Source organism: Mustela nivalis (genome assembly GCF_964662115.1).
Source record: "Mustela nivalis genome assembly, chromosome: 13".
NCBI lineage: Eukaryota > Metazoa > Chordata > Mammalia > Carnivora > Mustelidae > Mustela > Mustela nivalis.
In genome coordinates this window covers 35,444,539-35,516,627 of record NC_139032.1, presented here as the reverse complement: position 1 = coordinate 35,516,627, position 72,089 = coordinate 35,444,539, and positions in this window count along the sequence as shown.

Below are 72,089 nucleotides of genomic sequence, written 5' to 3'. Positions count from 1 at the left end.
TATGATATACATACTTATAATAGCCTTCTATTGAACAGGTAATGGTTTGACTTCTAATTACAATATGTAAATAATTCAGGACAATTTGGAGAAAGAGAAGGATTAAATATAAAACAACTCCTTGCTACGGGAATTTTTCTTCTTTTTAAATGCTCCTGTCTTCCCTTCCATAATCCTTATCTTTTCTCTCCTGCTTCAGCTTCTTTATTGTTCCTCTACTGATTTGGTTATCATAATCTTTGCAGCACCACAAAACACTTCAAGTTCCCTCTGCAACCTTCCAAAAAAGTCAATGAAATGGCTATTAGACATCTCTTAATTAAATATTCCTTTAGCTTCTCTGTCCCAGTTAAGCCAGTATCTTGCCTTTTACAACTTTTGACTTTTTCTGTGTATGTGGATAGAACTATCCACCATGGAAGTTAAAATGTACAGAAGAAATTGAATCTAGATTTTTCTTTTAAAAAATTTATAAAAAATAGATATGTCTGAGGATTAGAAAGAAGCAATCCCAGTAATCAGCATATATCCCAATCTCCTCATCTATGAAGGATATTTAACACTTTATCCGATACCATGGAGAACCAAAAGAATTAAGATAAAACTTTGCTCACATTTGGTTTTCTTTAAACTGTATTTCTGCAGCTTTTACATTAACAGCTTGTTTAATACCAAATTTATCCATTTCCCAAGTTCAACCTTGCTGTAGTCTTTCTGTCATTAACATTATACTCTCCCCATTCCCTGAGATTAAACATTGGGGCTTGACTTTTACTCATCCATTGTTACTCACATTCTAAATAACTAATTTATTTAATCTTATCACTAAGCATCTACTAAGTGCCAAGCATTGGCTAGGACAAATAACAACCTTAAGGTAGTTTTTAAATTCTTTAAAACAGAAGAGTGGGGTGTCTGGGTGGCTCAGTGGGCCTCTGTCTTCGGCTCAGGTCCTGATCCCAGGGTCCTGGGATGGAGCCCTACATCAGGCTCTCTGCTCAGCAGGGAACCTGCTTCCCTCTCTCTGCCTGCCTCTCTGCCTACTTGTGACCTCTGCCTGTCAAATAAACAAACAAAAAAATATTTAAAAAAGTAAAATAAAACAGAAGAGTGTTTTATAGGGTATGTAACTGACTAACTGACTAATCTATTATAACTGTAATTGAGAAGACACTGCCAGCACCTTATGTTAACCCTAACCTAACTCTTACATTAATCCTTTATTTTCATCTCTTTACTTTGAATTTCCCAGCATTTCTTCTTATTCTACTTACTGGTGAAAGGAAACATTCTAAAATTCCCTACCCAGACATCAATATTGAATTTTATTATCTTTTATGATAATGAAGTATTCTGGTGATAGTTTGCAATCATGAATATCTCTCACTTACAACTTCTCTTATTAAGGTTAATGATTTTTATACATTTCTGGGGGAGCTGGTAGAAACAGCTCTGTATTCCATTCTATGAGATTTTTTGGTAGATGTTCCCTAAAGTAGAATAACCACAAATACTAGATTAGCTTTGGCTACATGTATTTAGATTTTGGTACATCTATTATTTCACCTTTTAACCCATGCTATGGATTAAAAATGCTCATCCTGAGATAGTGAGAGAAGGCAAGACCTTGCCCCTCTTCTGATTTTTTATTCATCTTGTTCTACTTCTTCAATATGATCATAACACCCCAAACCATATGCCTGTCTCTGCATATTCTTTCCTGTAAAGACAGCAAAAAGATGGAAACTTTTTTATTATCTTTTTCCCATCAAAAATCTTGATCTGATTCTGGGCTTACAATTAACAGTGAATTTCTGAATCTTTGGTAAGAGACTCAGGAGGCTCTGGAGGTGAAGGGGCAACTTGTGGAGAAATTTGGAGAGCCTGGCAGCTGACTAATATCCATGTCATTACAGTCTAAAGCCAGAAGGAGATACTAACATGCAGTAGATTTTAACTTTTATAGAACTATTTCGGGAAGAAATGTGTTCTCAAAGTCTGTGTGCTTAAAGGTGTAGAGGTTTGAACGTTTATGAAAGTCTTACAGCCTGGCACCAATTTAAGGTCTTAACACTAATTGTTTTAGATAAAGCTGTCTCATAGGACACTTCGGTATCTTCCAGAACTTCCCCATCACTTAATGTTGAGATTTGTATCAGGACTCCTGCTAGGACAATCAAAGGCAATGTAAAATCCGTTCATATTCATATCTGTATTGTCTTGATTCATCTACATGAGTCCTTTAGGGAGCAATAGGATAACACAAAAACTTCTTTATTTTAAATCTCAAAAGCATTCAAAGCCACATTTAAAAGCCTTGGTGCTCTCCATTCTGCATTTTCTCTATTCACAAATGTAGACATAAATCCCAGGAGGTGAATGGAACAACAACAACACTGGTTTGAAAATGACTTAAATTCCACTCACCCCATCTTTATCACCTGCCCAAAGTGTATAAGTAGGATGATGAAAAATCATAGCGTATATGTGTGTACAAATTTTTAAATTGAAATAATGTGTTGTTAATTGCATAGATTTGAACATATGGTCAACTCAATTATAAAAAAAATCTAATTTGTCAGAAGGTAAAGAGAAATAATGATGCAGCAATTATCCCTCTGAACTTATTTCTTAATTATCCAGGCAAGACAGCTAATGATGTCCGTTTCCTAGGTTCCACTGGCAGTTAGAGGTCATGCAAGAACATTTGTCTCAAGGAGACATAAAGTCAAAATGGTAAACTCAGAATATAAACCTGAAGTCTAATATGAGTCCAAGTTCATGATGCAGAACCAGCAGTCTAGAGATTTTTATAGCCCTTGTATTAATCATAGAACTTATTTTGTTTCATAACTCTAGACCTCATTAACTGGACATGATTGGTAGTCTAATACTCTAGGTATTGAACTCAGAGCTGAGAACGTGTCCAATGAGATCATCTGAGTCCTTATTACCAACAAAACAAAAACAAACAAACAAAAAAAAGTAAAAAAACAGAAAAAGAAGTGCCATCTAATGTTAATAAGTTTTTTAAAATTTAATTTTCAGACTCTTAATCCAATCTCAGGACTAGTAAGGCCATAAGTGTTCATATGCTAATAACTGAGTCTTGGAAACATAAAAATATTGTTATCAGCAAGGCCTAGAGTAGAGCATTACTTTTGAATCACCATCTGGAGGAGCCCTGATCAAAGTCCTATCATGCACAAAAGCCACCCACAAGCTTGGTGTTCCAAACTCTGATGGTGAGGAAATGTTTCAAAGAATCGGCCTCCATCTACAGTAAACCTTGTGGTTTTCTATTTTATTTCATGACACACAATACCATCTGGTTATACAATAAAATATAACTACTCCTTAGAGAAAAGTCATTTTTTCCCTTCGGAAGAATCCAAGAATGACAGAGATTCCTCATTGGCCTCTTGATACGAACTTTTGTTGTTTGAGCACAGATCCTCTTAGAAAGGTATATATTTCAAATAGTTATTTGGTTGTAGATACATTTCTGAAACAAATGTTTTCTCTTCAACAGCTATCATTTTAAAATATCTAGAACTATATTGTATATTTCTTTAAATACCAGGGATAAATTCTTGTGTGAGAGAAATGACAATTACATTTTATTTCCAGGAAAAAATAGCACAGAAAAAAAAAATGGAGTAAGCTTGAAAGAGTCTCTCCTTTTACTCCTTGTGTTGTTATTAGAATATACATTATTCTTCTGACAACATTTTGCCTTCAGCTCTATAAATATGAAAAAATGATATGCATGTTTTCAGTAGAAGCTGTTAATTAGAATAAGTCTCTTACCAAATTTGTTAAATGAAATTTAGAAATTTTCCAGTAATATCTGCTCTGGAGGACAGATTTTCTTTTCTTGCCTCCTCAGTGTTTCATGGTGAACAACAAGGCTTATGTTTAGGAAATTAAAATCCTGGATGAAAGAAAATTATTGATTTCTGTTTTGGGTTAGGATAATAAAGAAATCAAATTTGAACTGAATAATACATTATTTACCTTCTCAAGTTTCACTAATGCAAATACTGAACTAATTAGACCTTAGTTTTACTTTAATAGCTAATATTTCATTTCACACTTTTTTTGGTAAATCTCAAAGTATTCAGATTCATAACTGCCTTATTTTATCATAATTTTTAAATACATATTTACCAAATAAATAGAGTATGGGGAACATAAAAACTGCCTCTTCAAATATGAACTCATGTTTATTGTAACATAAACACAGATGGTTACATATAGAAATAATCATAAGTGTGTGTGTATACACAGGTTGGAATATACTTATTATGTTCTTTCTTTGTCAGTTTAGGGGGCCTGGAAATAATAACAAAGTAACAATAGGTATACCTTACTCCAGGTAAGGTTTCCAATAAACCAGGTCTGGTTTCCAATAGAATTTTCCAATGAAAAGCTCTCCTTGGAGAAGTGAGTGACTCTAGGCCTGGGAAAAATATAGGATGAATCCAGTGCACTTTGAAGTGTAAGAAGGAAAGGAGAACTTAAAAACCCATAACAATGGGGTATGCCAAAGGAACAAAGAATGCAAGTAAAAGAGCTCCCAATAGAAAAACCTAGAACAATGTTTTCACCAAAGTAAATAATGTAATATTAATTTATCACGCAAGGTATAACATATTTATAAATCTATGTTAATATGAATAAGTACAATTACTTATTCATATTAATTAATTCATATTAATTAATTAATTAATTATTAAGAATGGGAAAATCTCCCATATAAAAGGATTCTCAATAATGACTCCCTGCTCCTTCAGTGTGGGCTGTGGATAGTGTCTTCCTTCTAAAGCACACATTATGCAAAAGGACGAAAAAAGAGTAACTTTATAGTGGAAAATTTTAACAAATTCTAGTAAAGTGGCATCTACACTATACCTGACCAGTATTCCTCAAAACTGCCAAAGTCTTCTAAAATAAGATAAGTCTGAGAAATTCTTGCAGCCAAGAAAACCAAAAGAGATAAGACTACTAAATGTAATATAGTATCTTGGATGGAGTCCTGGAAGAGGAAAAGGGTGTTGGGCAAAAATTAAGGCAGTCAGGATAAAGTATGGATTTTAGTTAATAATAATGTGTCAACATTGGTTCATTAATTGTGACAAGAATACCATATTTACACACCAGTGTAAGGCAATAACATGAAAAGAAAGTGAATGTGGGGTATATAGGAATCTTTGAACTTTCTTTGTAATCTTTCTGTAAATCTACAACTTTACTTAAATTTAAAGGTTACTTAAAAAATATTCCCTTGGGGCACCTGGGTGGTGGCTCAGTGGGTTAAAGCCTCTGCCTTCGGCTCAGGTCATGATCCCAGGGTCCTGGGATCAAGCCCCACATAGGGCTCTCTGCTCAGCAGGGAGCCTGCTTCCTCCTCTCTCTCTGCCTGCTTCTCTGTGATCTCCTTCTGTCAAAAAAAAAAAAAAATTTCCTCAATAAACTAAAAATCTGTTACATGTTTTTTTCTTTTCAGTCACCTAATGATAAATCGTAAAGCTTTCTACATCCAGGGAAAGTGCAGAGTTGATCCTGGACAAATAATTTTAATTTGTTGACATTGAAGTCTTCTAGTACAGAACATGGATAAGGAACAAGTCATGCCTCAATTAACTTGGAGATATTTCAAGTGTATAAGATTATGTTAAGTGAGACAGATAAGATGTAGAAGAGCAAATAAAATATTATGTGATCATTACTGAGTTTTTAAATAGAAAGAAATGTTTTAAAAACTTTTCCATATCATTATTTTCCTTCAGTCTGCCCTAGCATAGGAAAAGGTCCCTCATCTCATAGGTAAAGCAAACCTTCATGAGTCTTCTATAGAGATGGAGTCACACATTTCACTTTGTTCACTGCACTTGGTACACTGAAAAACCTTTACAGACAAGAATACATGTTAATAATAAAGTAGTCATAAAGGATATATTTAGTTAAATAATTGAATTTAATATCAAGAAATTTATGATACAGGAATTAATGTTATATGTGTATATATATATTGCATTCATACATGTACATACACATACACAAAATCCTCCTTGAAATGGAATTTTTTTCCAAATAAAAACTAAGAATATAAAAATTAAGGAGAAATATTATAAAATATTATAAAAATCTTTAAATTTATGATTATTCCCAAAGAAGAGAGGTTTTTCCTCAACATCTGATAAAGGTGATTTTAATGGATAAACTTTAATTCCAAATTAACCTCAAGATAACAAAACCGGGAAAGAGTTAATATGGAAAGTGTAAAAAATTTATATACTTCATAGTCGCTTATTGCAGTGTATCTCAAATATTATAACATAATATTAACAAGTTAATAACATACTGTAAAATCAGGTCTTCCAAAGAAGTACTGATTTATGTTATTGATATGTTAAAATCTAATCAAAATCTCTAATGAATTTCCAGAGCAAAAGGTTAAGTTGTTTTCTAGCAATTATTAAAGGAACCAAGTTATTTCCACCTCTGTTGGTGGCATTATCCTCAGGGACATGAAATCCTGAAATTTCTTTATGATTGCATTTAGTTTTAAGGAAAGCAGTTCACTTACATTTTCCACTTAAAAGACCACCTTATAAAAAGTCTCCACATTTTGAAAAAAAAAAAAAAGAAGTTTCTTCCTTAAAGGATATTTATATATCCTTATATAATAAAAATATCTTTAAGGATATTCATATAATAAAAAAGTCTCTGTACTCATGATTCAGTGTTATGTAAATACTGTCACAAGAAGTGATTTTATTTTCAAATATTGAGAGTATGTATTACCTTTTTAAAGGAACTGGTACAAACCAAATTTTAGGAAGTAATATACATTTTGTAGAAAGCACTCACTAATGTATGCCATTGAGTCATCTTTGTTACTATTTGTGTGTTCTTTGGTGGTTAACACATCTTGGTTTTCACTTTTTTACACTGTGATTCACAGAGAATGCACTAGATGATTTCTTTTCGTGTTTTAAAGGTTTTATTTATTTATTTGACACACAGAGAGAAGGAGAGAGAGCACAAGCAGGGAAAGCAGCAGAGGGAGAGGAGGAAGCAGGCTCTCTGCTGACAGCCCGATGAGGGACTGGATCCTAGGACCCTGGAATCGTGACCTGAGCTGACCATGATCATCACCATGACCATGACCATGAGGCAGATGCTTAACCCACTGAGCCACTCAGGTTCCCCTTCACTAGATGATTTCTATGATCACTTCTTTTTTTTTTTTTTTTTAAGATTTTATTTATTTATTTGACAGAGAGAAATCACAAGTAGTCAGAGAGGCAGGCAGAGAGAGAGAGAGGAGGAAGCACTCTGCTGAGCAGAGAGCCCCATGCAGGACTCGATCCCAGGACCCTGAGATCATGACCTGAGCCGAAGGCAGCGGCTTAACCCACTGAGCCACCCAGGCGCCCCTATGATCACTTCTTATTTTAAAATTTTATGATGTAAGCTCACTGATGGGAACGATTATGTCTTGTCACTATAGCACAGAAGAGTACTTGGCACACAAAATTTCATGACTGCCTACATGAATGATGTTATAATTTTCATCATTGGGAAAATAAGTTATCAAACCAATTTCCCATGTTTATACATCACTTCCAAATGCTTACTTTTATTGTTCATGCCAAAATCTGTGCTTTGATTGAAGGAGGTTTCATACAAAACCATTAACTGTTTGGCTCCCTAAGATGAAAATTTAAGACTTATAATGATGAAACGTAATTGTAAAATGCAAGGAGTTAAAAAGAAGATAATTAAGATTATTAACAAATGGTTAATAAAGATCAAGTTGATTTACTGCTTGATACATAAAAAAAAAAATTGTCAACTGCTTGTCTTATCAACCAAATCATCTTTACCATGTATATATATCTGGGTACACATTTGCATGACATTAACAGGAAATACATACTATTTGAAAATGAAAATTCCATTTGCATTTGGGCTCTAGAGGGCAACTGCTTGCCACCCCATGGCACCTTTGAGTGAACTGCTTTCATGACAATGCTACCAGGAAATACAAAGCATTCATTTAACTTACTGATAAAATTCAAGCATATTGTGTCTTTTTTTTTCAAATTTTTATTTAAATTTTAGTATATGTGCTGCCGAAGCGAGCACAAATTTTTATTTAAATTTTAGCTAACGTATAGTATAATATTGGTTTCAGAAGTAGAATTTAGTAACTCATCACCTATGTACAGTACCCAGCATCATCACAAGTGGTCTCCTTAATATTCATCACCCATTTAGCTCATCCCCCTCACCTACTTCCTCTCTGTCAACCCTCAGCTTGTTCTCTACAGTTAAAAGTCTCTTATGGCTTGATTCCTTCTATTTTTTCCCATCCTCTATGTTCATCTGTTTTGTTTCTATGAATTAAATCATATAGCATTATGTCTTAATGTCAGGCAATAATTTTAGTAATTAAAGACTCATTAATTCAATTATAATTAACAATGAAAGTGTAGCCATCTTACTGTTTGATAATTTCCTTTCTTACACATTTTTTTTTCAGGTTTTATCTTATGTACACAGATATACCATAGTAAAGACTAAATGCTAGTTAATAACTGTGGAGATGGTTAGGTGGTAACATGGTTTTAAAGTATTCATCATGAAAGGTGCCGGAGTGTCTCAGTCAGGTAAGCCTCAGACAGTTGATTTCGGCTCAGCTCAGGTCATGATTTCAGGGTCCATGGATCAAGCTCAGCCCTGGCTCCTCACTCAGCACAGATTCTGCTGGAGAGTCTCTCTCTGTCTCTCTTCCCTTCTCCCTCTCTCTCAGATTAATAAAAAAATATAGTGTTCATTATGAGCATTGTACTGGGAAAGTTTATATGAAAGTGTTCCAGAAAGCATTAAATTAAGGATATCATGACTGGACAAATTCCAGAATGGGTCAGAGTAAAGTGATTATAAACATAGCAGAGCAGAGCATAGCATAATGTAGCATAGCATGTTACAGATCTATATAAATATCTAAATTATGCACACACACACACACACACACACACACACACATTCTCTTTCTAGATAGGATTTTCCCAGATGGGAGTCTAAAAGCATTGAAAACTATGGGGAATGTTATAAAGGTCAATAACTTTATAATTTTCTGAATGAAAGAACATTTTCTGACATTTGGGAAATGTAGTTATAGTAAATAAACTATAAAACTAGTGGAAGAAACCAAAGGAAAAATTCAGATCACAGTGTAAACAGGTTTGAAGTATATTTAGAAATAATTCCAAACAATCCTTTTATAATACAGAATACTGGGGTGAGAAGAAACAAATTGGTCTGACTGAGCTCTTCATTTATTGCTTTGTCCATATAAAGCTAAAAGTTGCTGAGAAATAGCTAGAAAATCTTAATGGGAAATCTTGTGTACATTTCACCATTATAGGTTCCTACCAGGCAGTCTCACTTTGCCTCCGAACATTTTGCTTCGAAGTTTGGAAAGCAGATGGGAAAGTTAAGATCGAAGAAAAATAAATAAATAAAATAAAGGAATGCTTTCAAAAGCATCCGAGAACAAATAAATGGACTCATTTTCACTGGTGCACTAACACTTTCTTACTAGAGCAAAATGTCAAAGTTGTTTCCCAAACTCTTGTTTACTGGTTGAATGTGAAATACTTATTTTACTCACATCTTGAAGAAAAAAGAAAATATACAAATATGTTTCTTAGAAGTATCTTCAACATTATTTTGTTGGTACTCACAAAATTACTATAAATAAAAATCCTTTTAAATACAGATTTGTTTCACAATGGCATTTTGATTACCCATTTTATTAATATATTTTATGCTTAGCCACTGTATCTGTCCATGATTATTTAGACTTAAAAATAACTGAAAATTCTTGGGGCACCTTGGTGGCTCAGTTGGTTAAACGTCTGCATTCAGCTCAGGTCATGATCACAGAGTCCTGGGATTGAGCCCACTGTGGGTTCCTTGCTCAGCAAGAAGTCTGCTTCTGCCTCTACCTCTGCCCCTACCTCAGGTTCATTCTCTCCCTGTCTCAAATAAATAAATTGTCTCAAAATCTTTAAAAAAAAAGAAAATTTTCAATGGCTTGGATTTTGAATATAACCCTGCCACAAATGATAATGCACTGAATACTTGCCTTCCATGTGTCCAACATAACTAGTCTTCATGAACATTGGTTGAATAAAAAAATTATAAATTTGTCCACAATCTGGCAAGCTGTAAGCTTGAGACACATTTATAATTTAACACTAAAATTTTATAGTGGTGATTATAAATATTGTAGTAGTTTCTGAGGAGGAAAAGGGGGTGTTGAGATAATAAGTAAACACATGGTGACTGGGTCATTTTTACATGGAAATAAGACATAAACATTTGGTCCAAACTTTTCAAAACTAAAAAGCTTTTTTTTTTTTTTCAAGATTTTATTTATTTATTTGACAGAGAGAGAGACCACAAGTAGGCAGAGATTCAGGCAGAGAAAAGGGGAAGCAGGCTCCCTGCCCAGCAGAAAGCCTGATGTGGGGCTCAATCCCAGGATCCTGAGATCATGACCTGAGTTGAAGGCAGAGGCTTAACCCACTGAGCCACCCAGGTGCCCCTAAAAAGCTTTTGAATATCAGGAAACTTGACAGCTTTAAGACCTGTGGTCAATACCTTTATTCATCCATTCATTTACAATTTTTGAGCATGTATTTGTCAGTCATTGTACTAAGCACAGAAATCAAACATAAATGAAACACAGCCCCTGTCCTTAAGAATTTCACAGTATAGTAGGAGATGTATATGTGCAGAATGACAAATATAGTAAATTATGATTCAGGTTGAAATAAGAGAATGAACAAGGACCCAATGAACATTAAGAAGTGAACAACTTAATTGTTCTATGGGAGTCAAGAAAGGCTCTACAGAACATGTTTCATTTGAATGATATTGAGAAATGGAAAAAAAAATGTTGGTAATATATATGTCCATCAGAGGATGTAATATACAATGACTCAGAATTGTGAATGCACATGATGAATTTTGTGAGTATTCCAGTAGGACTAGAGTTTGGGATATATAGTGGGAACAATTAGAGATGAGATTGAGATACTGGTGGTGGCAAAATTATGAAGGAGCATCATGTAGATGATGCTAAGGGGTTTGGTCTTTGCCTTATTGTTAATGGGATAATTTATGACCCAACCAGACTCATCTGATAACAAAATAGAGTACAAGAGCTGGGACAACAAGCTTATTACCACCAGACAGTTGAACACACCAGAGTACATGCTTACATACAATAGAGAGTAGTAAGTCTGGCCAGGGGTTTATCGATCTTATTAATTCTTTCAAAGAACCAGCTTCTAGTTTTGTTAATGTGTTCTACTGTATTTCTGGGTTCTAATTCATGGATCTCTGCTCTAAATTATTTCCCTTCTTGTGCATGAGTTAGGTTTTAATTTGTTGTTGATTCTCCAGATCTTTAAGGTGTAAAGATAGTTTGTATATTTGGGAATTTTTTTTTTTTTTTGAGTGAGGTTTGGCTGGCTCTATATTTCCCCCTTTGCTGTATCTCGTAGGTTTTTGGATCAATATGTCTTCATTTTCATTGGTTTCCATGAATTGCTTAAGTTTTTCTTTGATTTCCTGGTTGACCCAACACTGAAGATTTTAGAAGGAAGTGGGGTGGGGGAATGAATAGCCTTGTGATAAGTATTAAGGAGGGCATGGGTTGCATGGAGCACTGGGTATTATATGAAAACAATGAATCATGGAACACTACATCAAAAACTAGTGATGTATTGTATGATGACTAATATAACATAATAAAATTTTTTAAAAAATTAAAAGAAGGGAGTAGAATGTTTTAGGTAAAGGAAGAACCCAAAAAGATTTGCTTATTTATTTTAATAATTCACATGGCAATAAAAAAGAGAACTAGAATAAAGAAAACCCTTTGGGAGTCTGTTGCAATAGTTCCAATAATGCCATGAGACAGTAGCAACAGGGATGGTAAAGAAACAGAAAATTCAGGAGATAATTTGAAGTAGAATCGATACCGTAATGTTACCAATTAAATATGCAACGAGAAGGAAGAGAGGAGAAAATATCCAGGCTGCTTCAAAAGAACTTACCACAGAGAATGTATGTATAGTGACAACATTATTTAAATAGAGAATTTTGTAGGAGGAGAAGTAGTGAGGAATAGGAATGAAAATGAGGTTATACAATGAGTTCAATTTTGAGCATGTTAAGTGTAAAATGCCTTTAGTAGACCAGGAAATTGAAAATCTACTGTGGACTGAGAAGAGAGGTTAATTTGCAGAGATACTACTCTCATAGCCGTTATTCACATACAAAGAGTAGCTGAGGTCATGCAAGTAGATGAGGTCACCATCTCATTTACAAAGATCTTGAGAAAAGAGAGAACTAAAATTAGTCTCATAAGAAGCACTGATATTTAATAGTTCTCCGTAAGAGAAGATAAGGGATCAAGAAAGGGAAGGAATGACCAGAGTTAGAAGGAGAATTAGCTAAGTGTGCTGTCTTGGAAGACAAGGACAGAAAGAACTAAAGAAGTCAACAGAATTAAGTGTTTCAAGATAAATAGAGCAAGGTCTGAATAAAAGTGACCAATAGATTTAGCACTTACACAGTTACTAGTGACTAACCAAGGGTGATGCAGTAGAATGCCAGAGGGCACTGGCATTAAGGGATGTCTTGAGATAACAAGGACATGGAACCATGAAGTGATTCCTCTTCCAGTTAATGATGAAGAAAAGAAGAAAGATTGGGTGGTCGTTTGAAAAAAAAAATATTTTTTCTTCTAAATTTTTATTTAAATTCTAGTTAACATACAGTACACTATTGGTTTCAGGAGTAGAATTTAGTGATTCATCACTTATATACAACACCCAGTGCTCATCACTTGTTATAAGTGCCAGATAGTTGATTTTTGATCATTCTTTGTAAAGTGAAGAGAAGTCAGAGGAGAAGAAATTATTACTGTTGCAGGAAATAGAGATAAATTTGATAGAGCAATATATAGACAAGTGGGATGGAATTTGACTTTGAGGAAAAGTGAGACATGTCTTCCTTTAAGACTGGAGAGAAGGTTACAAGACAGTATTTTAGGAACATGCAGAAAGAAAAAGGGGGAAAAACATGAAAAAATTGAAAGGTTTCCATTTTTAAAAAGTACAGCTAAATCATGATATATGTTATTCAGTAAATGAATTTGAAACTACTAATGGCAAATATGTAAGATTTTACATCTAGCATTAAATCTGAGAAATAGATGTGGAATACGGTGTTTATGGTTATCAGTGAACATTTATTTTCTCATCTGCCCAAAGATATTAGCAATTGGATTTGACAGATATTGTTCTATGTTAGCTTGAACTTACTGAATATTTATTGTAACAAAGAGCAGGTAAAGAACTGATAAATGAACTCCTATTCTGTGCCACGTGCTGCTTATCATGTTTTCCAAAAGCCCTTTGATAAAAGCTTTGTTCACATTTGTAGAAAGTGAAATCAGATCTCAGAGAGGTTAACATTAGTTGATTACATAACTGATTAATAATGGAGACAAGATTCTATCGCTAGAAACTGTGAGCTAGCCATCACATCAGGGTACTTCTCTGGTAGGGCTGTCTGCATTTTCAACATTAACTTTAAATTAAAATTTGAAAAAAATACATTTATAAGGGATGACTGAAAATGTCACTTGACCTTTATTAGTGGACAGATGGAGAAATAATTGAAGATGTTGGAGAAATGGATCTATAACATTTCTTCACTGGTGGGAGCAGGAAACTAGGAAATTTGGGTAGTTAATGTTAATATTGTTTCACTTGCCCCTTCAGACTAATTAGTTCTGGAGGCATCTGACTAAAAGATAAGCAGAGCATTAGTAGGGAAAGGTAAAAAGAAAACCTATAACCATGGCAGGAGCCTATTTATGACCATAGAATCATGTTAGGATCAAAAAGTTTTACATAGGTCTTCAAAACCGAATTCATGGAGAACTAGAATCAATAAGCTGTATTAAGTGGACTGTGGTCCTATGGCTAAGCTGAGCCTTAGGACAAGCATGGCCCCAGCTATCTGCCACAGGCTTATGTAAGACCTGAAAGTTAAGAGTAATACTTCAAGAAGAGGATTATTTTAGGTTTATTTACATTGAATATTATGTCCCTTTGACTAATCCCAAGAATAACTTGTCAGGTAAAAACAACAATGTTTAGATTAACTAGTGTTAGAGATAATACATTCATTTTAAAATCCAAAGAATCTGGCAGGACATGTCAGTAAGATTGCATCATGATTGCGTAATTTTTCCCGATGCAAGGCCTAGTTGTTTATGGAAAGTCACAAAACTTAAGAAAGATTGACCATAGGAAAGGAAATTATAATTATTGCTTGCTTATCAGTTTTCCTCTATGTAAGTGTATTGAACAGGGAAGCATGAGGCATTCAGAATTCTTCAGTACGGGCTATTTGTCACACAGAGTCAATATATTTCTGGTATATTCACTATGATTAATGTAGTACAATTAGAAAGATGTATGTATAGGCATAGACAAGACTCATTTTATGGTAAAGAGGAACCATTTTTAATTCTTTTTCCAGCTTCAATCTAACTATTTTGTTTGTTCAAAAAAAAAAATCAATAACGAATTTCAAATGATGTTCGCTTAATTGAACCAAATGGTCATAAGGAAAAGGCAGCTGCAGACTTATAACTAAGCAGATAGTTTGGGGGAACACTGTCATTTTTCTATTTGTTCTACCACTAGTGATAATTGGGCTTACTTCCTAGCAGTTGGATACTTTCTGTATAAAAGAAAATATAAAACTAAATTGCAGACGTTATGCCAAGCCTAAAAGAGAAAAGAAATGAGAAGACATAATTGAACCTGTAAAGGGTTCATTTATAGATGGGACATTTCCTCCTGGGAAATGAAAGATCTCACAGCACTACAATGAATATACTTCTGATTTATGGTAATTAATTCTGAATGTGGGTTATCTACCACATTGCTCACTATAGAAGATGAATTGTACAACTGAATTATCAGGGTCTTGGAAGTAAAATTAGCATAACCTTAGCAGAAAGTGAAGTTTTGTACCTCATCTTCACATTGCAAGCATAGATCAAGCCATCCTGTCTTATTTCACTGCCCAGAGGTCCAATTATAAAGAGGAAATGAAGCAAAGAAGGAATAGCTTTTCTATGTATTCTTCCATGACACAAGTTTTTTGGATATCACACCAAATTTAAAGGAAGATTGAGATACTTTTACCCCATTAATTCTAACCTCAAGAAAAGAGTCTGATGAGACTAGATATTGTCCCCTGTGGAAGAATGTTTCTTTATACCCAGTTTTGGAATGGGATAGTATAGTCAAAAATGTTGAAAAATATTCATACTTGTCTCTACTAAAATGACAAATAACTAGAAAGCGTTCCTAACAGAAAATTTGGAACAGCCCTTTACTTGAATGTGTGTGCTACTTAATCTTGGATGGTACATTTGGACTTTAACCATAATTACTGACTGTACCAATTAGAGAACCAATTAGGGTACCAATTAGCTGCGAAATTCAACATCAGCATTTAGTCCACAGCTATTTCTAAAAGAAAACAACTGGTTATGTTCATTATCTCTTCGAACTAAGTGGTAAGTTAGTTTAATCAAAATGCTAGACACAGGTTTAGAGAGACAGTTATAACTTTAAACAATTGGTACCATATGTTCAGGAGAACAAACTGTGGTAACATTTATATAGTCAGAATCAAACACAGTGACCAAATTTATACAAATTCAAATAATCACAGAACAGAAAAACATAAACCATCTAAATGTTTCCAAGTATCTAAGATTCCATTTCTAATAGATAAAATTTTGAGTTTTATATTACCATTTTTTGTTACTTAATTATTTATTAGACTTCATGCTTATGAGGAAATTAAACACACCAAAGCGGTACATTTGTTACTGTCATTCAGCTGACATCAACATATCATTATTTCCCAAAGTCCATAGCTTATATTGCAGCTCACTCTTGAAGTTGTACATTGTATAGACTTGGGCAAATGTACAATGACTAATATGTACTGTTATACTACAATACAGAGTGGTTTTGCCATCCTAAAAATGCTCTGTGTTCTGCCTACCCATGCCTTCGCTCCCCACACCTCCAATCTCAGGTAACTGCTGTTTTTTTACTGTCCCTATAATTTTTTCCTCCCTAAATGTCATATAGTTTGAATCATTCAATATGTAGCCTTTTCACACTGACTTTTTTGATTTGGTAATATGCGTATAAGTTTCTTTCATATCGTTTCATGGCCTGATAGTTCATTTCTTACTAATGCAAAATAATTCTGCATCATCTGGATGTACCTTATCCATTTACCTCTTGAAGGATATTTTTGTTGCTTTCAACTTTGGGCAAATATTGCTAAAAATGTTACAAACATCCACATGCGGGTTTTTGTTTGGATTTAAGCTTACAAGTTCTTTGGGTAAATCCCGAGGAGTGTGATTGCTGGATCATATGGTTAGAGTATGTGTTTCGAAAGAACTGCCAAACTATCTGCCCAAGTGGTAGTACCATTTTGCATTCCTACCAGCAATAAATGAGAATTCCTGTTGCTACACACTCTCACCAGCATTTGGTGTTGTCAGTGTTACGGATTGGGGCCATTCTAATAGATATATAGTAGTGTCTTGTTTTAATTCGCATTTCCCTGATGACATATGATGCAGAACATATTTTCACATGCTTATTTGCCATCTGTATATCGTCTCTAGTGAGGTGTTAATTCAGGTCTTTTGATTCTTTTGGTTTCAGTTGTTTTTATTATGATAAATTAAACATAACATGGAATTTACCATTGAGCATTTTTTAATGTATTGTGAATTATTTATTGATTATGACTTAAGCAAAGAAAAACAATGAACTTACTTTATAACAAATATAACTCTTCAGATTAGTCTATTGTATCCATCAGAAAGGGTAAAAAATGGAAATATAATTAGATATAAACAGTACAAAGCTAACTTTTACAAAGAGAAAAATAAATTCAATAAGACAGAGGACTTTTTTTCCTCTTCCATGCCCAATTAACAGTTTTTAAGTGTGCAGTTTAGTGATATTAAATACATTCCTAATGTTGTAAAAAAATTATCATCGTTCATCCCTGTCTTGTAAAACTGAAACTGTATACCCATTAAAGGATCACTCCGCATTCCCTGACAACCCCCAGTTACTGTCTCCATGATTTGAATTACTCTATGTACCTCATTTAAGTGAAATCATCAGTTTGTCTCTTTATGAGTGGTTTATTTAATTTAGTTTAATATCCTCAAGGTTCGTCCATTTTATATCACAATGCAGATTACTAACCACTATATGATCATGGCCCATTTTATATCATATTATAGGATTTACCTCCTTTTTCAGGCTGAATCATACTGATAGAATTAGTTTTATCACTTGCAAGTGTTTCTCTCATTCTGTGCATTGCCGGTTTACTCTGTTGATAGTATCTTTTGATGCACAGGATTTCATAATTTTTATAAAGTCCAATGTGTCTGTTTTTCTTTTGTTACCTATCCCTTTGGTGTCCTATCCAAGAAATCATTGTTAGATCCAAAGCCAAACAGCTTCTTTCTTGTAGTATCTTTGTCTTTGGTATCAGGGTAATGCTGACCTCATAGAATGAGCCAGGAAGTATTCTCTCCTCTTTCAACATTTTGAAAATGTTTGAGAATGATTAGTATTAGTTTTTCTTTAAATTTTTGTTGAATTCAGCAATAAATCCATTGGGTTCAGGGCTTACTTTTAGAGTTTTTTTATTACTACTTAGAGATTTTTTTAAAATTTTATTTATTTATTTGACAGCGATCACAAGGAGGCAGAGAGAGAGAGAGCAGGGTGGGGGAAGCAGGCTCCCTGCAGAGCAGAGAGCCCGATGTGGGGCTCCATCCCAGGACCCTGACGTCATGACTGAGCTGAAGGTAGAGGCTTAACGCACTGAGCCACCCAGGCACCCACCTCTACCTACAGATTTACTTAGACTTTCTATTTCTTCATGATTTTATCTGGGAAAATTTTAAATTTCTAGGAATTTGCTCATTTTATCCAAGTATTCTGATTTTTGGCAAATAATTTTTCATAGTACTCCCTTAAATCATTTATTTTGTATATAGTAGAAATGTCTCATTTTCATTTTTCATTTTAGTAATTTGAGTCTGTTGTTAGTCCATCTAGCTACAGGTTTGTCTTTTTTTTTTTTTAATCTTTTTGAAGAACCAACTTTTAGTTTTATTGGTTTTCTCTATTATTTTTCTATTCTTTGTTTTAGTTATCTCTGCTCTAATCTTTATTTTTTCCCCTTACTGTGGGGTTTAGTTGTTCTATACTGCTTCTTTCAGTTCTATCCCTACCCTTTTAGATGTTGAGCTCACAAAATAACATTTTTAATATTTTACATACAAAAATAAAACCTGATGATTTTAATATATTAATCTCTTAAATTCTGGTTATAGAAAACAAGATTTGGAGTTACAAACCAAAATTAAAATAACATCAGCTTTTAGATTAATAATTTTTTGTCTTTACATGTATTAATGTCTTAACATATTGTTTAAAAAATAAAATAAATGTATTAGTGTCTTAAATTATGTACAAACAAACAAGTACAGTCACTAACCATTATTATAATAACATTAACCTTTATAAATGTCCTATATTTACCTGTTCTGGGATTTTGATTCCTCCACATGGTTTCAAGTTACTATCTAGTGTACTTTCATTTGGCCTTGCAGGAATCCCTTGAGTATTTCTTGCAGGGAAGCTTAGTGGTAACAAACTTCCTCAGTTTTTGTATATCTGAGAATGTTTTAATTTCTCCTTGACTTTTGGAGGACAGTTTTGTAAGGTATGGGATTCTTGGTTGATTTTTTTTCCTTTTAGTGCTTTTAATGTATCAGCGTATTGTCTGCTGATGAGAAATCTTCTGATAATACCTTCTTGGTGGTTATTTGCTCTTTCTTGATGCTTTCAAAAGGCTCCCTTTGTCTTTATCTTTTGAAATCTTGGGTATAATTCACCATGATGTGGCTCTCTTTCTCAGAATTTGCTGAGCTTCTCAGATGTTTATATTTATATCTTTCATCAAATTTGGGAAGTTTTCAGTGATTATTTTTTCCAATATTCTCTGTTCTCTTTTCTCTCTATTCCTCTTCTAGGACAACTATGACCCACATGTCAACCCACTTGACAGTATTATAACAGGTTCCTCTGTTCAGTTTTCTTCAGTTCTTATCTTTATGTTCCTTAGATTTGGTAATTTCCATTGTTCTATCTTCAAGTTCACCAATTCTTCCTTCTGTCTTCTCAAGTCTGTCTAAGAATCCCCTTTATGGATTTTTATTTTATCATACTTTTCACCTCCAGAATTTATTTTAGTTCATTTTCTTTCTATGTATTGATATTTCCATGTCCATTGGTTACACATTATTTTCATGACTTTATTTATACCTTTTTGTTGTTTGAGAGTTTTAAGATAGATTTTGTAAGTCTTCTTTTAGTATATCTATCACTGGGGCTTTTTCAGGTCAGTTACTGTAGTTTCTTTTACCTATGAATGGACCATAATTTCCTGTTTCTTTGCATACCTTTTGATTTTCTCATGAACACTGACATTTGAATATAATTATGTGATAACTCTGGAAATCAAATTCACCCCACCTCCCTGCCCCAAGTTTACTGTTTGTTATTGATGCAAAATGAACAAATATTTCTAAAAATTTTTAAAGAGAAAGGAGAAGAGTTTTATTGAAGTTCAATCTATGACAGCTGCCTGGAAATCACAATTTCCACAAAAAAGAGAATGGTTTAGGGAAAGAACATTTGGTGCAAGGTTATATATGATTTTTACATGAAGAGCTACTAATCATCATAAAGAAGGACATTCCAGAAATTTACAGACTTTGTCTTACGTTTTTAGTATGTCTAAGGCTATATGACTTAAATCTTATGGGAACAAGGAAGGGGTTTTTTCCTTGTTGTTCTATTTTTTTTCCCCTTTTATTATCTTTATGTTTGGAATGCTCCTTTGGGTTATATTTTTAACATAGCAGACACACAATGTGTGCTTGAGGCAGAAATAGAGCCCATCCTATGAGGTTTTGCTGACTCATTTCAACCTTGGTTAATGTTAAAGTATAACTTCCCTGGGAACCAGAAGTAGGTCCCAAAATACTAAAAGTTGAAGTGCTTATCAGTTATTATTTTTGCTTTTTAAAAAATTGTTACAACAGCTTATGAGCAGTCTTTGTGCCAAGGATCAGACTAAGCTATAAATTTAAGGTCTTCTCAGGTCTTTTCTGGGTTTTTCCTTGAGCATGTATTGTCCTTTTCTAGTTTGACCCATAAATGCAGGTATTTTTGAAAGTTCTAATCTTTAAAATATGATTCGCAAAAGAGAAAAATAAAGCAGGTAAAAAAAGAGTGCTGGTCTCGAAGTCAATTCAATTGTAGGGGGAATAACTTGTAACAACTCGGGGAGATGCAACAATGGTTGCCCATCTTTTTGCCCTTTTATTATTAGAAGAAGTAATCAGTATCAGAACACAGAGCCCTGATATTTGGAGTTCAGGATCTTTTTAGCCCATTCTGGCTCCTGCAAACTTTGTGCAAGTTGTTCCAGAAACATGTGCACATCTGCCTACCACATGGTTAGGTGTAGGGATTAGGTAAGAGCTGAAATTTACTAAAGTTAACCACAAGTTACCACCCAAATCCTTCCCTGGAAGTTGCATGCCTTCAGTAGAAGCCTAAGTTCCAAAATAGTCCTATTGGACAGATTCTGTCAGTGCAATTGTTCAGGTGAGAAGACTGGTTCCTGGTCCTTCCTACTTTGCAATTTTTACAGAATCCTTTTGGCCCATTTTTCTTAAAAATAACGTTGTTTTTTTTTCTTATGGTTGAGTTTGAAAAGTTCTTTGTATATTTTGGTTAATAGTTCTTTATCAGGTAGGTCTTCTGCAAAATAGGTCTCCCAATCTGTGGCTTGTTTCTAATTCTCTTGACATTGTCTTTCATAGAGCAGACATTTTTAATTTTAACAAATACAGCTTATCAAGTATTTCCATTATGGATCTGGTCTTGGTATTATATCTTAAAAAATCATTGTTATATCCAAGGTCACCTGGAGATTCTCCTGTGTTATCTTTTGAGAATTTTATAGTTTAATATATTACATTCAGATTTTTTTTATCCTTTTTGAGTAAAATTTTGAAAGGAATCAGTTATGTCTATATTTACTACTATAATCTTTGCATGTGGATGCCCATCCAGTTGTTTTAGCACCATTTTTTAAAAGATAATCTTTGCCCCAATTGTATTGCTTTTTCTCCTTTATAAAAGATTAGTTGATTATATTTATATGAACATTTTCGGTGCTCTCTATTCTCTTCTACTGATCTGTGTGTCTATTATGTTATAAATGCCAAAATGAATTAATGGCTATGGCTTTATCATAAGCCTTGAAGTTGAGCAGTATCAATACTCCAAACTTATTCTTCTCCTTTCATATTGTACTGGTTATTCTGGATCTTTTGCATCTCCATGTAAATTTAGAATTAGTTTGCCAATATCCACAAAATAATTTATTGGGATTTTGATCAGGATTGCATGGAATCTATAGATCAAGCTGGGAGGAACTGGCATCTTGACAATATTGAGTCTTCTTATCCATAAACATGAAATATCTCTCCATTTGTTTAGGTTTTCCTTAATTGTCATTAAAGTTTTGTAATTTTTCTCATGTATATGATGCACATGCTTTGTTAGATACTTAATTATTTACTTTTGGGGGAGTGAAAATGTAAATGGTAGTGTGTTTTCAATTCCAAATTCCACTTGTTCTTTGATGGTATATAAGAAAGCAATTAACAACTTTACAGTAACATTTTATCCTGCATCCTTGCTAATCACTTATACAACCTAGAAAGTTTTGTTCTTGTTCTTTGTTTTGGCTAATTTGCTCAGATTGTCCTAATTATAATTTTTAGTCTTTCTATTTTATAGTTATAACTTCCCCTATTCCTTCTTCCTCTCATATATATAATCCAATCAGTGTCAGAAAATAGCTTGTTGGATCCCAGAGTCACTCACTCAGGAAGTCATCCTCTCTTGGGCTGTGTCTGCACAACATGAATTCTGTACATAAGAATTCTGTACTTAAAGCTCAGCCTCACTCCTACTGCAATAGTTGACACTTGTAAATGATGCTTCCTATGTGCAAGTTTCCTCAGACTCCCAGTGAGTGTCTCTACTCACTCAGTTCCTTACAGTACTACCCTTTCTAAAAGATCCTTGTCGTGTTAAACCACTGTTTGCAATGCTGGCATATCAGATACTATCTAATAGTCTACTGACATAGAACAAACCAATTAAATCTTTGGGCATCCACAAAATTTAAAAAAAAAATGCAACTGCTACTAAAGAATACAGCAACTCTCTCTATATATATCCATGTATTACATGTATCATATAAATGTAGAGTGACAAGAAATTGAATTGTAACTCAGAGTTAATGTATACTGTGACCAGATTTTGAAACAAAAAAAGACCCCATGATGTATTAATAAATATTAAACTACATAGAAACAATATCCAGAAAATAGTAGAGCATACTGTTAAATGACTACTTTAGAGTTAGATAAGAATGGGCAAAAGGCATACGGAGAGATGGGGGAAATTTTCACTCTTGCATAAAATGGAAATGATTGGGTTTTTAATATTTTCTTATAAGAAGAAAAAACAAATTAATGGTTCTTTCAGTTACTGTTTAATAAAATTCCATTCTTTGTAATGCTGTCTTCAACAGAACTACTGTATTTACAAAAAGAAACCAACAAAAACAATGTTTAAATTAAGTTTTTGAGCATGATATGCCTTTTAAATTGTTTTTGTGTGTTTTCAAAGCATTAATAATGGGAAAATAATATTTTTTAAAAAAAGAATTCATTAACTGGCTTTATCTTCTTCAATTGATCAGTGGAATAAGAAGCATTATTCAGAAGAAATCACTGCTGCTAGCTATACATATATGTCTGTGTGGTTAATCACATAGATACACCAAGTGATCTTAATACAAGACTGTTATTTGAAAATGGAACTTTCAGCTCCCCTTATAACTGCGGCTCAAAAATATGGTCAAAAGGTAACCTTTTGCATTAAACATGAACTTCAAGGCAACCATCTGGCATGATATATCCCCTAGACTCTACATATGTGTGAATATATATTTTTGCTGCCATATTGTTGTTCAGATAGAAATCGGAATTTATTTTGTGGCATGCAAGCATTGAGGAGAGCAAAGAGCTGTAGCAAAAGGCATCTGACCTGGAAGACCATTTTTGTAAATCCCTTCTCTTTTTTAATCAAAATTCTGTGTGTGTGTTTGTGCATGTGTGTGTGTTTGTGTGTCTAAAAGTGAGAAAGAAAAAAAAAATACTAGATATACCTTCCACATCCCAGGCAGTTATTTAATCCTTATGATAACGCTTTAAAGTAAATGTTATCTTCATATTATGGATGAGGAAATGGAAATCAGAAAAACCACGTCTGATTCAAGCTAAAATGTTTGGATCACTCATGATATTTAATAGTTTTTGTATCAGCAGCACCCTGTAGAGTAAACACTTACCTTATGCTTCTCCTTATCTACTGATATCCCATCTCTCTGTCCCTGGTAGGGTACTGCCTTTCCATTCCTGATTTCTAAATTCATCATCCTATATTAAAACATACTACCCTTGAATCGGCACAATATCCTATTGAGTACTAAATTCTAGTAAATTTTTGAAAGAAGTTTATAAAGGATGTAATCTTCTCCTTCTGTCATTCTAGAGTTATTTTCTTTTTCATAACACCTTAAAATTTGAACAGTGTAGTGAATTTCCCATCATATTTAAAAATAAAGTTAGCTGCATTTCTAAAATTATAATATCATTCAATGTAATAGCCATAATAACAGCAAAATTCTAAATATGCCAAAGCCTTATTGAAAGGGATGAATATCTATTGGCAAGATTTCTGTAAATGAGAACAAACTGGTTGGATAAATAATTTACGACATGATATCTTACTTGGCTTCCCTAGGATCATAGTATATTTATTGTTACTTGATTATAATTTTCATTTATATATTTAGTATTTGTATAAAACACCTAATTCTGTGACAAATTGAGTAAAACATAGGATGACCTTTATTGACACATATTCTAGCAAAATAAATGTCAATTTTTTATTAACATATAATGAAAGTTAATACTAACTAATGTTATGAATTTGAGGTAAGATATTCTCCCCACCTGTTTGACCTAAAAATATCCTTTCAAAACATCTTACCATGGGCTCGAGTTTAGAAGAAATATGTTTTTAGCATTTATGTGAAAGATGTAAGTCCTTAAGAAACACAGATTTCTGAATTTTAGCATTTCTTGGCACTTTATAAAGATTCGTTTGAGAACCCACAGTGGTAGTTCCAAAAATGTTGGTAATTTAAAGTAATCAAACATGTCTGAGATATTCTTCAAAGGTTGGTTAAACATCTTATAAAATTCATTAGCAAATCCATCTGGACCAGGGTCTTTTCCAGATGGGAAACTTTCATTACCACCCATCATTTTTCATGGTTTATTATAGGTATAGTTTTATTTTGGGAGGGTTGCAGATAGATGTGTACAATGAATAAAGCAACACAGTCATTTAATATTCACTCCAGAGATCCTTCTGTATAAGCACATATACAATCATATATAAAAGTAAAGAATGGTATATTTGATGAGTCTGAATTATCATAGTATTTCTTTTATTTGCAAACTTAATTTTTAGTATTATTTAATGTTCTACCTCAATCTAATTAGAATTCACAACATTTAAGGATAATAATCAAACTGTAAAGTCTAAAAGTACAAACTCACAGTCTAAATTTATCCATGTATAGGTAATATGACACTCCTAAAGTAGAATCTCACACACAAATATATTTAGTTATGATTCAGAAATGTGTATTTTTTTATTTCAGCTGATGAAAATGTGATATGTATTATTTAAAACAATACAGTCTTTTCTTTTACTGTGAAAACTCCAGTAATACTCGAGATGTAGTATCTTGAATATAATATATAAACTCCCAAAGAATGTTAAGTTCTTACAAATTGATGTTTTAAGAGACAGTTGTGCTGAATTAATTGGTAGAGAAAGACAACATTCACAAGCATCTAGTATCAAATATTTGCATATTTGTTCAATTAAATTTGACAAGTATTTGTGATTATTACTTTTAAGCCAGGAATGTCATAGATACTAAAAATAAATATAAAATATGTAAAATATAGATAAGAATTTAGAAGGGGAGATAGAATGCAAGCCAGAAACTGACTTATAGTTGATGAGTGAGGTAAAAGAAGCACGTACCTAGTGCAATGGTGGATAAAACAGGTGTTCAGGTCTCCTTGGATGTTATAAAAAGCTCCACAGATGCAGAGATGCTGAAAAATGCTCTTCCAGCAAATGCAAAATAAAGAAGACTACCAGAAGACAAAAGGAACTGCATGTGTGTAGACACAGCTTTATACACCCAGAAACTTGCAAGGTGTCTCTTTTCTTTACAGTGGCAATACAGTATTGGTTTGGCTGATTTATTCCCCATCTGGTTAGTGAAATATAGAATTAGGAATTTAAAAAGAACACACCCTATTCCTCTTGCACCATGGAAGAGAGCATAAATTAAAGGGAGACCAACATGTTCGGGGCATGTGATCTTAAAACAATTCATGTGAAGATTCATCAGATAAGTTTAAAAAATACATTTAAATCAATGCCTCTGATGAAACCACTAAACAGGCCAAAACGTACCACTGGCAAAATTTTACGTATGCTTGAAATGTTAGCTAGGGTCAAGCAACATTAGACAAGGACATTTAGCTGAGCTGTAACCTACTTTCCCTCTAGGGCTGAGCTGATGTCTTTTATTATCCCAAGAAATTTGTTATAATAAATTCAGTTGAGGTGTTCTCTTCCTCATTTCTTTTTTTCCCTATGGAGCATAAGGCACGGTTGGTTTACACAGCTCAATCTCCTTCACGGCCTGGGGACATTCTCGTGTAGTAGGAGAATCCTTCTTTTATAGAAACATACACACATACCTATACACACACACACACACACACACACACACACATACACACAGCTGTTTCATTCACTGTTGTCAGAAGTAATTTGTTGTAAAGGGAGGGAGGTGAGTAATAAGTGCCTGCACTAATTCACACTTCAGAGAAGACACAGATGGGTCATTTGATTACATATCACAATTGATCTTTGAATGGCAGCATAGCCAGAGGTAGAAAGACTGTATTCCCAGAAAGGCAGTAGCTCTTATCTTCGAGACCAAATCCATTCTACTGTTGGGGCTGGTGAGCTAACACATCCCAGCCCAGGGTGGGTGATCTAGACTCTGAACAGCCTGTGTTAGCTAATGGAACTGAATGTAGAAGACCTGGTTTTCGAAGCTGGGACCCATAAGAGCAGAGGATCACCCCCGCTCAGTATGGGGCCAGAAATATTTCCAATCTCATAGTGCCTCTATTGCTGAATGCCAGTGACTCTGATATACTCTTGAGGGAAATACACCCACAAACCTACATTTCACAATAGAGGTTTTATCTTGAGAATGACTTTCAATTGACCCTCCTTCTCTATTTAAAATTGGCAAAATTGATGATTAAGAAGGGCCACATGTAAATACTTCTCTAATACAATTCTGCTGAGCATGAAATTTCAATAGGTATATTTGGGGAAACAAAAGGGCTTTATTAGTTTGAGGAAAGTCTGAACTGAACAAATAAAATAAGTTAGATTTCAGAACTCCTGAAAGATTTCCTTCATATGTTTTATTTAAATTCTGAATCTCTAAGAAAGATAGGAAGTGTGAATATTTCTCAAATTATTTAAAGGTAGACTAATTTCTATCTAGGAAGTTGTGTGAGTGTTTCCCTGAAGACTGGTAAATTAAGAAGTGCTGGTTTAATTAACAATTAATATTGATTCACAAAGCTTAGATTCCATATGTCTTGAGTTAGCAACCAGGAATATGTATTTTTAAGACAATCATCAATGAGTTTATTTAGCCAACCTACTGATTCAAACCAAGAGCAATGTCTCCAGCTATGTAAATTATTCAAGTTTTATTTATTTATTTTTTAAGTTAGGGGCTGAGGGTGACAAGAGAAAAGTTGGACATTCTTGACGATCCTCCAAATCTCAAGAAAAGAATGAGAATAAAAGCAGCAAAAGCTGGGATGAATAGATAAGCTTTTTGAGGGTGTCTATTAAATGAGAATTATTCTTAGAGATCTGACATCTTAAGTCTAAATAAGTTATCATCTTAGTTTATAGAATAATCTGTTGCAATTTGATCTCAAGTTATTGGTTGAGCATCTGCTCTGTACAGACATTTACCAGAAATGGTTTATAGTTGGGGATGGCAGAAGGTGAGACTTTATGCTGTTCTATATTTGGTGAGGTTCGATAAGGTAAAATCAAACATAAAGCATCAAAGCAATAGTGCCAAGAATCACATGGTGAGGCCAACATAATAAAAACAGACTGCAAATATGTTATGTCATGTGCAAGGGGGTAATGGATGAAAAGGGGATTTAGATCCTGACAGAGGAAAAGTGGAAAGACTCTGTGAAACGATTGGAGCACAGTTGGTCAAAGGCCATGGAGAGGAGAAGGGCATGGTGGACTGAAGAGACAATTAAGAAAAATAATATATAGGGAGAGAGGTAGAGGGCCTGTTAAGAAAAGAAATAGTTTCGGGACACCTGGGTGGCTCAGTGGGTTAAGCCGCTGCCTTCAGCTCAGGTCATGATCCCAGGACCCTGGGATCGAGTCCCGCTTCGGGCTCCTTGCTCAGCAGGGAGCCTGCCTCTCTCTCTGCCTCTGCCTGCCTCTCTGCCTGCTTGCGTGCTTTCTCTCTCTCTCTTTCTGACAAATAAATAAAATCTTAAAAAAAGAAAAGAAATAGTTTTGTTGTATTGGATTATAAGATCATGGGAGGGTGTAGCAGGTTTTAAGTTAAGAAAAATAGGTTAAAGTCAGATCATGGAAGATCTTGAATACCATATTAAATAGCATAAAATTCCCTTTATAGGTACTGATAAAGTTCTGAAGGTTTGGAAAATGTTCTAAAGAATAGAATTGGGAAACTTAGGGAGCCATGAACAGCAATGGATCACACCTGATCAGACTTAGTGTGGAAAATGAAACTGAATTACAGCATCTTACTTCCCCACGTGTAAGTTATTAGTAAGCAGCTTAAGTCCATGCTAGGTCACTCAGAGATGTATTAGCCACTGGATTATACACAACTTTATTTGTATCCAACAGAATCAGCCTTGGTAGATCGTCTTGATAGCATGCTACGTATTTTGAAGAGCTCTGATATCTGCATCAATGAAAATATGAAAGTGATTTCGCAGTTCTGTGTTCAAAGAAAATTGCATTTGCATAGTAAATAGATGGCAGCTTTCTCTTCTATACCCAATGAGCAGTATACAGGAAAGATAAAAGGTAGTTTGTATCTTTTAAAGTTCGGCTAAATACGCATATACACACATACAGCTAACTCATGAAGTTGTTACAGCCCTGATGCACAATTTCAATCACAACTCTTTCTGCCATTCCACCATACAGAGAATCCAAACATTGCTCCTTTGTGTCTCAGTGACCCTGTCACAACATCATGGGCCAGGACGAATGCCAAGCAGCTGCCTTTATAAACAGCTGTATAAGTATTACTTTCCTGAAAGCTTGGAAGATATTTGCAAAAAATGATACCTGTATATTGACAGAATGATATTTCTATGTTATTTTTAAATTAGCACAATCAACTCACCAATGACCTGTACCCACATGTTAGGTATTGCACCTCTTGGACTGCACAAAACTGGGATTCAAAGTCAACACTACCATTCCTATTTCTTGTTCCACATTGATTTCTGTGTGGTGTTTGCTTTTTACCATGGCAATCACAAACACAGCTTCTCAAAAATATTGACATGATTAAAAGGCATAGAGTGGTATCTAATATTGAGATTGTGAACTACTTCAGCTTGTTTGGGCAGGGTTGCTGTGTTTCTTTTGAACATAGTGAATATTTCAGGGCATGTCCAAGAGCTCACTGCAGTACACACGGGGTCTTGGCACACAGTTTGGGGAACATGGTCACAATGCCTACTTTTAAACATCTGGCTAGGATATGAAAACAGCAGATGATGATTGGGATGGCAGGGATAATGAGTTTCAAGGCACAAGAAAATGACTTGTGAAGGAGCAGTGATAGAAGGAGACAGACACCCTTGTGATAGGTAACATGGAAGCCCAAAATGTTACAGTGAAAGACTCATATACATTCAAGCAATACTTTTTGCCCACTGACCACTATGGCAAGGTAGATGTCATCGGTCAACCTCCTGTCTCCCCTATTTAAGGTTGCCTTTAAATATTGTTCTTACTCCACCAGGTTTGTGTCAATCTCAGCAACCAAAATTCGGGTATCTTTGATTAAGAATATTTAGTAATACTAAGTTAGTGCTCAAACAATACTGCCTGTAATTAAATAGTAGTCTTCAAACATTAGGAATATTTTATATATATATATATATATATATTATATAAATATATATATTATATTATATAAATATAAATATATAATATATATTATATTATATAAATATATATTATATAATATAATATTATATAAATATATATATAATATATTATATAAATATATATTATATATTATATAAATATATTATATAAATATATATATAATATATATATATATATATTTGATTCTGTAAGAGATTTAACCCTCCAATTTATTTCCCGTATGAGCCGTTACTTTTCTTTTAGCCCTCACTGCAACATTGGAATGAAAGTGTTGCCTGCATACCAGCCTCTTAATGACTGCCTTCAGTGTCTGCCTGGTGAAAATAATTTTAAAAAACCCATCCTTTCCATTTACAGAAACTACTGTCTGGGGTATGCAATTTCAAGGACAGTTTTCTTAGGCACATCGCAGACTTTCAAAACCTGCAACCAACTTTTAATTCTTTGACAGCTTGGGAAAATAGATTTAATACCCCAAGAAGTTTTGACTTTAAGAAAAACTGTATCCTGTGTTAACCCACCTCTATTATAAGGTGCTACTGCCCTCATGAAAAAAATAATAAAGCCAAGTCACTGTTTTATCACTGTATTTAGTAGTGATGAAGCCTTTAAGCAACTGATAATATTTTTTCATGAATATTCCATAATTTCCATTTTTGGAATTTTGAACTCCACAACACATGAACACATAACCTTTGGAGGCATAACCTAATCACATTATAAACCAATCAAATTCTAAATGTCCTCTTTTTTTCTAATATGTGAATTCTATTTAATGTTAATATCAGAAACACATTTTCACAGAATGAAGAGATGTTTGATTATGAAAGGTCAAGGCAAAATACCAGCATATTTAACCAATACATTTTTGCAGACTGTTTATAGAAATTATCTGAGTTGCATAGCAACAGTCTTTTTAATTACTACTTGCTATCCAGACTTTAATAATTTAATTAGTATTTTTTGCTTCATTAAATTGCTACACCCAATAGATTTAATGAATTCAATTCATGGCATGTTTTAAAAGGATTTTTTCACATGTTGCTGTGCAACTCAGAATATGAACCATATTTATCTCCTATTCAGACATAACATAACAGACAAAAAATATATTCCTTTTAGGTACATATAACTGGTTTTATTTTTTTTTTCTTTTATTATTTCCTTCAGGGGTCCAGGTCTGTGAATCATCAGTCTTACACAACTCACAAGACTCACCATAGCACATACCCTCCCCAATGTGCATAATACAGATACCCTATCCCTCCTCCCCCACCCCCCAGCTGGTTTTCTAATCTGAAAAAGAAAGAGTTAATTAAAGAGTTTTTCCCTGACTGACTTATTTCGCTTAGCATAATACTCTCTAGCTCATCCATGTTGTTGCAAATGGCAAGATTCATTCTTTTTGCTGGCTGGGTAATATTCTATTACATACACATATTTATTTATGATATGTACATATATGTATATACATATGGGTATATGTGTGTATATATGTGATGTGTGTACACACACACACACACACACACACACATCTTCTTAATACATTTATCAGTCAATGGACATTCAGACTATTTCCATAATTTGGTTATTGTAGGTAATGCTGCTATAAATATTAGTATTTTTGTATTCTTTAGGTAAAGATAGAGTAGTACAATTGCTAGCTACTGTCTTGAAGTATTCAGGAAATTACTGTAAATTGATTGTTATTATAAATTAACACATGACTAATGTTTGAAGGTTAGTTTTCCTTTCACTTCTAACGTGTTTACAGTGCATAGATATTTACAATTTGGGGTATTATGTCAACAACATTTGTTAGCACCCCACAACATCACTATGTCTTCAATTGAAAGTCTCATGAACACCTTAAACTCAGTTGGTCAAAATGGAATCTTTATCCCTCCAATCCTCAAAGCTTTTGTCTCACAATCTGCCCCATATTAATAAAATTACTTCAATGTCCATACAAATACTCAATTCATGAATATTCTTTGATTTTTCATTTCCTTCATGCCCTATGTCTATTTTAATACATTGTTGGTTCTACCTCCAAAATGTATCTAAAATCTGATAACTCCTCTCTATCTGTTCTGCCATCTACCTACACCAAGACACCATCATATCAAGGTACAATCATCATAAAGTTGTTTTTCTGAATCCACATCTTTCTATATTCCATTCTTATAGGCAGTCACTAAAGAAATCTTTATATAGCATATTAGATCATATAACCACAGGCCCCCAGTCTAAATCCCTTCTATGGCCTATGGCTTCCTTTGGCTCTTAGAGTAAAATTCATCCTTCAGGCCTTGCCCTGACCTGGCCCTTATTCCCCAACGTCACAAATTATGCTCATAGTTCACATCCCAGCCACATTGACCTTGTTTTGCCTCCTTGAATGTTCAAGTTCTTTGTCACATCAAGACTTTTATATTTGCCCTTCTCACATGCTCGAACACTCTTACTGCCTTTCTTTTCAGAAGTGGCTTTTTATTATCCTCCATATCGGCTATTAAAGCACCACCTTTTCAGTGACATCTTCTTGAGATCCTTATCTAAATATTTCCATTTTCCTGTTCCTGCTTACTCCCAATTCCTCAGTGCTGTTTCTCCTCACAGTAGTTATCACAATTTGTAGTTATCGTGTTTGCTTATTTACTTGTTTATATGTGCTTTTCCCGCTAGAATATAAATATTCTTTTATTTAAACATTTTTTAAGAGATTTTATTTATTTATTTGACAGACAGAGATCACAAGTAGGCAGAGAGGCAGGCACAGAGAGGAAGCAGACTCCCCACTGAGCAGAGAGCCCAATGCAGGGCTTGATCCCAGAACCCTGGTATCATGACCTGAGCCGAAGGCAGAGGCTTTAACCCACTGAGCCACCCAGGCACCCCTAAAATATAAATATTCTTAATACAGACCTTAACTGATAATTTTACCATTGTATTTCTAGTACCCAAACAAAGATTTAAAAAACTGTAGATTTTATATATATATATATATATATATATTTGTTGAATTAATTTTTTTTACAATTTTATTTATTAATTTGAGAGAGAGAGAGTGAGTAGGAAAGGAGCAAAGGGGGAAAGACAGACTCCATGCTAAGTACAGTGCTGGACACGAGGTTTAATCCTACAACCCTGAGAATACAAGAGCTGAAATCAAGACTAGATGCTTAAACAACTGAGCCACCCAGGGACAATTAAAGTGTATTAGAAACTGCTAGATGAGAATTTCAATACAACAACTTTAAATAAAAATGAATACGTTCAAAGAGCACTGCATATTAATTATTTGTTTTAATTGAACACTTACTGTGAGCCAGACACTATGCTAAGTATTGAGAATATAATGCTTTCATGAAGTTACAGTATATATGAAAAAAAAAAAGCACTACACAAAGGCTATCCAAGGTTTACTTGGGATTAGAATATGCAATTATGTATTAATAATAGTTATGTTGGATTATTGACTGAAGGCAGTAAAAAACACTATACACATCCTTTTCTATTCATCATCATTAATTGCTCCAATCCACCTAAATTAATGAGGTGTTGAGTCATGTTTTTGAGATGAGAGGAATGGAAAAAGACATGGCTCCTTCTTTCAAGTCTCCCATGGAAGATAACATATTTTTTAAAAAGTAGAAGAGTGAAAATAGAATGTATCTATAAAGCAGAAACAAAGTACATAATGAAGAAGGGTGAAATTCTAATGATAATGAATACTGTTATGCTGAAAATAAATAAATTAATTTAAAAAATTCTAATGATAATTAGAATGATTTTGGGGGGGTTAAGACAATATGATTTCATAAGCCCATCAAAATATAACAGTCCATAGAACTTTTGACTATAAGTTTTCAACAGATAAAATTGTTTTTTTTCATACATATTTTCCCATAAATCATTTCTTTTAATCTGAGTTTCAGTAATTCCCCTGAAATTATATAAAAAGTGAAATTAACACATACAATTATATATATATATATCACATGTATTTTCATTTTCTAGGGAGAAGAGAAAAATTTAAGTCTGTGACTAAAATTGTTAAAAACTCTAAACTGGATAATTTTATAAAGTATAATCATGTCAATGCAGGAGGTAGAAATTACTCAATGGACAAATTTTCTCAGGAATTCAGAAAGGTAACTGTGTAGCTCCCTGCCAAAAATGGATTTTTTCTGTGTTCTTGTATGAAATAAGATATAAGTAAGAAATATACCATTAAAAACAAGCAAATATTTAAATTCTGTTACACAATTTTCTCTGATTTTTCCAATTAGAGCTTAGCTCAAGAAATCAATGACTGAATAAGTGATAACATCAAGGGTTTGCTGATTTCTATATTAGGTCAGTTTTTTACAAATAAATATTGATGCATATATCACAGTTCATTTCTCCAGAAAAAGGCATATTTTGGAAACTCTACAGCTGCACTGCCCAATATGATAGCTACTAACTACATATGTCTATTGGACATTGTAAATTTGACTGACCCAAATTAAGATATGCTATAAATGGAAAATGAACTCCAGATTTCAAAGACTTAGTATGATAAAAATATGTAAAATATTACATCAATAATTTTTATACTGGAATTAAGAAACAAATTTTTCTTGGGGCACCTGGATGGCTCATTTAGTTAAGCCTCCAGCTCTTGGTTTTGGATCAAATCATGATCTCAGGGTCATCAGATTGATGCCTGAGTTGGGCTCTGTGCTTACGGCAGAGTCTGCTTGAGATACTTTCTCCTCCCTCTTGCCCCTTCTGCGTCTCCCCTCTGGTCATGCTTTCTCTATAAAATAAATAAAAGTAAAATCTTTAAAAAAATTTAAAAAAGAAGAAGCAGCAGAATTTTCTTATTCTAAAATTATCTCCACGGTCGAGCCATTGCTTGAGTATACATTAAATCATCAGTAAGACATTAATATGGGATATCATGGGGTATCTCTTGCTAGTTTTAATATTCCATTTCCTAATGTAAGGAGATTTCATTATCAGTTTTTGAGAAGCCTTTGTAAAGTTCTACATTCTGTATTATTCAAAGTTCCTTTACTAAAGGAAGTTGTTCTTTTGATTTTCTTTATCTAGAAGTATGTCCACTTATTAATAGCTTGCCCTCCTGGGAAAGTAATAGAAATAACTGTAATGAGCAGAGATATTAACCTTTTCAAAGAGGTTTTTTTTTTTTTTCATTTCCACCCCTCAAATTCATAACTGAAAGTTAGTAAAATGATTAAAGAAGCCACACTTATCTGAAAATGTATACATTAAGATTTTTCCAGTGATTTTAGTAAAACCCTTCAAAACTGATTTGTATTATTTTTATTACAGTAATTTGGCTCATGCCCCTCTCTCTAGAAACATATATACACTCCATGTCTGAGGTTTGTCTTCCAACAGTCACTACCCTCCTTGCCCTACTATCACAGGTCGTCTCTAAGAATGAAAATTGTTTATCCTTCTAGCAAAGACCTGTTCTTTTTCTCCTCCAAAGATGAAGTGCTCACTTTTATTGTCTCTCTCATTATGGCACATTTATCTAAGTGGAATTAATGTAGTACCTACCACAGGTTACCTTAGCTGATTGCTTACAAGTTTGAAAATGTTAATATTCAAGGACATTAAAACCAGAATAAAATAAATTAGATCTTTTCAAATAGGAGATATTTTAACGGGTGATCTCATAAAATAAAATAAACATCCTAAAAAATGAAGCCTATAAACATCAGGAAGATGGATACGTTGACACCTCATTCTGCATATCTCTGTTTAATAATATTATATTTCATTTCTTGTGCTAAGAAAACAGCCATTACCCAAAGCAGCCACTCGTAAACAGGCCTTGTGAACAGATTGCATCCTTGTTGGTGGTATGATAATTGAAATAAGTTTTCCAGTCTTTTATGAGAAAATACCAGATGTATAAAATACCTATTAATCAACTCACTTGCTTTTGCAAACATAAGTTTCAGTACCGATGGCTATTAAAGAATAAATTCTGCATGAAAAAGAGAATTGTGAGAAAATATCAAAGAATTAGCTTAAGTGATTCATCTGTGGGCTGCCTCTGAGTTTCCACTGACAGCATTATGGGCAGTATAATCATCAACCTCTTGAGGACAGACTTACAAGCACCATTCTCAGTTTTTCTCCACTATTTATCCTCAGATAAGGAGAACAGGGAAAAAGGGATTGTCACGGAGTAGTTGAAAATGTAATCGACCATCCAGCCCCACCAATTTATATCTACTCTTTTCATTAATGTTTCTAATAAGTTTTCCTTTGTCTATCATCTTTTTAAACTATAATACTTAGCGTCAGTACTTCATAATGCCATTAAACCAAAACTTTCATCTTCCAACAACAATATTTTTGCACTATACTTCACCTCATCCTTTCAAATACAAACAAGGGAACAAGAAAATTTGGGAAGAGAAAAAAAATCACAGGAATGAGGATAGGGAAGGTAGCCTAGAAACATTAAAGTGACAATAGTTCTCCCTGAAGTGCTCTTGAACACACTGGCATTTTTTTTTTTGGCTTAAACTGTCCTTAACTGCCTTTTCCCTCATGCAAAAAATGAAAGAAGTTGCATTCCTAGAGAAAGAAATAGGTAATTTTAGTAAACATGATTTTCTTTTTCTGTTTGAATCATGACTTTCAATATATTCCCTTTACAGCAGTCTCTCGAGTGGGGACCACATGCCTTACTCAGATCTTCTTAATGTTTCCATATTTCAAGTGCAAGGTTTTAGCTGATAGAGACTGCTTTTATTCATCCCAATGTCCTGGTTAAAATAGAGGATTTCTTTTGCTTTTTTTTACATTATTATTATTATTATTATTATTATTACTTTTGAACATCAAAAGGCAGATGTTTTTATCTACTTACTTAATTTGCATGTATAGCACTTATACAAAATGTATTTTATAATATCATCTCAATCTCATAAAATAGTTTTCATCACAGACTTCACTTTTAGTATTTCTTCTATTCTGCCTGTTAAATTCTGAATATTTAGAGCAAATACTGGGAGATCATTTTTGACTTCAGACTTTTTCATTCTACAAAAGTCACTAAGGCATACATTAGCCAAAACTATAAGGTTGATAGTGTTTTTCCTTAAAATCTTCTTACATCACTTTTACATGTTTATCTTCCCTAGCCACTTAGTAAACACTAATTGACTGCTTTCATTTGAAACATTATATCGAGATCCCTATGCCTGCCACCCCCAAACATACCCGTGCTAGCCAAGTTCTCCAAACTTTCTTCTCTTCTCCACCTGATCTAAATTTACTATTACTGGGTGTTTATTGGTGATAGTCATCTGGAGTTTATATCTAGACTCAAAGAAGGAAGCTCTAATGCTGGAACAATTAAGTTTCCCAGAAGGCTAGTGTAGGTGATACTTTCTTAAGACCCTCAGAACTTGCGTATTTTTGAGATACTTGAGGTCAAGTGGAGTCCCTTCAATTTGATCATGTAAATAAAGGGTCACCTGTTTCAGGCCAGACTAACTCTGAACAAATGACCAAAATCTCCACCTGAACTTATAGCTTTCTAAGGCTTCACACTTATATCTGCAGGTACATTTATTGAATGAGGGAAGGAAAAACAAAAACAAAAACAAAAACAAAAACAAAAACAGCTGAATATATGATAAAAGCAAAGAATCTCCAGAAAAATGTCCTCTTATGTCCATGTCTAAATCATCTTATAGACAAAATTGTATAGCCCTCCATCCTGTATTTTCAGATGTCTTCTTTTACTGTGTCTACTTGAATTGCTTCTATGGGTCTTTCTCTTGCTCACATGGCTTCTTATAATGAAAGAACTTGGTCTCTGAGACAAGAAGCCTGGGTTGTAGTCCCATATCTGGCAATCAGTGGTTTGAGAAATTTTGCCAAGTCATTCTCATCTCCCTGATCCTAAAGTGTTCCCTTGCAATAAATGAGAAATTTCTATTAGTTCAGTTCTTGAGTTTGGATAAGAAGGGCACAAATGTCTTAGACAAGAACATGGGAACTATCAAACCAAGGGTCCTTTCTTGTACCTACCACAAGAGATTCTAAAAAGTCTCCCTCAACCTCTGAAAATCAGTTATAATGAAGAATTTCCATAAATTTTTTGGAAAATGGAAACTTTGAAAATTGTGTGTGTGTGTGTATATCATACCTAATACATATGTATATTATACATATGAATACATATATATATATATACATTATATGCACACACACATACACACACGCACACATGAGTTATAAACTCCCACTTCCAAAGAAATTCATTTACACACAAAATATTGGAAAGGTTTTTAACTTAGCATGCTTCTCACAGGAATCTGAACTTCTAGTGGTCTTATTATATATTTGGCTGAGATTGCTGCTGTATAACATAAAACCCATTACTAAAACTGTGGGTCTTATTGTTATTCCACCATTGTGCAGTCTTACTTAGCTAAGAAACATTTTGGAAAAGAAAGGTGAGTTAGAAAGCCTTCTAAAATTATACTTATTGACCATAAAAAGGCTTAAATTATTATACTTTTCAATATAATTCTGACCTCTTAATGCTTCCCAAATATAAGCTATTATTACTGATTCTGAAATGTGACATCACTGCAGCCTGAGGCTTAACAGCTTTAGTAAAAAGCAGCATCCTCAACTGCTATTTGTCTTTTTTTTTAATAGAAGCCTACAATGAATTAAATGAAAAACTAACCAGAACAGCAATACAGATTACTAACCATAATAGTCAGCTTCAAATGTGTATCCTGGGGTTTCAGATGATGTCATAAACTACTACTGCAAATTTAATAGTATTGTTGCCTGGAAGCTAGCTATTATAGTATGTTTAATTTCACAAAGATGTAAATTACATACTTCAGCCTAGTGTAGTATTGGCTACTGTCACTTTCAGTTCTCATTTTTGCAGCTGTCAGGCATTTTAATCTTTACGGCTTTCTTGTTTATCTAAAAGCCCAATGAAGCTGTCATTATATATATATACTTATATGATATATATATATATATACACACACACATATATATATACACACTGAGTACATACATACACATACATCCTTAGAGCTCTTCACAATACCTGGAAATCTTAACAAAGTCATTTAACTCTTCCAGAATTTTTTCAATCTATAAAATCATCTCCAGCTATCTTTTCAGTATGACAATGTATCGTCCATGCTTTAAATATTAAATATCATGGGGCGCCTGGGTGGCTCAGTGGGTTAAAGCCTCTGCCTTTGGCTAGGTCGTGATCCCAGGGTCCTGGGATCAAGCTCTGCATTGGGCTCTCTGCTTGGTAGGGAGCCTGCTTCCTCCTCTCTCTGCCTCCCTCTCTGCCTACTTGTAATCTCTGTCTGTCAAATAAATAAATAAAATCTTAAAAATAAATAAATAAAAAATATTAAATTTCTTATTAGATATCTTATATATCCAAAATGTGATAGAGAAAGAGAGAGAGAGAGAAGGAAAGGAAAGATTAAGGTATTTTAGAGAGTCAAGGCATATGCGAGAGTAAAGAACTTTGTTCTGGGGATGGTAAATAAAATAACTTGGTCCTGAAAGGGAGATGTAGAAAGCCCATTGAATGCAGAAGCCAACTAAAGTTAGACAAAAAGGATTTAGGGATTTATCCAATAAATGGAAAGCATCTAGGGACTTCTGTAGAAGCAGGAGATGAGGGGGGCAGTGGACCTGAAGATTGTCAATTTTCATATAGAGGAATGACAATGTGATAGTATCATTTCATTCATCTTTGGGATTCTGATAATTAATGAAGGCATTGTCATTTCTTCCATAGTGTCTTATAATAGAAAGAACCTAGGCTAGGACACACAACATCTTGGTTCCAATCCCAGATCTGTCAATCATTGGTTCAAACATTTTGGTAAGTCATTTTCATTCTCAAGTGTCCTCTTGAGAAAAATGAGGACTTTTTATTAAGTCGGTGTTTAGAATTGGATTAGAAGATCATCAATTACTTAGGCAAGAGCATTACAATTATAAGAAGGAGAAAATAGAAAAAAATGAAAACAAGAAAGAGCCTGAATTCAGATGTTATTAGAAAAGAAAAGAAGGATGGAGATAAGGGAAGTCTAAAGGAAAAATAATAAGGTTTTCATATATTTGCAAAGGATTTTTCAGTAGCATTTGTTCAGTCACAGAGGCTGAAAACTTTCAGTTCTTTCTTCTATGATCTCAAAAGCCAGTGATGTCATTGTCACTCTTCTTTGTGGTCTTAGGAGCAAGACCCAGGGGAATTGGATTTTAGTCCTTTCTCTGTCACTCATTTCCAGGGCTTCTGGACACACATTGCCTTTCTTCCAGTTTCTTCTCATTGTCAACAATGAAGAAGTAATTGGGTGACATTTGGGATTTCTTCCTACCCTAAAGTTCAAGGAAGTTTTGTTTTTGCCTTGGAGTAGTTTGCTACTGGCAAGAAACTTTTGAGGTTTTACAATCAATCCAAAGATTAAAGGAGCCAACTTCCTTAAACGTTACTAAACTATAAAGATTTTTGAAACGGAGGCTTGGATATTTTCTCTGGATCATGGAATCAAAAAAGGGGCTTAAGACCAACAAGGGATGTTTTGGCCATACAAGAAGGGCATTAGCTTTTCTATAGATCATTAATAGGAAGCTGAATTATTTTTGAGAAACAGTCCACTTTCTGCCAATAACAATGACTTTCACTCTAGAATAGATGTGTGTATCTCATTACTGTCCTGTGTAACATTTGTAAATATATATTTGTGAATATTTCAAGGGCATCTTCTATATTCTAGGAATTGTTGTAGGTACTAAGGATATAGTATTGAACAATATGGACAAAATACTAGCCCTTGTGGCATTTATCTTCTAATGGTGATTAATTGGATTATATTTTATAATCAACCATCATGTTTTCTCCGTTATAAAACTTTAATCTGGTTGTGGTTTGCAATGTTTTCTAGTATATGTGTCAATAAAGTCCCTAAGGCTAATTATTTTTACCTTCTCTTTATAAACCCATCAGTTTGATCCAATCATATCTCCTCAGTTGAACTAAAAGTAGGAGAAAAGATTGAATATCATCTGGTCAGCTTAAAGAGCAAAAGGCTGGGGGAAAAAAAAAAAGCAAATGGCTTTTAAGAGAAATGATTGATGTAAGCTAAGTTAGTTCATAGGATGATTGGAAATAAACCAGAAATAATGAGATCTAGGGTGCCTGGGTGGCTCAGTGGGTTAGGCCTCTGCCTTTAGCTCAGGTCCTGATCCCAGAGTCCTAGGATCGAGCTCTCTCATTGGGCTCTCTGCTCGGCGGGGAGCCTGCTTCCTCCTCTCTCTGCCTGCTTCACTGCCTACTTGTGATCTCTATTTGCCAAATAAATAAGTAAAATCTTAAAAATAAAAAAAAAGAAAATTCTGACATCTAAATGTAAATAAAATCATCATTGTAATCAAGCCAAACATCTATATTCTTCTTTAACACCTAAAAGCAAATTAGTGCTCTAGTGGCATTAAACTACAGATGTTCATTGTTTTTCTTCTGGGTCTGTTTGTACACAGCAATGCCTTGTCTATATTTACTTGAGCTTTGTTTATTTGCTTAGTGCAGTTGTGTTAGTTAACTGACTTGTGTATTCTTCTTTATGGAGTCAGAACACTCATCAATATCATAGAAACTCAGAAAGAGATCTTTGTCAGAATTTTACAATATGTTTTTCAGTAATGGATATTGTAGAATAAATATAAAGGCATAGTAAATCAGAAATAGTCTAACAACAGCCATAGAAAGTGCAGAAGTTATATTCTCAGGAATATTTGGAGGCTTGGGAATTTGTAATTGGAGGAATTCAAATCCATGAATTGAATAAATGAACAAAGAGTGGAAGAAATAAGAGTGCGCAGGGCTTTACATGATTGTAAAGGAAGAAAAATAAGCAGTGAATTATTTTCAAATATTTGTACGCCTCTCCCACTGAGATTTATCCAGAAAGAAATATGAACTGATATTTCTCTTGAATCACTTCTAAGTCTTCCAGATGTTAATCATGAATGTTAGTGAAACTAACTCAAAGACCTCTTCATCTTTGGGATTATTTCCTTTCACTATTGAAAGATATGTTATATAAACTGACCCATAATTTATGGCAGGAATGAAAGAGAATCTTCCATTAGGACAATATTTACATGTTAAAGCATACCTCTCTACAAATAATACAATTAATTGTAAACAAAACTGTAATTCTTCCTTAGGTAGCTAACCAAAAAGACAATAAAAAACAGGAATAAAAAGCTTCCCATTAAAATGAATTTGTTTTTAAAACCAATCTCAAATGTAGCCCCAAAACATACCTGTAATAAAACTACAAAATCCAGGGACACCTGGGTGGCTCAGCTGATAAAGCGTCTGCCCCCAACTCAGGTCAAGATCCCAGGCTCCAAGGATCAATCCTTGCATCGGGCTCCCTACTCAAAGGGAAGCATGCTTCTCCCTCTGCCTGATGCTCTCCCTGCTTGTGTGCTCTCTCTCTCTCTCTCTCTCTGACAAATAAACAACTAAATAAAATCTTTAAAAAAAGAAAAACTTCATATATATATATATATATATATATATATTCTAGCCCACATTCTAGTCCCTGGAACCTGTGAATGTTACATTGTTTGAGAAAAGGATCTTTGCAGATGTAATTAAATAAAAAATCTTTAGATGAAGAAATGATCCTGGACTCTTCGGGTGGACTATTTATTGGACTCATCCCAATGACAAATGTCTTCACAAAAGATACAAAGGAGAAGGCAATCTAAAAAGAGATGCATGGATCAGTGTGATGTCACCACAAATCAAGGCAGCTGGCAACTACCAAAAGTTAAAAGAGGCACAGAACAGATTGTCCCAATATCTCTTGTAGGGAGTATGATCTTGCTTCTGTTGGGTTTTGACTTCTGGCCTCTGGAACTATGAAAAATAAATTTCTGTTGTTAATAAGGCACCAAGTTTGTGATCATTTGTTATGGCATTCCTGGGAAACAGTTACAGCATGACTCCCAACAATCACTAAAGATCAATGAGAGTAAGACCATTTAAATGGAAGGAAAGAATACTATCAAAATTACAGTTCCTCATTCAAAAACATTCAAACTATTCCTTATGCTTTGGCGTAAGTTATAACTCCAGCAGACTTTAAACCCAAACAAAATTTCAAACATATCATAGTCATTCAAAATGAGGCAGTTTGAAGGGTTTAAGTAAGGAAAGAAAGAAGGGTATATATATATATATATTTTTTTTTTTTCAAAGCACACTCAAACTCAAACATAATCAAACTCAAAAATGAGATCCAATAAAATAAATAATGCATATGCCAACTTTTGCTAACTTTAATAAGAGTAATTATTGTGTGTTAATTAGTAGAATAACATTTCATCAATAATTTTTAAACTCAATACCAACTATTTAGAACTTAAATGTTAACTAATAAAGATTTTAGTTTTATCAATTAATAAGTTTATATTGACTGGGTATAGAATTTATGGGTATTTTAGATCTTTAGAGGAAAATCAGATGCCATGATCCTGGCTTTCTGAAACATTTACTGTGGAAGGATGCACATCTGAATATTAGTATATCTCTGTGTACTTCAAAAATTGACACAAGACGTATGAGTTCTGGGATGCCACTGCGAGACATTCCCAAATCTCTCTCTGTCTCACTCAGAAAATCTCACAATAGTTCTTTTTTAGAAATTTTATTATTATTCTATTTATTTTCTGTCCTCAAAATGCAATTTTGCTTGCTGGGCATATAGTGCTAATATTTTTATTTAATGTCCTTACATTTGTTCTCTAAATGATTTTAGATTTGTTTATATGATTCATGTTCTAAAAGACAGGGTCTCCTGAGAGGAATGTGTCACAATAAAATACCCTGAAATCTAAATTTAGAGGCAGCAAAGACTCTTGTGGTAAAATTAGCTGCCAGGGAAAAGTTTAACTACAAAAATAGAAGGCGAAAAGCGTTGCATAGCTTGTAGATGCAATGGGCAGGTTCAACTGATTGCTGCTGGTGCCGGCATTCTGAGGAGAACTTTGTGTTTGACTGGAGAAAAGAAGACAAGGAAAGGTCTCAAGGTGGCCCAAGGCATGGTTAAGACTTGCAGCAGTGCCTAGATTTAACCAATATATCAAAGACATTATATACAATATTGCTAGAAAAGTTACCTCCCCGACTACTTATTTAAACATTTTACTCAACAGTTAACATTTTGATCTTTAAAATGTGTAAAGTACCCCATTGTGCTGTTTGTCCAGGATACAGATCAAGAGAACACACTTCAAAGAACTCTCAGCCTTATATGCTGACACAAGAAAAATAAATATAGCAATATAATGTAACAAAGTCTAAAATCTAGAATATGCAAAAGGTACACTATTTGCCCAAAGGAAAATGCATCCAACTAAAGTTCATTGTAGAAATGGATGTGAGCTGGCTTTTAAAAATCAACAGTAGCAGTTCTCAAAATAAAGAAGGAAGAGAAGGGATTCCTAGTAGGAACAGCATTTGCAAACGCAGAAACTGTGAAACTTGCTAGCAAGTAGCTCCCCTTGTGTGGGGATGTGCAACTCTTTACAAGGACAGTAGGGGAGATATTGCTAAAAAGCGAGCAGAAGTCACATCGTAAGGGAGTTTTAGATCATGGAAAAACTCAGAGTGTATCCTGTGGGTAATAGAGAGCCACTGCAGGTCCTTTTACGTGCTGCTGGGTTCAGGTGCCAATTCCTCACACACCAATGTTCAGCAGGGCTGCGTGGATTGAAAATAGAATCATGGGGGCGCCTGGATGGCTCAGTGGGTTAAGCCGCTGCCTTCGGCTCAGGTCATGATCTCAGGGTCCTGGGATCAAGTCCCACATCGGGCTCTCTGCTCAGCAGGGAGCCTGCTTCCTTCTCTCTCTCTCTCTGCCTGCCTCTCAGTGTACTTGTAATTTCTCTCTGTCAAATAAATAAATAAAATCTTAAAAAGAAAAGAAAAGAAAAGAAAATAGAATCACGGCCCTGGAATTCATGGCTGACAACACCCAGGCTCAATTTTGACACATTCCTGATATCCCCCTGCATTTTAGCAACCAACTCCAAATTTGACCTATAGGTTTTCTGATTCTGGATTTCCATTTATTTTTCTAGTCATTTTATCATATAGGATAAAATAGGACATCAGTGGTCTTTGGACATGGCACGGGAGTAGAGGATATAGATTTTGAATGTAATTCATCTCTTAAACTGAGTCACACTTCCTGACCGGGAAGGCTGAATTTTTTCTGACCCTGCTGAGTTTGCATCCACATGTGATTCAACAATAAAAATCAATGATTTAAATAAATAAGTAAATACATAAGCAAATAGACTTTGCAAGACTGCTTGTAGGGAATGCACAAGGAAAATGCCCATTTGGGGACTTATTTCATTGCCAGCAATGTGTTTGTTGATTTTATTGTTGATTTTCTTTTTGATTTTGGTTTTGTTTGTGCTGTTTTGTAGATTTCCATTTCCCCAAAGCCCAGAGGCTCCTGAGTCAATCCAAGAGGCAGGCCTAATTTTCCAACATTGAAATGCAAATCATGTTACCAGTTTAGTGCATATCAGGGAGATTTAAATAAACTCAAGGAAAATGAAAATCATGTCTCCACCTGCTGTTTGAAGAGATGGTGGGTCATGAGTGTTAACCTTCGGTCAGTTGGGGGTATTTGTTCAAATCTGGAGAGCTGGGAAACATGGTTAATGGCAGGAGGTTTGCATTCCTCATCTGACCTAATTATAACAGCTTGTGGTCAACTGCCTGAGTTATACCCTCTGAGAGATTTACTGGGCTAAATAAGGTTGGACAGGTATTAGTATTGATATGCAAACCATTCATGCATCACCTACACTCCTTCACAGGTGAAGTGCTCTTGCTCAGGGGTCAGCAAGCTCTATTAATACTAGTACACGGAGGGTGAAAACAGCCCTTCAGGAAGAGAAAAATAGGAAACCACACATACACATGCTTGTGGCCAATGCTCTAGAGCTTTCTATGATTGTAAGGATGTCAACTCGGCATTGTGACCATGTGTTAGAGAATTTGTTTATACAGCTGTTAACAGTGTGCTTGGGAATTCTGGGAAAAGGCAAGCAGCAAGACAAAATATTGGTCATTATAAGAATGGGGTGCCTGGGTGGTTCAGTCCTTAGGGGTTTGGCTTCCGCTCAGGTCATGATTTCAGAGTCCTGGGATTGAGCCCCCTATCGAGCCCCATATTAAGAGAGACTGTGTCTCTGTCAAATAAGTAAATAAAGTATTTAAAGAAAAAAAAAAAAAAAAGATTTCCCCTAACTGGGTTGTAGTAATTCAGATAGCACCTAACTCAAAGTGAACCCAAAATATTTGGGGATTTCTTTTTTTTTTTCCTTTTTTTTTTTTTTCCTTTTTTGGTAAAGATTTTATTTATTTATTTGTTTGACAGACAGAGATCACAAGTAAGCAGAGAGGCAGGCAGAGAGAGGGAAGCAGGTTCCCTGCTGAGCAGAGAGCCTGATATGGGGCTCCATCCCAGGACCCTGGGATCATGACCTGAGCCAAAGGCAGAAGCTTTGACCCACTGAGCCAGGTGCCCCATTTGGGGGTTTCTTTTGTTTTGTTTTGTTTTGAATATGCATTTCCTCCTACTTTCTTCCTATTTATCTACTTTAAAAATATATTTATTTTTTTGACAAAGAGAGACACAGCAAGAGAGGGAACATAAGCAGGAACAGAGGGAGAGAGAGAAGCAGGCTTCCCGCGGAGCAGGGAGCGGTATGTGGGCTGGAGGCCTGTGTGGGCTCGATTCCACGATCCAGGGATCATAACCTGAGCCGAGGGCAGACTCTTAATGACTGAGCCACTCAGGTGCCCCTGTTTTTCTACTTTTATTAAGACATAACACATTTTAACCTCAAAAGAACTATAATTACATTACCTGAAACTCTTAAAGTTTAAAAGAATATTTGATCCTTTCTTTTGATGCTTCAGTTCATTCATTCACCTTAAGAAAGTCTGTGTAAGATATGGTGATCCACTGCCTTCAAACAAAATAGACAACAAAGAGCTGTTTGAAGGTATCTTTTCTGGGACAAAGACAGTGTCAGGAGTCCACTATGGAGACTCCCTTTACAAAGAATGAAGAATTGAATCTTTAGCCATTGATTCTGACTATCCAAATCAATTTGAAAAATCCAGGAAAGAGAAATAAAGAGAGAGCTTTAAGTAGGCAAAGACAGACAAAGAATCTAAGTTTACAGGGTATTGAAAGCAAACCTTACTTTTTTGGCCTAGAATATTTAGTTGGTCACCAACATTTGGGAATTAGGAAATTTACCCAGAGATCTCTTGTTTTGGGACTCCTGCTACCTAAAAACACTGAATTTGTAGACTGTAGATTTGGAATACAATTGACCGTGTGTGCTGCGTTCTGGATAGCTCTTTGCTGGCTTGGATTTACCTGCATTGGTCCCTGCAGGCATTTGAATTTGTGATGTCTGATGGAATGGCGCCTTTTTTATTTCCAACATCCAAAGGGCACTCTAATCTTTTAAAGATAGGTTGGCACATTTCTAGCATATATGCCATGGCTTCTCTTTCCCTTAGCCATGCACATGTATCATGGTGCACAGGACTACTTTATACTGAATTTATATGCAGCCTCAGGTAGCCATTTATAACCAGAAGGGAACATGAGATGAATCTCCTTGTTATCTCTGTTTTAGAAACAAATTAGAATATCAGTAGCATTGGTCATCAGGTAGCTGTTAATTAAGACATTTCTCCCATCATCCAGGACCTCATTCATCTCTCCATTTGCTTAATACCTTTATTCAACACATGTATGTAACACCTACTGTGTGGTGCAAGAAAGATAAAGAGAAAAATGAAGAGAGATTCCACACTCAAAAGCTGATTTTAAGAAAATCAAAGATATATACTATAAATGACTGTAAAGCAAGGCCAAGAATAGTAAGTGAGATACCAGATTTGCAAATAAAGCATAGAGCAATGGTTCTGACACTTTGATGTACATCAAAACCACTTTATAAACTTATTAAAATTTAGTTGCCTTCATTGATTGTGATTAAGTAGATCTAGAATACACCTCAGACATTTGTACTGTCAGTCAATGATGGAAAACCACCATTGGTGGGATGCAAGCGTTAGTGAGGGGAGTTCCAGCTGATCAGCAGTGTCACTTCCAAGAAGACATGATTTGAGTTGGACAGGACTTTGCCAGTAGCGTTAGAACAAGAGATATTCCAGGGAGAAAGATGAGGAACAATATACAGAAAAAAAACTAAGAATACAGTTAGGTTGATCTAATTGTGTTGGTAACAAATATATAAAACTACACAAAGGGATTAAGAAAACAAAGTCAAGCAAGAAAAATACAATTTATTGCTTAGTGTATCTATGCCATATATTTGTTCAGGAAAGTCATGTATTATGACACTTTCATAATAAACCTCATAAAGTAGCAAGATATTTCATATTTTTGCAAAGACTATTCTGATGATAGAACCTATAATTGTATGCTTCATTATAGTGAATTAGTTTATTTTAATAAAATTGAACTAGATTTACATATTAGCAAATGGAATATCACTAGATTGAATGGAAATGTTTGTAATGATGGTACATAGCAGATAATTCATAGTTATCTGCTACTTGAGTATTCTAATACATAGTAGTGTTTATTGCACATAATACAGAGATTATAGTTGATGTTCCACAAGTTTTTCTTAACAGTTGATTTTTTGCAACTCTACTAAAACCTCCTTTCAGTGGCTTAAAGGGCAAGATAGACATAATGCACTCTATATGCTAGAGAATTTAGTCTTGCAAGCTCAGCATACGAAAGGGTCTCAACCTATCATTCCACACAGCGACATCTGTTCCACTGCACAATAATGGACAGGTAAATAGGGACATTGCCATGGTAATAACCTTTTTTTTTTTTTTTTAAAGTGTGAAATAGAATTGTGAAGTGTGTGAAATAATGAAAAAAGAGATGCATCTTTGGATGGTCCCATGCTATTCTGCATTACACCAGTTTTCTTGACAGAGACAGTGACAAATAAGAGAAAGAAGTAATGGCCTGAGTAGTAGAGGAAGGAAGTATTTCTCAGTCATTTAAATTTCATACCTGTTACTGTTTTGAAACTTAAGAGAGATAATAAGTAGCAAAAGTAGTTACAGGAAAAACAAAGCTAACTTAGGTACATACCCAATGTCATTTATTGCAGGAGTAGTACTGCTTGGCAAATTAGACAATTTCAAAAATGCTAAGCAATTTCACATGGAAAGTCATGCCATTTTAATTATGTATAGTTGTACAATTTTATATATAAATACACATAGAAAAAATACATAATTTGTATATATGAATGCCCAAATAAAATTTTGTTTTGCTTTTTGTTTTCCCATTTACTGTATCACTTCCAGGAGTTCCATTAGTAAAATTTCTGGTTATGTCAGAAACCCACTTTCCAATAATATACTCATAAGAGAATATTATATTTTTAATTTGTCTCTTCCAGCTAGAGAATTCAGTATACAAAAAGTAAATAAATTTAATTACGGCTTGTTAAAATGCTTTGTAGGGGAATGAAGGATAGAGTTCCATTTGTGTGTTTAAGCACAAGTAATTAGCATCTATACTGAAATCATCTTTTATTACTCATTTGCTTCCCTATATTAGTAGAGAGTAGACATATAAGCCTATCACCAAAACAACAAGAAAATCAGGCATTTTTAACTATGTTTTTAACTTGTTATATCACCACCCCACCTCATTGATAAGAATCAAGGAGATAAGGATTTTCAAGCTTCAGCTTAGCTAGTAGATTAAGCAAGTGTGAGATTGGCTCTTTGAAGTATTCATTTTGGGCTGAACACTATAAAGTGATAAAAATCTGTTTGCCTTAGCTCCCAGTATAATTGTTTGGGAGTGGGTTGTTTTTAATTAGATTATCCAACATAAGATGGTAATCTCAGGCTGAATTTCTCAGGTCATAATCTTTTTCAAAAGAAACGATATACCTTTGTCCCACTTGATTATAGCATTTCCTGGTTAATTATGATTTAATGTGTGGAGTAGATAAACACACTGCAATTGCTTAAATAATGTTTTTATTTACATTATATTTTAAATAAACAAACACAATTTTCCACAAAGATTTTAGTATTTTCTCTTATTCTATGTTCACATTCTCTACTATAATTTAAAAATGTGTCCAATTTGTATAATTAATGTTATTATCAGTGTTTTAATTAAACATGAGATATTAATGTCCATATAGTTATAAAATTTTACTGTCACATCCTCTCATGTTCCCTCCCCATTTCTTTAACCTCACTGGCATGTACAAGTTATCTTCCTTTCAAATTAGTTTGTCAAAATATGACTAAAGAACTCAGCCATTTTTGCCAGGACACCTTCCTTTCCCTTTCCTAATGCAGTGTCACTTGTTTTGGGGGAATTGTTTCTCTCTTTCACCTATAGTTTTGTTGTGATAGTAAACTCAAGTATTTGCCAACCATTGTAGCAGCCACAAGGATCATACTCTTTTCTTTCACCATTTTGGTACAGCCCAAAGAGGATTCCTGACCTAAGCTTGAACAATTAGATGTTCACTGGGCTTTAAATTTGGTATAAGTGATGAGAAGACAGAAGGAAAGATTACAGTAGGAACAGATTCACCAGCTGTTCTTCTAAGAACTGCTGCTGTTCTTCCTCTGCTCATATCCTAGTTCCATTAATCGTCTGAGCCTGCAATAGGCTTCCAGTAACTTGTGTCTTTGGGTTAAGACAGAAAGACTCTTATCCAAAGTGCAGAAACGAATCAATTATAGGACTGTTCCTTTGCTTCATCCAGTGTAAGTAAACATAACTTTCAAAAATAAAAAAACGGTCCCTTCAAGTTGAATATTATCAATTTTTAAAAATGTCTCTTTTTAAACCAAGAGTGTAACCAATGAAATGTGGCATCATTCTACTGGAACAGTTTTGTGGGATATGAATGTTACAGGAAAACAAGAGTTAACCCATGTTAACTTTTGATGTGTAGGCTTGATCATCTAAATTACAAAACTATTTCCATCAAGGAGGAATGATACATGGTTAAAGACCAGTTTTACACTTAAAGCTAAAACCTGTCTTGCTTTCTCCTGAAAAAAGAAGAAAAGAAAAGAAAAGAAAAATTGTGATAATGTGCACATATAAAACTATCTAAACCGCATTTGTTTCAACTATTATTTGTGGAGCCTGACTATTAGAACTCTTCCTTTTTAATTAGTGCTGTAGTGCTAATTAGCTATAAATAAGAAACAAAGAAAAAAGATAGAAAAGGAGAAAAGGGAATTAATACCTTATGAGTAATTTCTATGAATAAGGAACTATGCTTGGAATAGAAGATACATAATGGCATTTTTATCTTCATCTTCATAATAACCCTATGGTATAGCAATAATAGCATTCATTTTACAAATACAGAAATGGAAATGTTGAAGTATCTTTTTACAAGATCATATAGTTGATATACACACATACACACATATTACACATACACACATATACACACACTATATATCTCCATTTATACACATATGTGTGTGTGTATGTATGCACAGTATGATAATTCAGTAAGATGCATTTAGAAAGAAGAATGAGTTTAATTTTTTTTCTTCATTCTTATTCCATCTGGGAACTTCTCCAGTGACCCTTTGAAAGAAACATGATCATATCTTGTTTAATTGAATTCAATACTTAGGAATATCCTTTAATGAAGAATCAATGCCTTCTCTTCAGCATTCAGGATGTTATGAGTAGCAATTATTTAAAAAACTGAGCAAAGTTATAAACAAATGATACATTAGAAATATAGGTACGTGTATGCATGCATGTGTATGTATATAAAATTGAATTCAGCTGTACATTTATGATTCATGAATTTTACTGTGTATTCAGTTGTGTCCAGAATTTCAACCAGCAAAACCAAATGATTTTGACTGCCTGTGTTCTCCCACTACAGAATATGGCATTAACTATCTATTACTGAGTAATAAATTATCAGCCAAATATATTCTCATCAATTCATGGCACTGGATTCTGAAAATGACTTAGCTAGGTGATTCTGGCTCAGGGTTTCTCATTAGGTTGCAATCAAATGTTGGCAGGTGTTCCAGTCTGAAGGCTTGAATAAGGTGAGAGGAACCATTATCATGATAGCGCACTCACATGGCTACTGGCAGAAGGCCTCAGTTTCTCGTTGTGTTGGCCCCTTCATTGGTAAGCTAGCTTCTCCAAAAGCAAGTATTTGCAGACAGATAGAGACAGAGTAACCAAGAAGGAAGCCATAGTATGTTTTTATGACTTATTCTCTATGATCATTTTGCTTTGTTTTATTCATTATAAGCAAGTCCTTAAGTTCAGCCTTACTGAAACCTCCATCTCCTGAAAGGAGGAGTGCCAAAGAGATTGTGAACATCATGTTTTTAAATCACCACAATCACTACAAACAGTAAAAAGCCAAATCAGTAGGAGGAAGCTAGGTACAGGGAGTAATTGGATTTCAGATCAGGATATGTAGCTCCAGGCTAGGGACTGTGTTTTTAACATTGCAGGAAAAATTAAACAACCAGCCAAACTTGGTCTTCTCCCATACTATACAAATGTTACTATAGGCTCCACTATATGAAATTGGGATTTAAGAAGGGTTGTAACACATATGAAAATAAAACTGAAAAAAAAGAGAACCTGTAAGTATGTAAGGAACCTGTAAGTATGTAAGGAAGCTTGCCATATGATCATAGTACAGGGGGTGGTGGGGAGGGAAGGTATTTTATCAAGTTATTTCACCTCATTTCCTGTAAAGTGGAGATACCATTAGTTTCCTAATTTATTTCAGAGAGATTTTTATAAGAGTAAAAGGAAATTATGATTATGTATCTTTGAGAAAAAATATAAAAGTATACAAATATGAAGTATCAGAAACATCCGAGAGGGTCAAATTCTTGTGACTGTGAAATTAAGTCCTCTTAGTATCTTGGAGGCAAATTTAGGTATATTTCTTATCTAGTGTAACTCTCAGTGCAAACTAGTTGACAACTCTATCTTTATTTGATTGTGAAGTATGTCTTTAAATCACTAAACCTTTATTCGGTGCCTAAAATAAGAAGTCCATGTTAAGTGAAAGATACACTGATTAGATAAGAAGGCTACTTCCATAATGGAGTTGACTCTTTAGTGGTTCTGTATGACAGCCCCATGATACTGTCAGAGTACTTACTATTTCCAGAAAAACTGAGGCTCATTCCAAGTGCTTCAAGCAAAATCCAAAACCTAACTACTTCACTATAAATGGTTGACAAACTCAGAAACTGTATCATCCTCTTTGCCAGGCTTTTTCTAATTTTGCCTCCTCTTCTTATTTAAGCCTCCCCTCTCCTACGCCCCCTACTCCCCACGTAATTCCCTCTGCTGGGTTTTATCATCCTGACTGATGTGATATCATCAATGATGTAAGAGTAAATATTTGTGAGCCAAATAACAACAACAATAAAGTAATGGTGATTCTTCTGGGACAGCTAGGGATTCAAAAACATATGTCTATACTAAAAAGATAGTCTTAAATGATAGCAAAATTTACCGTACTATCCTGATATTAGACTTTTCATCCAATTCATAGTATTGACTTGAAGGCAATAAGCATTGCCTGACAGATTAGCCCTTTGTAACAATAAGCATATTGATACCCACTGGATTTCTCTGAAGTTGTCTTTGAATCCTAGAATGGAGTTATTTAGGTACCTGAAATGAGCAGCATTCTTCCCCACTTTAATCATCTCATACAAAGTAGCCCTTACATGCAAATAATACACTGGGGAGCTAATGCCAATTTGTTTTCAGATACAGATAAATTTCACCCAGTTGGTTGATCATCTTCCTGTGTAGCTCAGGATCCTAGAATTCCAGAAGAGGAAACCATGAATTTTCCTCAGCAAGAAGCCCCTGAGGTAGAAGGAAATGTCAGGAGTGCCTGCTGCTGTCTAGGCCTCTGAAGGAGAGGAGGTGTTAATGCCCATTTTAAGATGGAAAGCCTGAGTGAGATGCACCAATATGCTGCTATATTGTGGCTTTCCTAAATACCCAAGGCAATCTGTCTTTGTCTGGAATAGACACAATTAAAACCTAGTTCTTTCCTCGCCTTTTCTTCTTGTGATCTGCATTCTCAGGACAGAATTCTCTGTTGATTTTCCTGCAGTCTGTCTTTTTTTTCCATCTTCTTTTCATGAAAATGTTTCCAATCACAGAACCTAAAATTTTTAATTGCTCTATCACCTAAACAGGAAAATGACTTCTCAAAGTAAGTTCCTGAGCTAGGGATAGGTCAACATGGGCTTTAATTTGAAGGAAGCACCACAATTAGTGCAGGACATTGATATTAGATGGTGTGTGGGGAAGTGTGCCCCTCATGGATAAGTGGTAACAGTCACCCAACCCTTCCATCTGTGCATTTGCTATAAAGCAACCAACATGAGTTGTCTTTCTTCTAGATGTAAGAGATTTTTCACTAATCCTGTTCAACTTCTTCAATGGTGTCCCTTATAAGAAAGTCTCCATAGTTCTTTCTCTGGTTGGTCTTTGATAGGGTAGAAATTCTAGTCCAGAGTATGATTTACTTAATCTGGCTAAGTGATTTCTCTATGGTTGTCCCTTATGATATGTTTACCATTCTCTAAAGCTCATGTGTAAATAAATAAGATAAACTAATCACAGGCATAAGTAAGAAGTGAAACCACTAAGGAGAGTTCCAGAAAGTTCCATCTCAGTTCCAGTCCAGTTTTTCCCTTCTTTTGCTGTCTGATAATAGTTAAATAAAACTATGCATTTCATACCAAGAAATTTCATTATATTAATCATAACCTTCTCTTAGGAAAAAAGGCAAACACAAAAAACAATTCCCTGTGTATTTGAGTTAACATAGATGTCAGTATACATGTATAAAGGGGTTTACTGATTCAACAGATTAAGTCAGTACTAAATTAACAGGCAGTCAATCAAATCCATCAAACTGATTTTTGGGAAGAAATGTCTGAAGAATTTCAGTTCATAACCAGCACACTGAGATCAGCAATTACCAAATATATTTATTTGAATCCCTTTTATTTTCCATTTTTGTGAAGGATAATCACTTTTTAGCTTAAGAAGGATCTTAAGCATTCTAGAAAACTATCATTTCAGAAAACAACATCAAGTTTTCTTCAGAAAACAGATCAAAGAAAGCCTAGAAAATATGTGACATATTTGTTAAAATAGTTGTTAATGAATGTAATATATTAGATAAGCCAGTTGCTTTTAAGTCACAATGAAACATAAATAAAATCATAATTAATACATGTGTCTTAATCAATAGTAATGACTTAGTTTAAATTCCCCAATTTTCACTATGAAGATGTTTGCACTAGAACATCTGACCCCGAGCACAGATATTTTGTTGTCCCCATTTCCAACTTTTCTTTCAAAGACACAAATACAAGCCACACTTAAATTTCAATAACTGAGCCAAATCAGAGGCAGTCCTTGGAAAGACAGTGCCAAATAAGAATAAATGTGTTAGAAATAGTTTGTACAGTGAGAACCACCTACTTGAAACTGAAAAGTTCTCCTGAAATGCCCTTTCCTACTTCCCTCCCCCACCTACAAATGTCCAATAACTACAATGATTTTTTTTATTTGAAACCGATCAGTTGACCATTTCTGTAAATTTTGCTGAAATAAAGGTTAAATGCCTGGGCTTCTTCCTCATTATATCACAGTTAAGGGTGGGATCTGGGGTGGAGTCACTGACTACAGCTGGCTAACGCCTCCTTCCCCCCCACACACACTTCCTCATCTGCAAGACTGGGAGTCTTGAGGGACTGACTCTTCAAAACTTACCAAATCTAATTTTTGAATAGACATCATAGAATGTTCTGGCATTGTACAAAACCAACACAATCTGCTAAGACGAAAATATTCAGTTCAGTGGAAATAAATGGGTTATATTGAATACTTTGTGGTTCTTTAATATATATAAATATTATCTTGAATATATATATAAATATGAATTGAAAATATTCATTGCAGTCATGAAGGCACAGTGCCAGGTGTGTAGGAGAGAAGACTGGACATTTAGTGAATAAAAATGGAAAACTAATGAATACGTAATGTATTCAGCCGAACTCTTCACCAGAGACACATCATTTATAATCCCCAGCTCTTCAGTTAATACACAATTATAATTAAACCATGTGCATTTGATTTGCATTGTCAATGCAGTTTGTCTCATAATGTTTTGATTTGATCCTGTTTTTCTCAAGTACCCAGTTTTTCAATAATACCAATTTTTGTTTTAGTGGGATTGAGTCTGCTTTCACAGAGAGATGTTTTTTGATAGTAACAGAATCCACAAAATACTTTTAAAAAAATTAATGAAGGCATTTGCTAGGCACAGCCTGTTTCATCAGAATGTACCTAGTTTATTTTACAATGGTAAAATTGCCGAGATTTAAAGAGCATTCTGATTGAATCATGAATATTCCAAAGGGGTAGATTAATCTGTGTGAACCACAGAACTCTGCTGAAACTGCTGTTTAACATTCTAAAGTGTGGAATTCATCTTCTTACAGCACAAAAGAGCTTCCTATAATAAAGATTTTTTATAACAGCAATAAGGCAGCTCAGTGGGGTGTGGTTTTCATGAAATAATCACACTTCTGAGGGATTAGACATTGTGCTTTGTGCTGTACAATCCCCTGATGTATATGACGGCATGTTGATGCCACCTCCCCCACACAGCTCTATGTCTCAGTGACTCAGTGGGCCATTCCAAAAGTATCTGCCTACTTAGGGGAGCCTGGGTGGCTCAGTGGGTTAAAGCCTCTGCCTTCGGCTCAGGTCATGATCTCAGGGTCCTGGGATTGAGTTCTGCATTGGGTTCTCTGCTCCATGGGGAGCCTGCTTTCCCCTCTTTCTCTGCCTGCCCTCTGCCTACTTGTGATCTCTGTCTGTCAAATAAATAAATAAAATCTTTAAAAAAAAAAAGTATCTGCCTACTTAAAGCTATATTTTACATAAGCTAGCAGACCTAGGACATAATATTAATGCTTTATCACATATAGTATTCTGTATGATCTGTATAAATACAAATTACTCTAGCTTTCTACTGTAGCTCAGATGTAAAACAAACTAACCAAAATATAGTCGAATTAAGAAAAAAAGTCATGGTTTAGCAACATGGACTGTATACTTGTTGATGTTGAGCTAATAGTTATGCAAGTCATACCATTATTAATCTACATTGCTTTTTCCAAGAAGCATTAATTAAGGTTTCAGGAATAAATTTGAATGTTTTACTGTAAAATTATCTCATAATACATGCTAACATTAATACGTATTCCTTCAAATCATTGTAAATTATTACATGGAAAATATCATACTTTTAGTGGCTGTTCACCTCAATCTCTAGTCTAAAGAATATCTATGTTTATTTTCAGTGATCTCTTAATGCTAATATTTTAAAGAATGATAAAGGAGGGTGTATCTTTTAGTTCTGATTGGCAAAGTAAATTGTAATCTGTATATTTCATACACTTTTGTGTTTATGCAGAATAATAAGGAAATATATCGTAGAGACCTATAAATGTCAGTTGTAAGAAGGGCCTTTGATTTATAAACATTTCTAGGACTGTGCCAAATATTAAGCTTTGTGGGCATAATTCTACATTTTTGACATTATGGAATAAATTTTTAAAGTTGCTTTGAAATGCTACATAATTGAAAATTCCATTATAAGTGATGTTGCACTCCCTGTGTTGTAGAAAATATATGGCTAGTTTAAAGTTTTATTTCAAAAATAATGCCATTTTTAACCACAGAACACTTATAAGAGATGAATAGCATTGTTAAGCTAATGGTACAATTAACCAAAGTTTTAGTTTATATCCAGGCTAAGAGGATTTTTTTCTGAACTTTCTGGGCAAGGAATCTAAAGGTCTATCAGGTTTTATTCACAAAATGAAATTCAGTAAATGGATAACTATTGCCTACAATTGCAAAAACATTGCTAATGAATTATCTGACCAAGCTTCCTCTAAGAATATTAGCATTGTTGCAATAAATAATTTTGCAAGTTCCAGTTATGGGAGAGGTTCCAACCCAATGAACAAATTAATTCTTTTTTTAAAAAGATTTTATTTATTTATTTGACAGAGAGAGATTACAAGTAGGAAGAGAGGCAGACAGAGAGAGAGAGGAGGAAGCAGGCTCCCTGCTTCGCAGAGAGCCCGATGCGGGACTCGATCCCAGGACCCTGAGATCATGATCTGAGCCGAAGGCAGCGGCTTAACCCACTGAGCCACCCAGGCGCCCTGAACAAATTAATTCTTGCTTAGTTCTGTAACCATGTTTTTCAACTTTAATGTGCAGACAAGCCACCTGAAGATCCTACTCAAATGTGGGTTCTGAATGTGTAGGTCTACGGAAGGGGCCTGAGATTTTGTGTCTCTAAAAAGTTCCTAAGTGATGAGAATATTTCTGGTTCAAGAACAGCCTTTGAATCGTACTGTGCTGTATTCTTCTATTGTTCCCTTGATTTGCTCTCTAATGATGTACATAACTGATTTCTCTGATTTCTTATAATATTTGTTACTATGCACTAAATTGTGTCCTGTCAATATTTGTGTGTTGAAGCTCTTAACGCCGATATACCTATATTTGGAGATAAGGCCATTATGGAGGTAATGACCATGGATAAGTAAGATAATAAGAGTTGGTACTTGATAGTGTTCTGATATAAAGAGACCCCAGAGAGCTTGTTCTCATCCTCTCTCTCTGCCATGGGAGACACAGTAAGAGATGGGCACCTGGGGGGCTCGTCCTTAAGCGTCTGCTTTTGACTCAGAACCTGGGATGGAGCCTCTAACCCTAAATCGCATTGGGATCCCTACTCAGCAGGAAGCCTGCTTCTCCCTCTTCCACTTCCCCTGTTTGTATTCCCTCTCTCTGTGTGTCTTTCTCTGTCAAATAAATAAATAAAAATCTTTAAAAAAAAAAGAGAGAGAGAGAGAGAGAGAATTCTCTGAACTGAATCAGTTGGCACCTTGATCTTGGATTTCCCAGACTCTAGAACTGTGAGAAAGAAATGTTTGTTGTTTGAGACACCCAGTCCATGGTGTTTTGTTATTCTAGCCTGAGCATACTAATAGAGTTATTATTCTTCTGTCTCGTTTTGTTTTCTTCATGCCCACATATCACCTGAAATAAAATTATCCAGGTTAGACAGCTGATGTAACCAGGGCAGAATCAAGTTTTCAAGTGTTGCTTCAAACTATTCTGACTGCTGTATCATGAACCAACATCAACTGGATTAAAGACAAAGCATGATGCTTTTTTCACCTTCCCCCCAAAACATTTAATTTTCTTCAGTTACCTTATTATTCGTGTTTCAAAGTAAATATTTTACACAGCCTCCTAAAGCCCTAGTGTAGGGATGTTATGCTAATTAGTTAAAGAGTTCTACATGGTTTTTGAGGGCAACAGCCTCTGCCATGTCTTCCCACCCCAAATTCTGACCAGAGAGAGAGGTCTATAAATAGAGACTAATCATAGCTCTTTCACCTCTTGAAATATGGCACAGTCTTGGCTACTGCCAATCAGTTGCTTTTCTCCTCCTTGCTTTTCTACTCACAGACTAAGTCATCAATCTGCAAGTGTCAGGGAAATAAATTGAGGTACTTCCTCAGAGAAAGCTGGAGGGATCTGTTAAATAACATAAGAATATCTTATAAATTATAAAAGTACCAAATGTCAATGGGAACAAACTTACTTTATGCAGTAGAAATTAACTTAAGTTACCAATGCTGGATACAGTCAAACTCTTTTGACTCTTTTGAAGTGTATGTCTAATGTAGTTGACTTTGTTCTCTGAACATTAAATACATCATACCTGAACTTAATTAAACATGTAAATGAATGGATACTAAGAACTAATTTGAACACTTCTCTTACATTATGGAAATAATTATTATACTCTATCCTGGAGTACTTTCTTCTTTACAAAAAATTTTATATCTATTTCCAGAAAGTTTAAAAAACACCTTTAAAAGGAACATATACACAATGCACAAAGCAGGGAAGCTAAAATGAGGATATTGAGACCAAATATATTAACCACAATCACTAATTTAGTTGCTATATTGGCCTCCTCTACTTGGCAAGATTTGTCAGTTGTTTTACCCCCCTAGCACTTACATTAACAACAACAACAACAAAAAGTCATTTGGAATATGAAGTTTTGTGAAAAGTGTTTTCAAAAGTACAGGAATTATTTACATATCATATTTCTTGTAATAACTTTAAAAAGAAAGTCACTGATGTGAGCTTAGGTAGCCCTCCACTGATCTATCTGTATTCAAATACTGAATTTGAGTTACCTAAAGGAAAGTGTGGAGAGTATGGTTTTTCTCCTTCTTTCCTTACTTAAATTTCTTACAGGTTTGTCCTTCAACTTCTAAGCTTTTTCAAGAGTATTTAAAGTATGATTCTTTTATTTAAATATGAGTTTACATATGACTTCGAAAAATCCACATCAAATGGATGAAAAAATTACAGAACGCATATTTTTTGAGCTAATGAAGAACAAAAATCTTCCTTTCCCCTAGTCTCAATCTTTTTTGAAAATGGGGCAGATGCCCATTTCCTGCAGAGAATTGCAGAACTGGAACACGCAGCTGCCAGTTTTGACTCTCTGCCATGTGCAGAACGGTTATATCCCTTGGGGTGGAGGTTAGAATTCTGATCTGTCCTCCATCTTCACTCCACAGAAAATTCCTCCGAAGGTTTACTTGTGCTGGGTATCCAGTCCTCCTTATCAGAGAATCAAATTCCATGTTGATACAGATTTTATTCTTAATACATTCAAGTGGTTTTCTTTCACTCGATAGTGTATATCTTTTGCCTAGTTCAATGTAAACAGGGTTATTCTATAGTGAAAAAAATTCATTAGAAAAGATTTTTAAATTTATCTCTGTGGCTTCTCTTGAATACCGAATGAACAGCTACTTTAAACTTCTAAGGGATTATTAGCTATTGTCCAAATGTTTAAGGACATGTTTTTGGTAATAGTTTCCTGGTTATCAAGTTCCTTAATTTAATAAACATCAGGAGATGCATTATCATTATGGAATAAATCATCTGTGAAATTTGCTATTTTGAACAAAACAGTTCCTGAAATATAATCCTTTCTATTTATTTTTATACTAGAGTAATCTCTGAAAACAAAATCAGCTGCACAATGTCAATCTAAACACTTGGGGAGAAAAAAACTTTTTGGAGAATATTTTAAAATATGAAGAAGTATCTAATTGCCTTATATCAACCCAGACATTTTTATTTTAGAAATTATATTTTCCGATATTTTCAATTATAAATATCTCCAAATTGAAATCTAAGGAGGAAAGCCACACATTTATACATATATAATAATGTAATATATTTTAAATGGCACAAGAGATATTAAAAAAAATCCAGTTTAGTGGAAAAACTATGTGCCTTTCTTTGCTCATCTTATTTTCATTTTGACAATGTTTATGCTTTTTATTTTATTCCGTAACAGCTGGGCTACACAAATGAAACATAGCTAAAAGGCCTATTTGGCTTTTTGTATTCAGAGAATGCCAAAATGGTGCCCCAGGGAGGTTGCGTTGTTGTCTCTGGAGAATGTGGGTTGGGATATTCCAATGGTGTCTCTTACCACCTCAGCTGCGATTGGCCAGCACTCATGACAGAAGAGAAAACCTCTCTTTGCTTGTATTCCCAGACCAGGAGAATAATAGTGATAACACCATTGCAGACAAAAGTCTCGGGTTTTTCTTTTTATTATTTTTACAATGCTCACTAGCCTTGCCTGTTTCATTATGCATGTTAAAGAGCACTTAGCTTTAATTTGTCTGCTGTAGCAACCTTCCACAGAGGAAGAAAAACACTGATGTCCTTTTTGTACCTAAGATTATCAAGTGTTTTCATACTGGAAAGACACTTCAATAGATCTTTCTTGTCAGAATAAGACTGAAATATATTTTGTTACTGAGGGTGAGAGGTGCAGGATTAAATCTGATGAGATTTTAAGCCAATGGTCACTAATCTTGTCTTCATTGAAACATCTTTTAAAAATGAGGTATTACAGGGAGAAAGAAAGCTAAATTGAGCATCAGTGTTCAGGGTCCATCTACATATGGATCTAAGAGTCACATAAGAGTGTTTTAAGGGGCACCTGGGTGGCACAGTGGGTTAAGCCTCTGCCTTTGGCTCACATCATGGTCTAGGGTGCTGGGATCGAGCCCCACATCGTGCTCTCTGCTCAGCCAGGAGCCTGCTTCCTCTACTCTCTCTCTGCCTGCCTCTCTACCTGCTTGTGATCTCTGTCTGTCAAATAAATAGATAAAATCTTTTAAAAAAAAGTGATAAAAATTGGATATTTTGAGAATATCCAATATCTTTTTTGGCCAAAAAGAGCTAGAAAAATTAAATAAGTAATTTCCCAAAGATCCCTTATTTTCTTTACTCAGTATTAATCTCTCACTGTGCTCTAGGCCTGAAGTCATGTTTTCCGTAAACATTATGTGTATATTTCATTTCCCAACCCTACAGGACTCAGAGTAGAACAAAGTGAACAAACAAGGAATGACATACAATGGAATGAACGCTTTGTTGGCAACATGAAGAAAGAGCTATCACACATAAGAAATAGGAACAAATTTATGCAATAATTCTATCAAAAAGGAAGAAACCAGAGAAGTCTTCAGAGAGGAAGCAAACCCAAAATATTTTGTCAGAAAACCTTTGGGGAAGACAGTACAGGCCAAACAATACCAAAGAGCAATTTGGCCAGAAGGCTAGGTGGGGGTAAGGTTTTATAGGAATGTAAGTAGCTTTAAGGAAGAGTATGTCAAAAATGATGGGGGCTAGATTTTGAAGAGCCTTGAATATTAGAATAGAGAGTTTGGACTTTATAAGGTCTTTGGAAACAGGGTCTTGAGAGAAAGTTTTTGTAGGAGGGGAATAATACATTAAGGTCTGTGTTTTAGAAAGAAACTGTGGGGGTACCTGGGTGGCTCAGTAGGTTGAAGCCTCTGCCTTCGACTCAGGTCATGGTCTCAGGGTCCTGGAATTGAGCCCTGCATCGGGCTCTTTGCTCAGCGGGGAACCTGCTAACTCCTCTCTGCCTGCCTCTCTGCCTACTTGTGATCTCTGTCTGTCAAATAAATAAATAAAATCTTAAAAAATTCGAAAGAAAGAAAGAAAGAAAGAAAGAAAGAAAGAAAAAGAAAGAAAGAAACTGTGTGAGACTTAAATGGGTAAAAGAAAGATCAGAGGTAGCCAACACATTCCCAGATCAGAGGACAATGGCTAAGCTATGGCAATGGATGTGTTACTGAGTAGGGCATAAGGAATTTAGGCATTACTCCAGGTTTATTATGTTGACAAAGAATGATGAGGCACCGAAATGTAAACAATGTTTGTTATGGCATCCTAGAATTGCAATTTGGGGAGCACAGACTCAGGTAGAAACTCAAAAAGTGTCTCATTGAGGGATTTGTAAAGGTACAAATGTGGAAATAGCTATGGATTACAGAACTTGTTTTTCAATTACTCTGGAGGGTAAATATGAATTTATAATTCATTTGCTTACCTACGTCATCTTATCAGTTTTTAGAATACCCATTTTTCACAGTCCTCAGAAACCCTTTCCTCAAATGTCTCTAGCACTTTGGCTTCCTCTTGGTGCCAGCAAAGGTGTCAGCAAAGGTTCAACAGTGAAGACAAGGTGAAGTCACTTAGGTTGTCTGGTCAGCCAACCCTGTAGCCTTTCCTTCACAATTCCAAATATCACTGGCCCAGAGTGATACACCTTGAAAGGAGATTTTGAAAATTAATAAGTGTAGGAAGTAATCCAATTTTATTTTTAGCCCACATAAGGCACTTACTAAATTCTATTTACTCCTCCTAAGCAAATTTACAGATTTGATTCATTTAATTCTCATACAAAAACTTAGGAGATAGGCACTATCCTCCTCCCCATTTTGCAGATAAGAAACCTCTTGCCTGCTCAGGATCTCACATTAAAAAGACAGAGTGGGGCGCCTGGGTGGCTCAGGCGGTTAAGCATCTGCCTTCCACTCAGGTCATAACCCCAGGATCCTGGGATCCAGTCCCTCATAGTGTTCTCTGCTTAGTGGGGAACTTTCTTCCTTTCCCTCTGCACCTCTCCCTGGCTCCTGCATGTGCTCTCTCTCACTCACACTCTCAGGAGAAAAACTCTCTCTCTCAGATAAATAAATAAAATCTTAAAAAAAAAAAAAAAAAGAGGCAGAGCTGGAATGGGAACCAGTTGGCTGTAAGGTCTGCAGCCTTCCTATTAGAATCTCTTTGGCCAAGGAGACTTTTAATTCTCAGCATATTAATGCATCTCAATCAACTTAAATATTTTTTTAAAAAACTACTTTATTAATCCAGTCATTTTCTAAACACATTTGTTCAGAGAAACCTTTTTTTGTTTTTACTTTTTAAAATTCCATAGAACTAATGTCCCATCAAATTTAGCTTATAAAATAATAGAAAAAAATAAATGATTCAAAAGTAGAAGGAATACAGTTGGCAACCAAAATTCACTTAATTATTCTATTTTAAATTATTTTTATTCTAATATTATTAGATTTGATTATATCAATATTTGATTATATCAGTCAATATTTTTGATTATATCAATATTTGTATTCTTCTTCATATTATTTCAATAAAGAAGAGAGGGTTGCTTGCCTGTAAAATTAAATCAGGAGAAAAAGAAAGGTAAGGCACATTAACTCTGTGAGGTAGACCCTCACTGAAAAGGTTAGTAAACTGAGAAGTAGAAAGCAACTCTCACAAGTCACATTGAGCAAGGAATAGAATCAGGATTCTAATTCAGACATGCTGACACCAGAGTACAGCTTCTCAACCAGGCCACCATGCACTGCCAACAGGGGATACATGTAACAGTCAAGGTGATGAAGTTCTAGAACCTAGGTGAGGTTTGGTGGGCTGAGGTCCGGAGCCGATGACCAAGAAAGAATTCTTGAGACATCTTTGGTGCAAAATGGTGGTTTATTAAAGCACGGGGACAGGACCCGTGGGCAGGAAGAGCTGCTGCCCCGGGTTGTGAGGGATGGCAGGTTATGTACCCTGCTGTTGGGGGAAGGTGAGGGGAAGGGAGGTTTCAGTGGAGTTTTCATATGCTAAAGAGGGCCTACAAGGTGCCAGGATGTTCCAGGCCTGCCTGAGGCCTTGCCCTTGCTGCTGGATAAATGTTGTCTTTAGACCAGCCATTAACATTAAGATCTTTGGGAGACTTTTTGGTGGGGTCTCACAATCCTGCTATCAATCGTCTTTGTTAGTGAGATTTAGGACATTTGTAAACCAAGGGAGACTCCTGTCTAGCAGGATTGTGAGCTCTGCAAGTTAACTATTTGCTTATTGTTCATGGCAGTCAGGACTGCCTGAGGGATGCTACACTTATGAAGGGGAAAGGGTGAAGAGGGGGTGCAAGGCGCCAGCTTTTGCTTTGTCCTCAGCCAGCCTCCTGCTCCCTCATCAAAGGCAGAGGAAATGGTGTCACCAAAAAGTTTGTAGAAGTGCTGCCCCTAAGCTGGCAGAATGTGGTGTACTTCTCTCTATTCATTTGTCTCCTCCACTAAACTATTGGATCCCTCAGAGCAGATATTGTGCTATTTTACCCTGTGATGGTATGACCACTTAGCACAGTTCTTGATACGAAGATTTTATGAATGATTTTGAATGAATCAATAAAAGATTGAATGAAGAAAGCCATGAGCTGCTATGTATGTTAGTTGTAAAGGACTTTGACTCACTTGTCTTAAATTAACCCTTACGTTGGATAAGCCCCTGAAGAGCTGCCTTTTCCATTCCAATTGCTTCACAGTGCCTTTGTCCCATATCCAGGTATCTAATTCCTACAATAGTGGGAGAAATTCTTCTGGTGTTTCCCCCAACCTGCCTACCCCTTGGAATAGTTCAGTTTCCCACCCACTGTCATGCCTCAGGATGTATTTTCACATATGTCATTATGGTTAATTCTCAGAGCAACTCTGTGCAGTAGGCAGGGTATTTATTTTTTTCTCTCTAGAACTCAGAGGAGAGATTATCAGTACATTGCAGGATAGCAAATCCAGTTCTCCTATAACTCCCTAATTTTCTTGAATAAGTATGTAACTACCCCATTGCATACCCTGTGGTAAACTACTCTCAGGCATGTCTGCCACAACAAATGAGTCATGAAGAGACATGTGAAAGCAAGCATGAAACATTTTCCACAATGCATGATTTTTTTTTAATGGAAGTCACATTCTAAAATTAAACGGACCAATTTCACCAGGTTGTGGCTTACACTAATCATTAATGCACAAATGAGTCGTACAACTGATTTTGCACTGAAACTACTCTTTCCAAGAAAGTGGGCTAAATGGTAGTACTGTACTTGAACAAACATCAAACTAGTAGAATTTCAAGAGGCAGCAGAATATAGTGATTAATAGTACAGACTCTGAACCCTGAAGGCTGGTTCAAATTCTTTTTCTATCATGTATTAGTCTGCAGTCTTGCTTACTTAAGTCACTGGGCCTTAGTTCCTTTATGTGTTAGAAGTTAGAGTGTTTGTATCTATCATAGAGGCTTGCTTAGAGTCTTAAATAAGGTAACATATGTCTATAATGCTAACCACATCGTAGGCATTATGTGAATATATCTATCAACATGTTTTTTGCATATTGTAAATTTACACAAGGCTTTGAGGGAAAACAAGGAAGTACTAGATAATAATATTGGATTTTTCGTCTGCTCTCCAAGTTTAAAATAAAAGAAAAAAAAATTGTGCACAAAGAAAAGTCATGGAGAGGTCTTATTGACAGATTTTACCCTGGTGAAGATGTTAAATGGCCTTATTTGCTTTCTTCTAATTGAGCAGTTCTAATAAGCTTGATCAGCTTTCCCTCCCCCATTCCCCTGCTTTGTAGTAGAAGTTAAAAACAACAACAACAACAACAACAAAAACCCTTCTCCCTTAACTGCTTTAACATTTAACAGTCACCAGGAGAAACTGTTCCATCATGATGTCTTCCAAGTTAGTGGACTGGAACAAATTCAGCTCGTTTAATCGTATGGCATCAGGCAGTGCTGAAAATGCAATTTGTTGTGAAATTTGTTTTTGCATTTGCTATTAGAAGCCAAGTGCTCAGCTCTTTTGCAGCTCTCCACTGGACCTTATCAGGGAACATACTAGCTGGAGGGCATTGGTGGCACCAATCACTCAGAAGGAAACCCAACAGCTGTGGATTTGACAGCTGGAACAGGCCTGATGTCCATCAACTAAATATTTAGGATACCTTACACTTCTCCTTAGCTAGTAGGAGGCAGTCAAGACTCTGCTGGTTTAAGAGTGAGAGTTCTTTTATGGTTGCCATTTTGTCTAGGGGGTGGTAAGTCCTGGAACTGGCTTAAATTTATCTATTGTTCTGGCAAACATTTGCCATCATTGTTTCTATACAAATAGGTAAATATGAAGGAAGATGAAATTTTAGTCCCTCTGTATTCAAATATACTGACACGCTAAATGGCACACTCTCCAGGAAAGTGATTTTAGGCCTTTAGCAAATAAAAGGGCGAACAGAACTGAAGTCATTCAAAAAACAGTGCTATACAAGGATAAGCATTGCTATAAAAATGGAAAGGAACTCTTGGAATTTATTGAATTTTTCCTGCTTGTACAATGTCATATATATATATATATATATATATATATATATATATATTCAATTATAATATATGCTAGAAAGAGAATAATGAAGAGTCCCCTCTTAGTGTATTTCAGCCTACCATGTCACACTTCCTTGTCTGGCTTAAAGATGGACCTATGTTCAGGAACATTAGGGATATTCTGTTAGGTGCTAAATGTGCCTTTTATCATAAAGTATCAGTACGTTTGAATACAGAGGTACTAAAATTTATACTTTGATGACACGTTTGCTATAAATGCAACTGAATCCCCCAAATCATGTATATCTATAATGGTGCTATCTCCAAAAAAAAAGGAAAACAGCAGCTTTGGTTTTCCAAGTATATTTTTAAATTAAATGAATTAAATGCAATTAAAACATAATGTGTTTAATTTAGCACAGAGCACTTTCAAATACCCTAACCACAAATAATTAATAGGGCAGTCCTGTGTCCCGTGTTAACTTTTGTCCATATCTCTTCATCAAAATGGGGAATTCTTCCCCTGTTACCTCAAAAGCACTCAGTTTCTCCAAGCTCCCCCACAGCCCTGTTTCTTAGTTAATGATACCTAAAGTATTTACTCCTCTCAGTTAATGAGTTCCACTAAAGAGAATTAAAGTCAATCTTCAGTAATAAGATTTTTAACAGAACCTGAAATCACTGCCTATAGTAGTTTATTAAACCCTCTTGAGAAAGCAAATTTTAAAGCTTTCACTTAAAAGTCTATCTTGGGACTTTGTGTGCATTGTTGAATCTTCATTTAATATATAGTAGTATTACAGTAATTAAAATTTTGATCGGCATCTTACTCTTACCCTGACCTAAAGAGATAGGTCACTGTCACAGAAGTTAGAGCCTGTAGACTTTTACAGCTCTCCAGGTTAATCCTTCATTTAATGGGCAAAATCTTCAAGCCAAAGGGGGTGAAGTGACTTAACATGGAGTCCCATAATGTAGACAGAAAGCCAGGTCTAACCTCTGCCCCAGCATTCTACTCACCACACACACTTTCTATAAGCAGAGTCGAAACTATCTTAGAATGTAAAGGGTTAAAATGTATCACACAGGAGCCACACACCAACTGCTTTATCAGTAGGATTGATTTCCAGTCCAAGAATTCATGTGTGTGTCAGTTCCTTAACTGGTAGTCAAATCATGCTTGTCAAGTCTGTGAGTGGCCGTGGATATGTTTACAAAATACTTCTATCTTAACATGCAGGAATTTCTTGTTCTCTCTTACATTTTTCTCCCAACTTTCTATCGATTGGCTATGTAGGATATTTCTTAAATAGAATGAGCAAGCAGGCAGTTAAAACAAGTATTTGTTTTTCTGCTCAATTGATCTGGACTAAGTATTTTTACAGGAATATAGACCATCAGTAGATTTAAAATCACACATTGTATACAAACCGAATAAACCATGAGGAAGCACATAAAAAAAGTGTCAAGAGTAGCTTAAAAAAGGGGGAAAAAATTAAGAACTAGTATGAAATAACTGTTTCAGAACTGGGAATAATCACAAATAAGCCGGGTGGCAGAGGAAATTTCATATGTGTTAGTGATATTATAATTTTTCCCTTAGTCTTTCACAATAGTCTTATTGAAATTATTAACTTATCTTTTGCTGCAAATGTGCTAATACAATATTTTAAACAATAAGTACATTGGTAAGAACAAGAAAATTACCAAATAATTATATAAAGTACAAACATCTTTATTCCTGTCAATGGTACATATTGCACTTCTTAAAATAGCAAAATAATTATCCTGTTTCATGGCAGAATCCAACTTTTGTGCTGTTATTTTCATAAAGAATCAAAATCGACCAGTATATTCAAGAAGCAAAAATATTTGCTTTTAAAAGTGTATGGTTCAAAAAAAAAAAAGAAAAGAAAAGAAAAAACAACAACATATGGTTCATTAAGCTTGAGAAGGCAGCATAGAATACTAGAAAGAGCAGTTATTAAAAATTTTATAGAACTGGTTTCAAATCCTGGCTGCAAGACTTAAATAGTTATGTAACTTAGGGTAAGTAACGTAGCCTCTCCAGGAATAAGTTTCTTTATTTTAAAAACCAAGTAATTATGCCAATTTGTAGCATAGCTCTGAAGATAAGATAGAACCTTTGACAAAGTAAGTATTAAAAAATTATTATTCTATAAAACATACTATATGTAACTATTAAGACTCTGATACATGTAAAAAGTTCTGAACTTTAAAAACCTTGTAGTTCAACTCTTCATATTTCTGATTAGGAAATCTAGTGTCGGAGAATTTAAATCATTTCTTAGTGCCAGGTTCAGTGTAATTTTAGGGATTAGTAAAATTAATTTAGTTTTATAATACATAAAATGTTTACATATTTTCAAAGTAAAAAATAAAACAAATGGGCAAGTAAAGGGAACAGATTGGACATCTATCCTATTTTCTCTGTATGAATTAAAACCTAAAAATGAGTCTTAATTTCTATTTCTATCCCCTTTCCTTTCTTTTCTACTATACCTTTCCATCAGAAGCTTTAAAAAAACCCTGATTTATGATTTGTCCTCCCAGTTAAAAAAAAAATAATAATAGCCTTTCTTTCTTAGATAAATAATGGCACACCGTGTACTTGTCTATCACCTTTTCATTCAACAACATACCATAAAGATTGCTTCATTGCAGTCTATAGAGATACCTCTCATCCCTTTTGTTTCACGGCTTTTTGTTATAAGGATGGGCCATAATTTTTATTCAATTCGTCTCCTACTGATGGACATTTGAGTTGTTTCAAGCTATTACAAGTAGTCTTACAATAAATAGCTTTGTGCATATATTATTAAGTATGTTCGTGGCAGATTTCTAGAATTGGGATTTCTGGGTCAATTTGTCTAGACGTTGACAAATTTTTCTGTGTAGTAGTTATACCATTTCACATTCCTATCAGCAATGTAACAGAGAACATGTTTCTCCACAAAGTAAATCTTCACAAAGCTCTACCCACATTATATGTTGTGAAATCTTTGGACTTTTTGTTAACCTATTGGCTTTAATAAGGAAAAGATAAAGTATCTTTGCATATAAGAAATAACTGTTTGCGTTTCCCATTTTTTTAACTTTTTAATTCTTTAACCTACTTTTCTATAAGATTGTTAATAATCTTTTTATTTTTTTAATTTTTGAAGCTTTTTGTATTTTAGGGACATACAATCTATTTAATGCCACCTCCCAACTTACTATCTCCAGCCCTGACTTCTCCATGGAACTGTAAACTCATATGTCCAACTATTCACACCATCTCTCCACCTGGTTGTCTCTTATCTAAAATTAAGTAAGCTCAAAATAAAACTACTGCATTCTCACCCCACATGAGTTCTTGCCTCTAGTCATTCTCCACTCGTAATAGCAGCTCCCTCCTTCCAGGTTTTTCAGGCTATCCTTGACTCTCCTATTTTTATTTATTTATTATTATTTTTTTTTTTAGTTCACTGACTGAGTCAGCAATTCCTATTGGTTCTACATTCAAAACATATCTAGAATCTAACTACATCCCTTCAAATCCATTACTTTAACTCTTGTGAGAGCCACTATCATCTCTCATCTGGATTATGGCAGTAACCTCCTAGCTGATCTCCCTTGCCTCCCCCTACCCTGAACCCCAGTGTAGTGTTCACATTATAGCCAGCGTTTTCTTTTAAAGACATGAAAGACAATGTTTTTTCTCTGCTCACAAGTCTCCAATGCCCCCCATCATTAAATCCAAAGTCCTTTTAGACACAAGTGAATGGATGAATAAAAGAATGAACATTAGTTGTATTTTATTGACTTTGCAGTTACATCAGACAGAAATATCTGTGAGCTAGTATAATGAAAAACAAAAGTCCATAAGAAAGAAATTAAAATGCCTACTTGGTATTAGGAAAATGCTAGTCCATGTCACCTTGGAAAATGGAAAGAAAAAAAATTTCTTGATGCTTTGTTTTGGAAGAAATAATTTTTACAGAATCTGAATTTTGTGATTGATGGGTGTTATTGTTATTATTATTATTATTACTTAGAAGTAATTGTGCATAAATCCTGAGCAATGCATTGTCAAGTACTTAGAACTAAATACATGATTCCTGCCTATCAAGAGTATAAAATGGAGGTGCACTTGGATAGCTCAGGTGATAAAGCATTCACCTCGACCTCAGCTCAGGTCTTGATCTCAAGCACTGCATTGAAAAAAAAGAATATGAAATGAAGGTCAGTGTTTAGTTCAGTGTAAACTAGTAGAGTGCCTGGTTCATATTTACAATATTATGTGATTACACAAAAGGCACTGGTTTGAGTTGTCTGAATTAAATATGTTTATTTAGTGTTCTAACATGAATATAAA